Consider the following 72,089-nt stretch of genomic DNA (forward strand, 5'->3'; position numbering starts at 1 on the left):
ACTTCCATTTGTTGGTCCTATGGTAGTTCTCTCTGCAGCTTTTCAAAATATCCGGATTTATGCCCCAATACATCGGAACGGTTCATTGGTATTCATATTATCAAAATACGAAATGCAAGTTTGTTTGGCTTTTGGTTTTTTGGTGCACAATTTAAACTGATTGATGGCATTTGACTTTGAGTTTGTTTCATAGCAACTCAGCTGCATATACTTGTTTCAACAAACTGTTACATTCTTACTTTTTCAGGGCTCTGTGCTTTGTCAGAACTTGCCGGCTTGTCAATTATCTAAAATGCAGGGTTGTCAGTTTTCTAACATGTACAGTCCCCCTACACATTCTTAACACGTCCTGCCATCCACTCTTCCCCCCAACACTCTCTCTTGCGATTGACACTCTCACAGTCCCTCCCCATTGTCTCTTCCCCACCTCTTCACTCTTTCTCCTAATTCTCTCTGTCTCACGCTCCTTCGCTCGCCCCCTCGCGCTCTCCATCTAATCCTCTCTTTCTCTCACGTTATCCCGCCCCTTACTCCATCCCATCTTCTCTCTGTCTGCATTCTCTCTCCCAAAATGTCTCTGTCCTGTCGCCTTTTCTCTGTCGTCCCTATCTCTTTCCTCTCTCTCTCTCTCTCACCTCTCGCTTTCACCCGCTCTGCCTCCCCATCCCAGTCTCTCTCCCCAGCACTCTGTCTCCCCAACTCTCTCCACCCCCACTCACAGTCTCCCCCACGGTCTGTCTCCTTCCACTGTCTCTCCCTCACTTTGTCCCTTCCCGTTCTTTTTCCCGCGCTCTCCCCTGCACTGCCTCATGCCCCACTGTTTTCTCTCTCTCACCGCTTCTCCTCTCTTCCCCACCTCACACACAACACCCTCTCCCCTTTCTCCCTGTCTCTGTCTCTCTCCTCCTCTCTCTCCACCCTCTTTCTCTCTCTGGCTCTCCTCCTCTTTCTCTGCCTTTCTCCTCTCTCCGCGCTTCTCTCTCGCCCCCACTCTCGGTCTCCCCTCTCTGTCCCCATTTTTTCTCATCCAGCCCACACTCTCTTCCCCACTCTCTGTCCTTTAATCCGTCACAATCTCACTCTCCCTCTGCACCTCTATCTCGCACTCCCTATGTCTCGCATTCTCCACTCTCCCTTCCTCTCTCTCTCTCTCTCTCTCTCGTAGCCTGCATCCCTCACTCTGCTTCGCAGACTTTTTCTCCATCCCTCTCCCACTCCCTCTCTACCCTATATCTATCCCCATTTCTCTCTCTCTTCCAACATCTCTCGCTACCCCACCCTCCTTCTCTCTACCCATTGTCGCACATCTTCCATCTCTCTCTCCTCACACTCCCACTGTCTACTTCCTTTCCTCACTCGCCCTCACTTCCCAAACTCTCTCTTTCCATTTCCCAAAAATATCTCCATGTCCTCAACTCTCTTTTTCCACCCCTCCCATTCTTTCCCCAATCCCACTGTATACCCCTGCTTCCACCTCTCACTCACTCTATCCCAGCACTGTCAGTCTGTCTCCTGAATCTCTCTCTCCTCTGCCTCTATCTCTTTCTCCATCCCCATATGACTCCCACTCTCTTGTCTCCATTCTTTTACTTCCTCCCCCTCTGACCATATCCCTTTCCTCCTTTCTCCCTCTCTTCCCTCCCTTTTCTCCCCTGCTCCCTCTCTTCCTCTTTGGCCCTCGGTCTCTCTCGTTCTCCCTCCCTCTCCCCTCAATCCTTTTCGCACATCTCCAACTCTCTCCGCCTCTCTGCCCCTCTCCACATCCCTCCCCTCTATCTACTTCTTTCTCCCTCTACTTACATCCCTCTCTCGCACCACATCTCTCTCCGCCTTTTCCACGTTCTCTCCCATCCCTTTCACTCTCTATCCCCTTCTCCTCTCTCAGCTCCCTCTTCCTCTCGCCCACATCCCTCTCGCTTTCTCCCCAAGTCTCTCTCTTACCTCCCTCTCTCTGCCGCCTCCAAGTCTCGATCTCTTGCCCAAATTTGTTTGTCTACGCCTCCCTCTGTCTCCCACCCTCTCCCTTTTCCGTCTCTCTTCCCCCTCTCTCATTCTGGTAAAAACAATGACTGCAGATGCTGGAAACCAGATTCTGGATCAGTGGTGCTGGAAGAGCACAGCAATTCAGGCAGCATCCGAGGACAGGCAAAATCGACGTTTTGGGCAAAAGCCCTTCATCAGGAATAAAGCTAACTTTATTCCTGATGAAGGGCTTTTGCCCGAAACGTCGATTTTGCCTGTCCTCGGATGCTGCCTGAATTGCTGTGCTCTTCCAGCACCACTGATCCCCTCTCTCATTCTGTCTGTCGCTACCACATCACACTCTCCATCTATCCACCCCCAATCTCTATCTCCCCATCTCTCTCATCCTCTATGCTCCCTCCGTCTCTCCCACTCCATGTCTGCCTTCGATCACTCTCCGCTCCCTTCTGTCCCTTTTCTCGCATCACTCTCTGTTTTCCTTCCATCCCCTCCCACTCTACTCTTTGTCACTGACGAGCCCTCTCCTCCCACCCTCTCTCTATCTCGCCCCTCTGACTCTGACTCATGCCAACTCCCATTCTTTCTCTGCCCAACTCTCTCCATCTCCCCTGACTCTCTCTCCCTGACTCACTCCCGCTTCTCTCCCTCTCCTTCGCTCTCCTGCTCTGCCCCCGTCTCTCATTTGCCCATTCACTCATTCTTTCCCTCCTCTCCCTCCCTCTCACCTACGACTACACTCTCACGCCATCAGTCGCTTCCTGGCTCCCTACTCGGACTCTCCCCAATGTCTCTTTCCTTCTCTCGCGACCTTTCCCACTTCCTCTCTCTATCACCCCTTTCTGCCACTCCCGCACGATTGTTTTCTCTATGTTCTCCCTCTCTATGTCTCACCCCCTCCAAGTGTCTCACTCCCTTCAACAATTTCTCTCATCCCCCTTCCTTTCCACCTTCTTACTTCTCCTCCACTCTCTTACCCTCCGTCGCTTCAGCTTACACTCTTGAACTCTTCCCAAAATTTCTCCCCGACGTTCTGTGTCTCTCCCTCCTCATCAAGCTAGCTCTGTCTTGCTCCTCACTCCTCTACCCCTACCATTCACTCTGACCTCTTCCCATCGCTATCTCATAGATTCTCACGCTCAGTCTTCCCCCTCCCTATCTCCCGCCCCAACGTCTTACCGTCTCTTGCCCAGCACCCCTCTGTCTATTTCCATTCCTCTTTCTTTTCCCCTCCCTTTCTCTCTCTACCCCTGCAGTGCCTACCAATCTACTTCAATTTCTCCCACGAACCCCTCTCTCTCCCCTTTCTCACTCCCCACGTAATGTCTCCCCCTCTCTGTCTCACTCCCACATTTTCTCACAGTTTCCTGTCTCTGCTTTTCCAGCCTCTCTCTCTCCCCCTCACTCCGCCTCTCTCTTCTCCTCCTTCTCCCCACTCTTTCCCCGTCGCTCTCCCCCTCTCTGTGCAACCTCCATTTCTATCGGCACCACTGTCCCTCTCTTCTATGTCCCTATCTCTCCATCGCCGTCACTCTCAGTACATCATTCCCTCACTCCCTGCGGCACTCGAGAACACACGGTCCATCCCTTCCTCTCTCTACCCCTCGCTCTCTCATTCCCTCCCTCTTTCTCTCACCACCCTCTCGCGGTCCTCCTCGCTCTCATTCCGCCCTCTCTCTCTTTCCTCCCACGCTAGGTCGCTCTGCTCCCCACACCATTATTTATCCCATTCACATTTTCTTTCCCCAATTTCCACTCTCTCATTCCTCCTTCCACACACTCTCACCTGCTTCCATTCTCTCTCTCACACACCCCTTCCTTTCTCTCCTCGTCCCTATCGCTCTCCTTCCCTGCCGTCCAATATCTCTATTTCCCACTTCCCCCCTCTCTCTTTCAACCTCTCACCGCCCTCTTGATCTACCCTTTCCACTCTCTCTCCTCGCCTCCCTCTCTTTTTGCCTTTCCATCTGTCTGACGCTCTCCCTCTCTCTCTCTACCCACCTCCCGACTCTGTGGCTCTGTCTCCGTCTTACTTTCTCCCTTCCTCCTCACCGTCTGTCTGACTCTCTCTCCCCTATCCTTCATCCCTTTCCCTCTGACTGATTTAGTCTCCCTTCCTCCCTCTTAATCTGACACACGGTCTCTCGCTCGTCCTTTCCTCCTCTTCTGACGCAGAGGATGGATGTCGTGGAGAGAATGGTGATGGAAGGGCTGGAGAAGGGATAGAGGATGTCGGGTTGGGCGGAGGAAAAAATGGCGTGTAGAAAGAAATGCAGCAGCGAGACCGATACAACAGGAGAGTTAGAGAAATGGTAAGGGATTGAGGGAATAGCGGACGGCGTGTTGAATAACGGAGTGTAAAAGAGAGCGAGAGACGTCGGAAGACAGAGTGAAAGCAAGAGGGGAGAGAAAGAAAGGGTGTGTAGAGAGAGTGAGAACTCTGAGGAGATTTGATGGCGAGAGGTAATGGGGAGATTGTTTAAGATAGGGTTGAGATGGGAAGGGGAGAGTGAGGGATCGAGATATAGAGAGAGATGGAAGCGGTCAACAGGACATGGGGGAACGGAGAAAGAGGAATTCTTCCACAGGCCAGGTTACAGTGAGGGACCCTGAGGTGAAACTAAGGGCAGTAACTTAAACCCAGTTCCTGAGGTCTGGGCTCAGTTTCCTCCCATTGCCTGTGTAACAGGAGGAGGGACTGAGTATGTCTCACTCCAGTTCAGTTTTCTCAACATAGATGCAAACAAAAATATTGTTCACTCTTCTGCTCGGCACATTTTAATGAATATTTTTATTGCTTACAAATTGAAGTGATCGATACATTCAATGGAATGTTTCCTTTGCTCACTGGCCTCTGAGTTGAGAGAAACATTGAAATGTGTACTTGTAACACAGCTTGACAGGTTGGACAAACCAGCACTACCCTCCGACTGCTACCACAGCGACAGGCGACTGCATTACTGAAACATTGAACTGAAATGAGTAAATCCAGGTCGGATTAATTCATGAGTGAATTTGATGGATGATTTTGTGTAAAAGGATATTCCCGCACAATTTTCAGCTGCTATCTGATTTTTGTCTGAAACGGCATAAATTGTGGTGCTTGTGTAGCAACTGAGGAGCTGCAGAATGAAGCCCATTTCCTGCACACAGAAATCTCGAAGCATATATCTAAAGGAGAAAGTGAGGACTGCAGATGAGGAGCAGGAGAACTAACCGTATCGCACGTATCTATACCCAAATTCATGCATCCGCCTCCATACAGAATACACAATTAACGTTACCACAAAAAGATGAGGTCACAAACAGTAAGATGATGGATTTTTGTTTTTGGCTTCATATTTCTGCATCTCACTGAGCATCCCCATGGTATGAGCCTGGAATCTCCTGCGGGCTCTGCTGGTCACTGAAATGTTTCCGACGGTTAAAACATTGGGCAATAGAATCAGGAGAAATCAGAGAGCTGGAGTTAGAATGTCCTGGCGGAACTTGGTTGTTACATCACAACACCAGGGGATGTTACCCAGGTAATATCGAGCTTTGAGGATACAATGCCAAAAATGCTATTTCAAAAGCTCCACGCAGTCACTGTTCCCAAAACCATAGCAGCAGTTTTCTCACCGCAAGATATATTTTTGAGCTTATTGGAACAAATGGCCAAAAATCTATCAAAGGTGAAAGTGAGGGCGAATTAGAAACAACAGCAGCCAGTGGCTGCACAAAGCTGGACAGCGTGGATAATACGCACGGGGATGAAGTAAAGGAAATAAAACTGTTCCCGATAAACAATGGGGACGTGTATCAATAATAACCAGTCGAGGATAATAACCAGTATATCCATCACTGCCATGCCCCATAGGTAAGGGCTGCCAATGTATAAACGAGGATGCGGATCTTCAATATGTTAACTGCGAGGAATGAATGCGAAACATTATCCAGCAACCTGGAGGAATTATAACGAGTTTGATTGAGGTGCCCGTGAAACTTTCAAGTATGTCACGGTATTATGAGATTGATTAAAATAATTCGAGATTTCATAAAATAACAAATGGGAAGATGTGAATTACTGACAAAAATGTATCATGAAACATAAGAACCCCTCCCTCCGCAAACACACCAAGACACATCCATAGAACAGATGGTTTCTAGAACATTCCCAGAGATTCGATCATTCGGGAGCAAACACGATTTCTAATACGGTTTGAAAACGTTGTTGTCCTGAACGATTCTCTCCCTGTTCCTTGAAGACAAACGGACGCTGGAGATTTCTGTCTTTTAGGTTAACTTGCGGTCGATCCTGTGTCGTGATGAAATGTAAACGAAGGGAAAACGTTAACAACCTGAGGGGACTTCGGAAAAATGTCTACTTCTCCCAAGAACTGGATGTCTTCCCTAGGGATCTTATCTTTTGTTCAGTTCATTGACATTCGGATGTTCACAAATAATGTCAGGGATAGAAGGTTCCACAAAATGTCAGTTATAGAATGTTCCAGTGAATATCAGTTATAGAATGTTCTTGGGAACGTCGATTGCAGAATTTTCCCGGGAATTTCGGGTGTATAATTTTTGGGGCAATGTTGGTTTCAGAATGATCCGGCCAATGTACAGCATAGAATGTTCTGGAGAATGTCAGTTACAGAATGTTCCAGAGAATGTCTGGTATGTATTTATGGGTATAGAATGTTCTGGAGATTGTCAGGTTTAGAATGTTGGGTATAGAATCTTCCAGGGATTGGATGTTGTAGAATATTGGGTACAGAATATTACTGGATTGTCACTTACAGAATGTTCCGGGGAATGATGAGTACAGAATGTGATATCCATTCGTTCATTGACATACTATCTGAGTACTTACGTGGGATGTGCTCATATAACTCGGCCAACGTGGTCTATCACAGATGCTGAAGGCAATGATATCCTGAGGCATGGTAAATTGGCGAGAACGAGAAAAGGCTTCTGAAATGGATGAATGGATCACCGCAAAAAATCGTACGGCAGGAGAAATTCCCAACCAGTCAGTGAGCATTGTAGCAGTAAGGCACATTGGGCCTCCAACATTCCGGGGGACCATTCTCCAAGACGGACTTTTGGATAAGCAAAAACACAGAGTGGTTGAGCGGAGTCTGATAGTCAAGTTCGGTCCCGAGGGGGATAGCCTCAACCGGGATCATGGGTTCATGTCACACTATAGATGACCCCACTGCAGTACACATACTCACACTCACACAGGACCTCTCTCATAAACACACACTCTCTCTCATATGCTCACACATGCACATCCTACAATCACACCATACACGCATCCTCTCACAGACATATACTCCATTATATACACAATGACACACACCCTCTCACAGACACTCACGTAACCACACGCGCACACTCATTCAGTCTCCCCTGCATGCACACACAAATAGGTTTGTGAGTTGAATTTGTATTTGTAGAATTATGCCTGATTTTACTGAAAAACGATATAAATGTATACAAGGTTTTGTAACTCCCACTTCAGAAATCGAAACAGTCTGAACTGAAATTGGAACAAAGACTTTCTTCAACTTCACAACTTCAACGCATTATTCTTAGCTGACATGATGCGTATTGTTAAAAGCTATTCTGAGAATACAACTTTAAAAACAAGTTCTGGGAGTCACAGAGATTTACAGCACGGTAACAGACTCTTCCGTGCAATTCTTCCATGCTGACCAGATATCTGAACGTAATCTAGTCGCATTTGCCAGCACCTGGCTCACATCCCTCCCTCCACTTTCTATTTATTTACCCATCCACATGCCGTTTAAATGTACCATCTCCAAGACTTCCTCTGGCAGCTTGTTACATACAGGCATCACACTCTGCGTGAAAACGTTGAATTTTAGGTCCACTTTAATATCTTTCCCCTCTCACCCTAAAACAATGCCCTCTAGTTCTGGACTGTGCAAACCCAGGGAAATGTTTTGATTGTTTATCCTATCCATGCACCACACAATTTTATTAAACTCGAAGGTTGCCCCTCAACGTTCAGCATTCCAGGGAACACAGCCGCAGACGATTCAACCTCTCCCTTTCCCTCAAATCCTCTAAATCTGGCAACAAATCGTAAATCTTTTCTGAACCCTTTCAAGTTTCACAACGCCCTTCTGATAGGAAGGAGAACACAATTGGAAATGCAGGGACTGATTCGGGATCGTGAACATGGCTTTGCGCGTGGGAAATCATGTATCACAAACTTGATTGAGTTTTTTGATGAAGCAACAAAGAAGATTGATGAGGGCAGAGCAGTAGATGTGATCTATATGAACTTGAGTGAGGCGTTCGACAAGGTTCCCCATGGGAGAATGATTAGCAAGCTTAGATATCATGGAATACAGGAAGAGCTAGCCATTTGGATACAGAACTGGCTCAAAGGTAGAAGACAGAGGGTCGTGGTGGAGAATTGTTTTTCAGACGGCAGACCTGTGACCAGTGGAGTGGCACAAGGATCGATGCAGGGCCTTTCGCTTTTTGTCATTTACATAAATGATTTGGATGCGAGCATAAGAGGTAGAGTTAGTAAGTTTGCAGATGACTCCAAAATTGGAGGTGTGGTGGACAGCGAAGAGGGTTACCTCAGATCTGGACCAGATGGGCCAATGGGCTGAGAAGTGGCAGATGGAGTTTAATTCAGATAAATGTGTGGTGCTGCATTTTGGGAAAGCAAATCTTAGGAGGACTTATACACTTAATGGTAAGGTCCTCGGGAGTGTTGCTGAAAAAAGAGACCTTGGAGTGCAGGTTCGTTGCTCCATGAAAGTGGACTCGCAGGTAGATGGGATAGTGAAAAAGGCGTTTGGTATGCTTTCCTTTATTGGTCAGTGTATTGAGTACAGGAGTTGCGAGGTCATGTTGCGGCTCTATGGGACATTGGTTAGGCCACTGTTCGAATATTGCGTGGAATTCTGGTCTCCTTCCTATCGGAAAGATGTTGTGAAACTTGAAAGGGTTCAGAAAAGATTTACAAGGTTGTTACCAGGGTTGGAGGATCTGAGCTACAGGGAGGGTCTGAATAGGCTGGGGCTGTTTTCCTTCAAGCGTCGGAGGCTGAGGGGTGACCTTATAGAGGTTTTCAAAATTATGAGGGACATAGATAGAATAAATAGACAAAGTCTTTTCCCTGGGGTCGTGGAGTCCAGAACTAGAGGGCATAGTTTTAAGGTGAGAGGGGAAAGATATTAAAGTGGACCTAAAGTTCAAAGTTTTCACGCAGAGTGTGGTGCCTGTAAGGAACAAGCAGCCAATGGATGCGGTGGAAGCTGAAAAATTGCAACATTTAAGAGGCATTTGTATGGGTATATGAATAGGAAGGGTTTGGAGGGATATGGGGCGGCTGCTTGCAGATGGGACTAGATTGGGTTGGGATATCTGGTCGGCATGGATGGGTTGGACAGAAGGGTCTGTTTCCATGCTGAACACCTCTCCGACTCTTTGACTCTAATTTGATTGAGTTTTTTGAAGAGTTGACAAAGAAGATTGATGAAGGCAGTGTGGCAGACATTTCAATATGGACTTCAGCAAGGAGTTCATAAGGTTCCGATGGGTAGGTAGAAGGGGAAGACGCATGGGATCCAAGGGAAGTTAGCCAATTTGATTCACATTTGACTTGAAGGGAGAGGGTTATTTCTCAGAATGGAGGTCTGCGACGAGTGGTGTGCAACAACAGTCAGTACTGACTTCACTGCATTTGATCATTTATATAAAGTATTTGGATATGAATATTGGAGGCATGTTTCGTAAGTTTTCTGATTTCATCAACATGGTAATGTAGTGGACAGTCAAGATGATAACCTGAGAGTAGGTAATGAAATGTGCCAACGGGACAAGGATAAATGTGATGTTCTGCATTTTGGAAAGTCAAATCAGGGCAGGGATCGTATTCTTAATGTTAAGATCCTGGCGAGTGTTGCTTAATAAAGATAATAGGGTTGAAGGCACATAGTTCCTTGTAAGAAGAGTCACAATTAGACAGGGCAGTGATGAAAGTGTTTGACACGCTTGCTCTATTGGATCAGAGCATTGAGTCTAGGAGTTGGGGGTGGCATGTTGCTTTTGTATAGGACGTTGGTGAGGCCACTTTAAGAATCCTTCAGGCAATTCGGTTGGCTTTATATGCTGTTATATGTGACAGGGTGTAGACAAGATTGACAAGGACGTTACAGGACTTGAGGTTTTGAGCCACAGTGACAGCGTAAATATGCAGAACTTTATCCCCCTGGATTATCGAGGACTTGGGAGGGGTGATATTATAATAGTTCATAAAATCATGAGAATAACGAGTTACCCAAGATAGTTGAGTTCAAGAACATATGGTATGAGTTAAAGGTGAGAAGGAAATGATTTAGAGGGTACATTAGGGACAACTGTTACATTCAGAATTGTGGATGTACGGAAGGTGCTGCCAGAGGAAGTGATGAAAGCAGACTCGACTACTCATATAAAAGATATCTGGATCGGAATATGAATAGGAGAATTGTTGGAGAAATTTTGGAAGATGGTGCATGGCCAAATTAGAATATCTGGTCGGCTTGAAGATTGTGGTGCAGGAAGATCACAGCAGATCAGGCAGAATTCGTGGAGTTAGATCACGTTTCGGGCCGAAGCCCTTCATCAGGAATGAGACTTGTGGGCCGGGCACAGAGAGATAAATGGGAGGGATGTGGAACTGGGTGTGTGGTGAGTGTAGTTGGGAGTAGGATATGTAAATGAAGGTGGGTTAGAGCAGATAGATGGGCCCCAGCTACATTCCACCGAGCCCATCACCCCTCCCATTTATTAGCTTAGATTCATTACAGTGTAGAAAATGATCCTTCAGCCCAAACCTACCCTCCGAAGATTAACCCACCAAGGCCCATTTCCCTCTGGCGAATGCACCTAGCACTATACGCAATTTCGCACGGCAAATTCACCTGAACTGCACATCTTTGGATTGTAGTAGGAAACCGGAGGACAGGGAGAATGCGAAAACTCCACGCAAACATTCACCCGAGGCTGGGATCGAATCCAGGTTCTTGGCGCTGTGAGACAGCAGTGCTCATGACTTAGCCACAGTGCCACCCTTACATCACGTAGCTTCCATCCTACAAGACTTCATTCCTGATGAAGGTCTTATGCACGACACGTTTCTGTTACTTGGTTGCTCCCGGGTCTGCTGTGCTTTTTCAGAACGGCACACTCCAATCTGATCTCCAGCATCTGCATTCCTTTCTTTATCCTATCTGTTCATCATTGATAGGTTCGCCGAAATTGTCTGTTTCAGTGCTGTATGAAATTCTGATTCCATAATTGGGATACAGATACATTCTACAAAGCCTTTCAAGGGGCAGTTCTCTTCCCCAGATGTTCGTCCTGCCTCGGTGCAAACATTGATGCAAAATTGCATTAGTTAAGTAATTAGCATGCAAAGTCATGGACAATAGGATACAGACAGGAAAGTGGGGCTGAACCCAGAACCTGATTTGCCGTGTTCCAAGCGTCTGATGGAGACGGTGCAAGGTGTATAATGAACCACTCCTGCTATCTTCCTCTGTTCCATTCTGCCCCTTACACTTGCAAGAAAGGAGCCGTTGGGGGGCAATTACTCCTATAGGCTGGGGCACAAAAAGAGATTAGACCATTTGGCCCTTCAACACTGTCACACATGATTTGGAGTTTTGTGGAGAAAGTAATTGGAAAACTCAGTTTATTGTGAAAGAGACCTTCCATTTCTCTTCACAAAGCCTACCCTCTCTGCAACTTTTGAGTCATTTGTTGGGCATGTTGTAGACCGAGTTGCACTGTGATGACATCCCTGATACCTCACTCAGAGCTGGCTCACAAAATCCTCTTTTCTCTGTGATTGCAACTTTCAACAGCAGAACTTCCAGGAAAACAACTCACCCTAACTTTCCGATAACAGAATATGAGAACATCAGAAACAGGAGCAGGTCGTTCGTTCCGCTGAGCCTGCCTTGCCCTTTAATAAACTCTTGGCTGATCTGCTCTCGTTCACAAGTCCTTTTTAAATGTCCAATTATTTCTTGCCGTCAACTCTCTGACAAGTCGACATCCGTCTACATCCTCTTTAAATATTTTCATTTACCTAGCTCCCTGAACACTGTGGAATAGAGAGTTTCTGACATTCACTAATCACTGTTGGAAAGAACACACTGGCTGCTACTATATCATGACCTACTTATATGGACAAACGTGAAGAACACCAGTGTTTGGCTAAGAGTGGTTGGCACTGATATTAAGGAGTGGTTGACTGAAGATGACCTCAAAGAGCGAAACAATATGGAACTGAATGGGAATAAGCTCCTCACTAGTTGGAGTCAATTGCGCCAACAATGAAGGTGTGTATGGCTCGTGGATGTCAATTCTCCCAGTTCCGTGTCATTCTGCAGGAGATCCTCAGAGTAGCATCCTCTGCAAAAACGTCTTCAGCCACTTTTTCAAATTCTTTACCCAACTAAAAGATCAGATGTGGGGCTGGTCAGTGAAGATCACACAATGTTCATATCATGATGTTACCGCTTTGCACTTGAAGCACGCTGTTCCACATGCACTCAAACCGAGGCAACATTCAAGCTTGTGCTCTTAAAGTGCATTTATCATTCTTGTAACAGTACTGCTAGACACCACACAATTTCACAGTTAAAAATGAAGAGTTTAATCAGCACATCACGCTCACTTCACTGGAATATGACGACACCAGTCAGCTCACTGAAATCTTTGGAAAAAAGAAGAATAGTCAATTAGATCATTCCCGCCTATTACACAGGAAGAGGATGGACCACAGCAGAGTAGCTCAGCGTTTTTTTTTTCTTATTTTAAAGTTAAATGTAAAGTTGATATTTGAGGTGCAATGTGACTGGTAAAACTACTCAGTGTTCATCAGAACAACATTTACTTTAAAAAAAAACTATCGCCAAAATGCAACCAAATAAAGAGGATTTTTAGTAACTTAACTCTATTGGAAAACTTTACAGAATAATGGATACAGTAATTATTATTAATTCCTTTTTCTAATAAATGAATCTCCAAAAAACACACCCCTTGACAAAAGGAAAATTCTGATACAGATTCTCATATACAATTCTCCAATCAAAGAGGCAAAAACAAAACATAAAGAGAAAATTCAGAGAGAATAGCAGACAGGAAACATACACTGACAATATGACTCAGTTGCCCGTGATACACAGGGAGGAATTTAACGTGTTTTGCTGGCAGTGAGGACGGGCGCAAAATGTTTTTTGTGAGGTTTCAAGGAGGCATCTTCCATCTCTGAGAAGATAGACTGTTTTTTTTCTATGTAGGTCAGAAGGTGTGGGAATGTTAACTGTTTCAGAAGGAATGTATTGTGGCTGGCGTCGGGTTTGTAAAAAGCATTATGTCCATTGCAGGATCACACACACCAAGTGCACATGAATGTGGGAAAAGTTCATTTGGAGCCTGCACGTCTCCCTCAATACGTATGGGGCTCACAGATCCACATAAACTATAAGGAAATACGAATTAGACTGATGCATTGACTCATTAACTTCAAATCACGTTGGTATTGTTCATATTGATCTTGTCTCGTGCACGTCCTGTGGCGTGTAATCTTTGTGCCTTACTCTGTTCAAGGTTTACTAACCCTGTGATCTGCATTTTCTTGTTTACTATGATCCGTCCATCCTGCTCACAAGCAATGTTTTCACTGCACTCAGGTTCACGTCACTATAAATCACATCAATCAGTCCTGAGCAAAACATGCATTTTTCAGCCTTTCAATTTTTCTTTGGGAAACAAGTGATCCCAGCCGCCTTTCAAGTTTCATCGTAATCATCTCTTCTTCTCTCACAGGTCCACTGAATAAACACGCACTTTCTTCACTCTCTCCGCATGGTACCAACGTCTGTGCCTGCGGCAAGGAGATCATTTCCTACAAACGAGATCACACCTGCTGAGTATTCGTAATCTGGAATTCATGGAAGCCTACAAACCGACAACCACGCTGAACCAACAATTCACCCGAGCAAAAGACACTATACCCAACACGTGCAAGACTAACTTAATTGAAATGATTCCATGCAAAAACTGCATGGAAGGAAATACTGGCCAAACAGGCAGACAAGTAGCAATCTATACGCACGAACACCAATGAGCAACGAAACTCCACGGCCAACTGTCCCCAGTAGCCATACATTCAGATGACAAAACCACAAATTCTACTGAATAGTGCAATGATCAGTGGGCAAGCTTGACAGAGGGCAGCCAAAGAATTTCTAGAGGCATGGCACTTATCCAAAGAGTACGTCAACAAACACACCGACCCGTACCCAATATATTGGCATCTAAAACTAACAACTGGAACTGGCAACCAGAAGCACCTGGGGCGTAAGGAAATAAGTTCCAGAAGACACGGTATAGCAGCGCTTCACGCAAGGCTCAAAACCACTGAAAATGTCACCCAAATAGGAAATGAAACGTTTGCAAATAAAGCACACAACCGTGGCCAGCAGCACACGAGTTACAAATCTTTACAGAAACCTTGAACATCAAATCTGTACGCAGTGCCCCAAATACACTCAAGGAAATACAAATGCATGAAGATCGCTTTACTTATGAAGTTCAATCATTGTGCAGTGAAGGATAGCATACTAAATATGGACTAATTATTTATACACGTGTATGTGCTGTTTTTGGTGACTCATGATGAAGGACATGCAGGTCTTTTTGAACAGCACTTCCGATCCTCGCACCTTTAATCAATAAAAAATGAGATCTATAATATTCGTTGCTAACATCTAAATCATTTAATTCCTGTGTAAGTTGCTGTGCCCCAAACACTGATTCATGTAATATCTCATGATTAACTTCCTTCTGTCCAGACGACGGTGCTGCTCTCTGTATTCTCTTCATTAAATAATGCTCAATCTATGTGCCCCACCCCACTCAAATACTGACTTTCTCTCACCGGTCAGCAACCATGTCGAACTATTCTGTAAATTGAATTGCACCACAACCACAACAAACTTATCAGGTTTCTAAAAGATGATTTCCCTTTCGTGAAGTTAAGCTGACTCATATCCCAACTCATACCTGATTCCCCATGTGTCTGTTTTTCATATTCCTTAGAAAAGATTCAAATACTTTACTGACAATTAACACTAAGTTGTCCAATATTTAGCTTTGTTCAGTTTTCCCTCCCTCGCCCGTTTTAAATACTTCAGAATACAATAGGTTCTTTCAGCATCAGGAAGCAGAATTTCCAGAATGTAAAGAATTGTGAAGGGTGTTCATCAATTCGTTCTTGTAGGTGCAATGTTTAAAATATATTTGGATAAGTACCTGAATAGGAAACTTTTGGTGGGACAAAGACCAAGCGCAAGCATATGGGACCAAGTAAGTTTGGGATGATGGTACTCACGGACTGATTAAAGGGACTGTTTTCGTGTTGCGTGACTCTATTATCCTTTAATTAGTTGTATTGCCACCTCCCTGTACAATCGGCAATGGGCCCATCTCATGCAGCAACTTACCCAACCTTCAATTCAATTAGATTTTGTATAATTTATCTTTATTAATTCTAACCTCCCTGTTTCTCATTTTCATCAATCACTTTGTCGGGTCAAATTTCTGGAATATTTTCGGTATCTCCGTTTGTGGACAGTAGACAGAACTACTCCGTTCCCCTCAGCGAGCGGCAGGTAGTGCCGAAGTTACCTTGTGTATACATCAGCGCACTACACCTGGAAGTATTTCTACATGGCACCCACTCCTGATCAGAAAGTTCACAATTACAATAGTTCATGTAACTGTCACTTCGTGTTCGCTGACAGCATCGTCCTCTCCCTAGTGGCAGTTAACAGGTTATGTTGAAAGAGGTGACACAAAGCTTTGGCCACCTCATTTTACAATCAAACTGGCTTCATAGTTTCCAACTGGCAGAAGTCCACGGATGGAGTGAAATACTTTTATGATCAAAATATTTGAAACTCGGAGAGTGACCGGAAGAAAACTGCAACCGGAAAGTTTAAGGTGATGGTGGATTTACAAACTGCACTGAGGCAGAAGTGAAGATTGGCAATATTATGTAGGTAGTAGTGGGCGCGTTCAGCGATGGAAAGAATATGAAGATATTAATCAACACAAGCCAAAATTGACGACCGAGGTTATGAACACATCTGGTATTGGACCTCAAGAAAGAGAGTTTGTGCAGTGCCTCCGACATGGATTCTTAGAACAGCTGGCGCTGGAGCCTACTAGGGAGAAGGCAATTCTGGATCTGGTATTGTGCAACGAACCAGAATCGATCAGGGATCTCGAAGTGAAGGAGCCATTGGGAAGTAGTGACCATAATACAATAAGCTTCAATCTGCAATTTGGGAGGGAGAAGGTACAATCGGAAGTGACAATATTTCAGTTGAATAAAGGGAATTATGGAGCTATGAGTGAGGAGCTACCCAAAGTTCAATGGTGCAATAGCTTAGCAGGGATGATTGGAGGAACAATGGCAGATATTTCTGTGTATAATGCAGAAGATGCAGGATCAGTTCATCCCAAAAAAGAAGAAAGATCCTAGGAGGAGGCATGGATGGCCGTGGCTGACGAGGGAGTTAAGAAACATATAAAGTTAAAAGAGAAAAAGTACAGCATAGCAAAGATGAATGGGAAAACGGAGGAGTAGGAAGCTTACAAAGAACAACAGAGGATTGCTAAGAAGGATATACGCAGAGACAAAATGAGGTACGAAGATAAACTGGCCAAAAATATAAAGGAGGATAATAAAAGCTGTTATAGGTATGTGTAAGGCAAAAAACTGGTTCAGACTAAAATTGGGCCCTTGAAGACAGAAACAGGGAAATATATTACGGGGAACAAAGAAATGACAGAAGAATTGAATTGGTACTTCATATCTGTGTTCACTGGGGAAGACACAAGCAATCTCTCTGAGGTAACAGTGGCTGAAGGACCTGGACTTAAGGAAAATTATATTTGCCATGAATTGGTGTTGGAGAGACTGTTAGGTCTGAAGAGGCAAAAACAATGACCGAAGATGGTCTGAAGGTTGATAAGTCCCCGTGGCCTGATGGGCTACATCCCAGGGTATTGAAAGAGGTGGCTCGAGAGATCATGGATGCGTTGGTAATTATTTTCCAGAGTTCGATAGATTCGGGATCAGTTCCTGCGGATTGGAGGGAGGCTAATGTTGTACTACCTGTTTTAAGAAAGGTGGGTGAGAGAAAGCAGGAAATTATACACCAGTTAGTCTGACCTCAGTGGTGGGAAAGATGCTGGAGTTTATTATAAAGAATGAAATTACGACACATCTGGATACTAGTAACAGGATAGGTCAGAGTCAGCATGGATTTATGAAGGGGAAATCATAAATTGACTAATCTTCTGGAATGTTTTGAAGCTGTAACTCGGAAGGTGGGCGAGGGAGATCCAGAAGATGTAGTGTACCTGGACGTTCAGAAAGCTTTTGATAAAGTCCCATATAGGAGGTGAGTGAGCAAAATTAGGGCACATGGTATTGGGAGCAAAGTACTAACTTGAATTGAAAATTGGTTGGCTGACAACAAACAAAGAGTAGTGATAAATCGCTCCATTTCGGAATGGCAGGCAGTGACCAGTGGGGTAGCACAGCATTTGGTGCTCGGACCGCAGCTTTTTACAATATATATTATTGATGTAGAAGATGGTATTACTGATAAAATTAGCAAATCTGCTGGTGATACTAAGCTGGGTGGGAGGGTGAAATGTGAGGGGAATATTTCGAGATTACAGGGTGACCTGGACAGGTTAGATGAATGGTCAGATGCATGGCAGATGCAGTTTAAATGTGGATAAATGTATGGTTATCCACTTCGGTGGCTAGAACAGGAAGGCAGATTACTACCTAAATGGAATCAATTTAGTTAAAGGGGTAGTACAAAGAGATCTGGGTGTTCTTGTACACCAGTCAATGAAGGTAAGCATGTAGGTACAGCAGGTTGAAGAAGGCTAATAGCATGCTGGCCTTCATAACAAGAGGGATTGAGTATAGAAGTAAAGAGGTTCTTCTGCAGCTGTACAGGGCCCTGGTGAGACCACACCTGGAGTATTGTGTGCAGTTCTGGTCTCCAAGTTTGAGGAAAGACATTCTGGCTATTGAGGGAGTGCAGCGATTGTTCACGAGGTAAATTCCTGGAATGGCGGGACTACCTTACGCAGAAAGACTGGAGTGACTGGGCTTGTATACCCTTGAATTTAGAAGACTGAGAGGGGATCTAATTGAAACATATAGGATTATTCAATGATTTGACACTCTGGAGGCAGGAAACATGTTTCCGCTGATGGGTGAGTGCCGAACCAAAGGACACAGCTTAAAAATACGGGGTAGACCATTTAGGAAAGAGATGAGGAGAAACTTTTTCACGCAGAGAGTTGTGGGTGTGTGGAATGTTCTGCCCCAGAGGTCAGTGGATGCCCAGTCTCTGGATTCATTTAAGAAAGAGTTGGATAGAGCTCTCAAGGATCGTGGAGTCAAGGGTTATGGAGTTAAGTCGGGAACAGGAAACTGATTAAGGATGATCAGCTAATATCGCATTGAATGGTGATGAATGCTCGAAGGGCAGAATGGCCGACTCCTGCACCCATTGTCTATTGTCTATCGTCTATTTGTTCCACTTCAGGTGTGTGTATGTTAAGGGCATAACTTCCATGAAATTGGAATGGACTTTGTGGTTGAAAACAAATCCAATAGCTTACATGTTTTACAAATATAGAGAATAGATAAAGCGATGGCGTTCAGAATAGTCGACAGAATTAATAAATGGACAGGGATAGACTTAGCAGGAACACCACCAAAACAGAGAAAGCGACCGTTTACTGCTTGAATAATAACAGTTCATATTCTCGCCGGACTTTTAACCATAACCAATACTTGGAAACACAGTGCGGTGCTATTTGTCATATCGCCCATTTCCAATCACTCCAGCAATGTTAGAGATAAAGGAGAAAGGTGATAATTTCTCTTCACTGGCTCGATTACTATGCTGTGTTATCCACATGCAATTCTCCATGTACTTGCGTTACTAAGAGACAATCGAGGGGCTGTTACGACATAGACATTTCCTCAGTATTACAGCAGCTGTCAGTTTTAAAACTGTGTCTGGACAAAACTGCCCTGAAGACACACAGAAAGTCTGTATTTCTGATGAACTTCCCTTTAATTGCTTTAATAAGGAAACATTATCTCTTTAACAAAACGCACTTCAATAATTTGTTTCTAAAGCTGTAAACATCTGCTTGTACGTTTTTATGTTCTTTTTCAGATTTTCTGGCCTTATCCCAAAAATAAATGTTACATTTACAATTACAGTGTTCATTGCGAGTGAAGAGTCAGAGACAGAATGTGCGTGGCATTGTTTAAGGAACAGAAAAGAATAGCAGACAGTGGCTGTGGAGGGAAGTAATACCTCCCAGTCATCAATATCGTTTTGAAAGACAAAAAAAAGTAAAATGCAGGGAGAGAGCAGAATACACTTGCAACAACGAATAGCCAGGGGAAGTGGAGGAAACAGGATAATTCGAAATGGGATGCAAAAAAAAATGATTTAATACACTCTGTTGAATCAGTGTTTTTGCAGGTAGATAATGTTTTGCATATGTGCACAAGGTCTTCAGAATGAACAACGGAGACACATTTAAGAAAACATGATGAATGTGATGTAGAAGATATATAAAACATTAAAACATTATTTGATCCTGAGTTGAGGTCTTACATTCCCGTTTCTTGGGATTCCGTGCTCTTGACCTACTCCTTATCAAGATGTGTGTTATAAATTCCTGCTCCTGGCATCCCAAACTATTTCAGTTAATTCAATATGTACCTGGAAATAAATATATTTTCCTTCTGGGTTCTTTCAACAATGGCTGTCTGTTATATAATTTGGGATAAAAGTAGCTGCTTCAGACACAGAATTTGATCATATTACTCTGTTGCATACCAACTGTACAAAGGATCACAGTACATGGAACTTGCCAAAAGAAATAAGGAAGTTCATCGACTGCTGTTAGTAATCTTTGTTTATTATTATTTTATGAGTTTATCGCCTCATCTACATTCTCTATCTCTTTCTCTCTTTGGACATAAATAATAAATCCTTCAATCGTTCCCTGTATCCCACCTCTTAAAGCTCCCTCTCTCAGTTTATATCTATTGCTAACTCTTACATGAGAAGTGGTTATAATTGAGCAATTTAACAGCAAAGACAAGAGGGAATATCTGGCCAGAGTGCACTGGAAGGGGAAACCGAGCCGAGAAGACATTGAAGCTGAAATGACAGAAGTTTCTGGGGATAATTTGTAGGCACTGCTTCAATTCAAGCAATGAAGAAGAGATATCCTCGGGGAGGACAATAAAACATTGAGTGATAAGGGAAGTCAGAGACAGCAATTAACCAAACGCGCAAAACATACAATGTGGTGAAGATTATTGGCAATCCCGACGATGAGGAAAACGAAATACCAGCAGAAGATAATGATTAAAATCAAAAGGGAGAAGATGAAATTGGAAGTTCAGCTTGTTAATTATATAGCAGAGATTTGAAAAAGGATTTTAGATAGATAATAGAGAAGAGAGGGAATCAAAAGGAAACATACGGCTGGAAAAGGGCCTCGAGTACTTGTGGGAAACAATTAAATAGCAGAGGAGTTGAATACATACTTTTTATCACTCTTCATGGTGGAAGACGTTAGCAGCCAGACCGAACTTCGAGAGAGTCAGGTGACGGAGGTGACGACAGTATCGATCACTCAGGAGAAGGTGCTGAGGAAACTGAAAGATTTCAAGGTTGATAACTCAACCAGATCAGACAGACTGCACCCTCGAGTTCAAATGGTAGCTCACGAGATTGTGGAGGTATTGCTGGTCATCATTCTGCAATCAAAGGAGTCAGGGAGTGTCCTAGAGGATTGGAAAATATAAGCGACCCCCCGACCCAGTTTAAGGAGGAGGGATGCAGAATACAAGACGTTGTAGGTGACCAGGAAGCGTGAAACGGTTGTTAAGAAGTAATAACGCCAGATATTTGATTCATTTCTCATTTTTTCGCAAACACAACAAAGACCTTCTAGGTAAAGCATCATTTATTTGTACTCTTTCAATCCAGTCTCCTACTATTGCTGCTCACAATGTACTCCCTTTTCCATTGACGACATCAAATAGAGACTGGGTTGAGGAGCATTTCCACTACGGTTGGAGGAATAATCCTGGCCTTCTTACTGCATCCCATTTCAATAACCTGCCTTGCTGTCATGCTGACATTTTAGGCCTGGGCTGCGGCAATGGTCCAGTGGAGCTCAACCCAAGCTCGACTAACACCTCATTTTTCACATTGATACAATAAGGAATATAGGAGTTAATATTCAATTCCATAACTTCACAGCATGACCAAATTATATCAGTTCTTCACTATTCACATATCCTCCCTACTGACCTTCTGATGATCTTATGTTATTTGTATCTTTTTATCTTACACTCAGTAGTGTCCATTGACATTTCCTCCAGAACCCATTTATTCATTCACAACTTAATTTGCACACAATTCATGTCTGTTCCTCTTCCACCACAAATAAAACACTCATTGTCCTTTGTATTAGACTGCAACACCCTTTGTTTTCCACCATACCTCCTCCACCTCTGTAATAGTATCAAAACGCCAATTTTCAAATCAAGTTGATCTATGTTTCAGCGGTGAGTGCCAGGGACAGAAAACTGATGACAAGCCGTTAAAGCTACCGCATTTCACAGCTTACATTCCAAGCTAATATGTGGAACTAACATTGGACAGAGAGTGCGAAACGATCGCAAAACTAACAGATGAGGTGGAAGTTCGAAGTCTTGCCACATCCAATCATCAATCGTGATGGACAATTAAGCAATTCTCTGGAGGAGTGGGCTGCCTACCCTCATCCTAAATAATGGAGTAGCCCGGCACATACGTGTAAAAGACAAGAATGTAGTAACTGCACCATCCTGCGTGAGACGTGTTGAGTGGATGATCCACCTCACCCTTGTCATGATATTCACAGAATTCCAGATACGAATCTACAACCGATTCAATTCACTGCACGAGACATGAAGGAACAGCTGAACAAAGTAGATACGATAAATGCAATAGGTCCTGACACGATTCCTGCAATAAGTCTGAAGACTTGTGCTGCATAACAATTCGTGTCAATGAGGGAGTTGTTTCATTCCAGCTCCAAATCTGACATCTACCTGTTAATGTGGAAAATGGCTCGGCTCTGTCCAGTCCCCTAAAAGGAAAATATTACAATAAACTAATTACCATACCCTCAGTCCCATTACGACAGTCAAATTGGTCGGAGATCTTTTTGACAAGAGCTGTCAACCAGCACAGAAATAAGCTGCTCAGTTTGGTTTTCGACAAGTCTCGATGTGGAGAAGGTGCTGCTGTGGAAATGCGACTGGATTACTAACCTAGACCAGTGTAATGCTCTGGCAGCAGGTGGAAGTCAAAGACGATTAAATATCGAACGCAAAAATCTTGTGTCAGTAATGTTGACTGCGAAACCATTATCGATTGTGAACACCAATTTTCTTCAGCAACACAGGAAGCAAAACTCGAGTGTTTTCCTCGTCTGACCTAACTGTGACTAAAGAAAGACAGACACAAACGTGATAAAATCATCAATGTTCTCTGAAACGACGAAGCCAGACTATCAATTGAAAAAAAAAATGCTACAAGGCCTTCAGGGTTAAAACCAGACAGAACACCCGTCACAAGCCTCAGTATCACAAAACTGAATGGGAAGCATTGCCCAGTCACCACTGTAGAGACCTCCTCACTAACAGCTGAGAGCTTGACAACATGTACAGAGCTTTTCCACAGACCACGCAGCGACATCAGAAACCATTAGGCCATTCAACACATCGAGCCCACTCCATTCCAGTTCACGGCCAAACATCTCCAGAATGCAATTTTCCCACACAATGTACATATCTCTTAATGTGATTGACCATCGGAAATTATGAAATAGAAACTGCAGTAGTTTATTTGGTGCATCAAATATGCTCCCCAATTTATTAACACAATGGCTGATCCTCTGTCTCTTCACCATACTCCTGATCTCTCCCCATCCCTTAAGTGGTTAGAAAGCCGTATTTATGTTCAGTGCCTTATCTTCCAAAGCCTTCACGTTGCAGAGAATTCTTTAGGTTCACCAGTCTATGAGTGCAGACATTAATTCTCATCTTAATTCTTAGTGGCCTGCGTGTACCTAATACTGTGGCACTTGCTTTAACATCCCAGCCAGGGCAATTATCATTCCTGTCCAAATCTGTCAGGCTCTGTCAGAGTTTTATGCATTTCACTGAGATCTGCTCTCATTTTGCTAAACCCCATGGAATTTAGGCCTCGTCGACACAAACATGAAGCCTGTCATCCCAGAGATCAGTCTGGTCATCCTTCACTGCACTCCCTCTAATTCAGTTTTGTTTTCCCCCTTATTGGGTACGGAGACTAAAACAGCACACAGTGCTGCACAATGTTTGAGATGAGGTCTCAGCAAGATCCGATATAGTCGCAGTAATGGATTATCACGACTCTACTCAAACCCACTTGCAATGACGATTAACACAGCGGTTATATCCTTGGTTGCTTTCTGGTCCGGAAACATTGCTTTTACTGGTATTCAGGCATATCCAGATCCTTTCCAATGTTGCATCTCCTCACTCGGTGTGTCTATGTGTGCCAATACCCTTCCCAGTATTGGGTTCTGGCTTCCGAACTCGCTACCCTTCATGGAATTCAGAGGTCTGTGCAGAAGGAAACAAAAAGAATTCGGGAATGTCGGTCCATTTATCGATCAAAATTTCCCAACCAACTCCTTTTCAAATAGTAGGTTGCCATTCTATTTTCACCACCAAAATTCATAAAGTCACATCTATCCACACTGTTCTTCATCTGCCTTCTAATTGTCCATTCACTCCCCTTGTCTCAATCAACTTGGAGCGAATTACATCCACCTCACTCACGCACAATCCCAGCTTACCAGAATCCTTGTAAACATTGCATTTGATTTTGTCAATCAAATGTTTGATTGGTATTGTGAGCAGCTGAAACCCAACCACCCATCCTTGTGATACACCATTAGCTGTCCACTCCAAAACACCCATTTTACACAAATTGTTGTTTCCTGTTAGCTCTTCCTTTATAACACAATGTCCACATGTTTTCTCCAATCCCATGTGATTTTACTTCACACACTATGCTTGGGGCTCTATCAAAAACCTTTCCGAAAATCCAAATACATTGAACCGAATGTTGTTCCATAATCTATCTACAAGTTGATTTCTCAAGTATGATACCCCTTTCTACGCCCGTTAATTTCAGTCTCAATAATTTCTCCAGATACGTGCATTTATTAATTTCATTCTATTTCATTTTTTCAGCAGACTTCGTCTTTCTGCTATTGCTGGCTTGTCTTTCTTTAAAATGTCTTTTGTCTCTCTGAAGACAAAATTTAGGTAATTGCTTCATAGTTCTACCATTTCCATGTTCTCCATTCTCTGGTTTCACACTGTGAGGAAGTAGCACTTGGTTTCCTACCCTACCCACTGACAAACATTTAGAAGCTCGTACAGTTAGCTCTAATCACCTTTGTTCATGTACTGTCCACAAACAAATAAGTCCTGTCTTAATCTACTCAGTGATTCACACTCGACAGCCATACATCACACGTGCGTAGAACCTGTCGAACAGAAATGCAGCACGGTCTACATTAGTCCCACTTTCCAACATTAGGCCGTTAGCTGTGAAAGATATGACACTGCAAGCGCTCGTCCAAATAATTTTAACAGCTGTGAGGTTACACATGAAAGCAGCCCCCAACAGTCACAACCCCCAACATTCTCTGGCGTGAAACTATCCTCCAGTCATCACTAAACCTCAAACCTTTACTTCAAAAGTGTACTCTCTTGTTCGTAATCCTTTGTCTAAAAGGAACAGCTGATCTCCGTTTACACTGTCCATGACCCTCACAATCTTACACCTATATTATTTACACGCTCGAAGTTCTCTGCTTCAAGTGAAAAGACCTAAGATTATCAAGAATCTCTTCATAGCTGATAGCCTTCATAGTCCATAGGAGAACTCTCTTCGGATACAGTTGGACCACGATGACATCCATGCTCTATTCACCCTTTCCAGACAATCCAACACATTTAAATGCATTGTTTTAATAGAATACTCTCTTCCATATTTGCAGAAGAGCAAACCAGCCAAGTTTCATTAGATTAAGTCAACGTAGTCGAATTGGCCAATGAATGTGCCTTTCATCCAATCGTGTCTACATGAGCATTTCGACACTATTCCCCCTTTCAAGCACTTGAAAGTGATGACGTTTCAAGTGCTAACCCGTGTACCATTTCTTTTCGAAGCTGAAAGATCACATACTATGCATTGAACTGTGAGTTGCTGTGCAGTTTCACAAATACCATCAACACGTCTCCTGCACTTCCTTATATCGACAATTCTGGACCATCCCTGGAGAAACCTCAAAATGCCAACAGCTCCATTCCCCGTCTGCAGTTTGGGCAATACAATCACAACGGTGTATTTTGCCTCCCAGTTCACAATCAGAAGTTGAAACTTGAGGACCCATTGCATAAAGTAATGCAGTGCTGATCTGAGCAATGGAACAGCTTTTGCAGGCCTGTGAGGAGCAGTGGAATAGTCCATATTCAGGAATTTAACGCAACCCGGGATGAATATGACACAGTCGTCACGGACTTCATAAGCAAGAGTGTACTGGAAAGATTGTGAAATACGTGAAACCGTACATTCCCTAACGGGAGACCACGTATGAATCGAGAAATACATTGCTTCTGAAGATAAGTTGTGCGGGGTTCAATTAGTAGAACCAGAGCTGTACAAGAAATCCAGAGAAAACCTCAGTAAAGCCATAACGGACGTCAAGAGACAATACTGGACTTATGTAAGAGACCTAAACTCACCACATAGACGCCCGCCTTCTGTACATGGCCGACTTGACAACACAGCCTATAGAGTGATGCAGGAAAGAATAATGTATAAAACATCACACTGTCTGATCCGTGAATGCATTTGATCATCCGGTCGATCAGATCTTCAGCGAAATGGTGCCACTACGTTTAGAGTTTCAGATACATCTCTTCCCTCTGTGACCACTGCAGATGCCAATTTGGCCTTCATTACAGTGAGCCAAGGAAATCCAGTCTGATGGACTCACTGGTCATATGCAGACCAGCTAACGTTGGTATTCGATGACGTCTTTAAGTTCTCCTTGCTTCAGTCTGAATTCCCCACTAAGTTTAAGAAGGCCACTATCATCCTGACAAATTAGAAATCACAAACAATCTGCTGCAATATCTACCACCCTGTGACTCTGTGATGAAAACATTTCACCTTCCATGAAAGAACTGCATTGAGGTATCGGAAAATGAGTTAACTGTGGTGAAATTCATCTATGTTTTTGTACATAACTCTGAGCGGATTGAAGTTAGTTATTCAGAATGAGTACTGTGGTTAAAGTGGGAAGGGGATGGTTGAGAGGACGACTCTGAAAAAGGATCACTACCCAAGAAATGTCCCCCCAAAGGTACCTGTCTGTGTGGAAGGCGGACATTCTCCCCGTGTCTGCTTGGTTTTTTCTCTCATTTCCTCCCACAGTCCAAAAATGTGCAGATTAGGTGAATTAGGTGTTCGGTGAAGGGTTAAAAGTACGGGAATGGGTCTGTCTGGGTTGCTCTTCGGAGGTCGGTGTGGACTAGTTGCCCCGAAGGGCCTGTTTCCGCACTGTAAGTAATATAATCTTTATGGGTAGTGGCAACAAATGATGATCAAGTCCACAGATGTGAAAGCCTCTGTTAAGTTATTCAGTTCCTTTCTGTCGTTCTCTTTCCCTTTTGCTTTGATCCTTTCTTTTCTCTTATTTGGTCTCGGTTAAATCAGGCAGCCCAGACCCTAAATATGCAATAGGTTTCGGTCCGTGTACAGTGAAATTAGCAGAGTAAGTTAGCGAGATCGACCACCAGGTTCAAAACACACAAAGATTTATTCACAAAAGTAGACAATGAAACACAAATGATTGAACAATAAAACAAATCCCGATAGAACTCAGCCTATCCAAGCTCGACATAATTAGGCTGTTCTAAATACACACAACAGTCACAATAAACAATCCTCTTAGAAACCAAAATAAATGAATGGAAAAGATGCTTCCAGGTTGAAATCAGTAGGGCAGAAAAGAGAGAGGCTTTTTCCACAGAGCTCACTGTTGAACTCCAAACTAGTTCTGGACTAAACTAACCGGCTCAGGTAGAGTGCTGACAACTTCCCTTTCATTTTACAGGTCACTACTCAAACATACCCATTTTGGCCTGAAGTCTCATCTGTTTACATGTAAACAAAAAGGCCTCTCAATACCCTATAATCTCTACACAAAACCAGACTACTCGGCTATTACACCACTGCGTAAACGAAGGTCATGTTATTCATGAGAAAAAAGATGAGCCTTTAAAAAAAGGAAACCAGCTTTGAAAAACCTCTCCCTTCAAAACAAAATGAATCATCAAGATGAAAAGGTGGCTTCAGTTTGAAAACCTTTCAAAGACCCGGTTAGTAATCCAAACACATATATACACTACATTAACTGTAAATATACAAACATATATAACCACATGAAATTTCATCTACACCCACCACCAACAGCCCTGGCATCACCTTCGAGTCTCGATAATGTATCGGCAATCACGTTTTCGCGAGCTGTCATACGCACAATTATCAAACTGAATCTCTGCAACAGCAACCTCCATCTAAACAGACTGGAATTGATGTCCTTGTATTTTTTCCACAAATATCAAAGGGTTATGATCAGTGTATACGATTGTCTCAGATACATTGCTGTTAATGTAAACAGTGAAATGTCGCAATGCCAACACCAAGGTTAAAGTATCTTCCTCCAATGTTGAATATTGATGGAAGTTCAACTTCCTTGAAAAATACTCAAGGGGTCTTTCTGTTCACTCGTCATTCTACAGTCAGGAGCACAGCACTAACACCCACATCACTGGCATCGATCACCACCTTGAAAGGCTTCATGTAATCCGGTGTGGCTAGTTTTGGGACAATGGTTAACACAGTTTTTAAGGCCGTAAAATGTCTTTTGACAGTCCACTGTCCACTGAAAATTGTAGCTTTTTTTAAACAATTTAGTGAGTGCAGCAATCACACTACGAACCTCTGGCACAAGCATTCAGTAACATCTACTCAGTCCCAAGAACTGTTAGTACTGCTTTGTTTTGGTCGACTCTGTGGGAAATTCCTCCAAGAGCCCCAAATCTGTTATGGACCGGGCCAGACCATTCAAAGCAAAATGTTAAGCAAGCTGCCCCGAATCCAAACTGATTCGGCAAGTGTACAGTGCTAATTACCCGGAATAGATTAGCGAAGCTAACTAACAGCTTAAGAACGGAAACATATGTATTCACAAAATTACACAATAAAACACAAAGAACAGAATAAAGAACTCATACATAACTCAGTCTAGGAGAACTAGAATTAATAATGCGTTTCCGAATGCACCCAGCATTCCCAATAAGCAAACCCCCTTAGAAAATGTAAATGAATGGATCAGTACCTGATAGGTTGAATTTTGAATGGCAGAAAAGTGAGAGAGGTTGCTTACACGTAGCTCACTGTTAAACTCACAATTAATTCTAGAGTGAATTAAATGGTTCACGCAGAGAGGTGACCAGATTAGAGTGGTGCTGGTAAAGCACATCGCATTTCGGGAAGGAGCCCTTCATCAGCCCTTCATTCCTGAAGAAGGGGTCCTGTGCAAATCGTCGATTTTCCTGCTTCCTCGGATGCTGTCTGACCTGCTGTGCTCTTTCACTGCCACCCTAACCTTGACTCTAGTCTTCAGCACCTGTAGTCCTTACTTTCGCCTGGAGAGCTGACCACTCCCCTTTCATTATACAGGTCACTTCGAAACATGACTGTTTTGACCTTAATTCTCATCTGTTTACATATAAACAAAAATACTTCTCAATACCCTTTAATATTTGCAGCAAACCAAATTAATTGGCACTGAAAGCTGTTCTTAAACCTCCGGAAAAAAAACAATGACACAATATCCTTGAGAAATGGAACAGATTTTCGCGAAAAAAGCATTTTGCGGGTTGTTTGGCTGCACCCACACCGCAGCAAGAAGGTAGCGGTGGGCACGGCTTCTCTTGGATTTTGGTACCTTTGGTAGCAGCAGCCGGCTTGTTCTTCTGTCGTTTGCGGCAGATGGTGGCGCCAGCAAAGCAATATCTGCAGTCGCAGCTGGACATGAGGGCTTGCGTGGCAGGGGAGTGAATCGCACCTGGTTGTGGTGCGAGTGTAGGTTCAGTGGCGTCAGCGAAGTATTCAGAGCGGCGAAGGGATGGCACCTGCTGTGGGGTAACTCATATGATTTTAGTTCTCGTGCACGTCGCAACGAAGTTTTGCATGTTATCCTTTGAGACAAGTTACTGATATGGACTATATCAGAATGAGTTGTATTTGGAGATTTTTACATTTTTACTTTTCTATTTTATTACCATAGAATATAATTTTGAAATATTTGTTTCTTTACTTCTGTTACGTTTCGCGTTTCCTAACAATTTGATCTTAAATGACTGTAATGAGTCACCTCTATAGTTAAGGTGGTGCTGTATTGTGATGACTACAATATTATCACTGGACACATTTGAATATGTGAGACGCTAAAGTTTAATCAATTCAGTTCTGTAACATTTGAACTTGCAGCTTGTTTCAAGAAAACACACCATTGTAAAATAGCGTACATGACTTTTCGATTTACAAACACGGAATGTCGCATTTTTCTGCTTGTATCATAATGGCAAAGATATTGGGGATCCACTGGATTCCAAAGACTCTGTGACTTGTCAGGAAAATGTATGTTTGGTACCTTGAATGTTCATGTGACACGACATTTTAAATCTGGTTTCCGACCAAAGACGATGTTGAATTTGTTGAGTTCCTCTAACAGTTTCTGTTTATAAATAAATACAAATGATATAGCCTAGATTGCCTCTCTCTGTCCTTCTTTTTTCCAGCTATAATATTCATCATCAGTGTAACTTGCAATATGTTGAACGTCTCTGAGAATCTCTTGTTTTCTTTATGCACAATTATCAGAACACTACAGACTAAAAAACATTGCACACCTCTCGGTTCTGCAGCACCTGTTGAAAAACTGACATGTCAATCCTCAAACAATATGGATTGTTCCGTCAATCATTGGATTATCCGTAGGAGATCTCGAGATCCCGAGAGAAATATTACATCAAAGATGTGTTTCCAACAGTGATCAGATCTTTTGTTTACTGCGATTAAAAAAGCACCGTCTCCAAGTAATTGATCTCGCGCCCTCTATCTCTCCCAACACATTCCCTGGAGTTCTACAAAGGGGTGTACCCTAAACCCCCTCCCATAGACAATCTCTCCAATATTGTCCTGTACAAGGCAAATGTGGAACCTCTCAATAAGGTACAGTAAAATGTATTGTATGTGGCTCTGTGCGTATGTGTCTGTGTGTGCGTATGTGTGCTATTTGGAGACTTACCTCATAAAGGCAGAAACAGCAGCTGTCATGTTGTTTGTGTCCACTACGGCTGTCCCGGAGCGGGGGGCGCGGGTTGGACTGGGATGCGCAGGAGGGATGCAGAGACGGACGGGGTTCTGAGGTCGGGCATGGTGATGGACGGGGTTGGGGCGGGGGGCGTGGGAGGGGGCGGTGATGGGCGGTGGCCGCGTGAGCGTCAATGCACAGGGTTGGCGGCGGGTGGCGGACGGTGATGGATGGGGTTCGGAGTGGGGGACATGAGGATGGTGATGGACGGGGTTGGGGCAGAGGCGGGAGGGGTAGCCGTGATGGACAGGGTTGGAGGCGGGAGGGGCGGTGATGGACATGTTTGGGGAGGGAGTTGGGAGGGGCGTGTGATGGGTGGGGTTGGGGCTGGGGCAGGCGGTGATGGACAGGATTCAGGATGAGGACGCGAGGGAGCCGGTGATGGATGGGGATGAGGTGGGGGCAGTGTTGGACGGGGTTGGGGGTGGAGCGCGGTGTTGGGGCGGGCGCTCGCACGCTGTGTACTGCTGAACAGGGAGCAGACTTTTCGAACTCATTACCCCAGATGGAAAGCATTTAATCGATTAACCGAATAATAGATTCTCCGAACGAAATAGTGCCCGCCAATAATCGAGATTCTCCTGTATATATTTTCAGGCTATGCAAAGTTCAGTTAATTTATGGATAATTTACAAATTGGTGAAAGGATCCAGTGGGATAAAGATCATTTGCAGATATTGGCGGGTAAATGCCACACGAAGAGTAATCCAAGTTACAGTGAGGTGCTTTTTTTATTGCAAACGAAACATTAGGTAAAAGTTTACAATTAATAGAGGAACACCGAAAAGTATTGCTATAAGGAGGGATCTTCGAGTTCAACTCAATAATTCCCTGAAAATGTCCACGGTGGTAACGCAGGTGTACGGCTTGCTTGATTTTATTGTTTGGGGACATTAATATAGGAGCCAGGTTTGCCACGTTGAAGCATAATAAGAATTATTTCGGTCACACATAGAACATTTTGTTCAATGCTGGCCGCTACATTTCTGGAAAGATGTGAGTGCTTTGGAGTGGGTGCAAAAGAGACTTATCAGGTTGCTTATTGGATTGGCGATTGGGGCATTTTCGAGAGTCTAGAAAAATTCGGGCATTTCCACTGAAGCGGCGGAGGCTCAGGCAAGATTTCTTAGAAGTCCATAACATTATGGGATGTTTAGCTGGGTTTGACCGCCTGACTCTCTTTCCCAGAATTGAAATATCTAGTACTGGGGACAACCAATTGAAGTGAGCGCAAAATTTCAAACGAGATGTAACGGACGTTTTTAAAAGGTTGACACGAATGCGCTGCCAGAAGTAATGATGCAGGAAGACACTGTTGTGGCATCTAAGGGACTTAAGGATAAGCAAATCACTATGCAAGGGATCCAGGGATACGCAGCACGGTCAAGCAATAGGGATTAGTTTAATTTGGCGTCAGATTCAGAAAATTATCGTGGGCTGAAAGTCCTCTGCTTTCTGTATAGTTCTATGTTCCATATGGGGTAAAGATGGGGGTTTTGTCAGCTGAGGAAAACAAGAAGGAGAGAAAATTGTGGTATGATAATACCCTGGAAGGTAAGATTGCATAAAATCCCAAAATGTTCTGCAAGAATATGAATCGAACAGAATGATGAGGGAAATATTAAAGCCTATGTGGGGCCAAGGGCGATTCTGCATGAGAAACTCAAAAATATTGGCTGACTAAGAAATCAGTGCTTCACACATGTCTTCCCTCGAGACGAAAATGTCTACAAAGTTTGGCAAAGTGCCTGTGAAGCTTTTGAGCAGATTCATATTAGAAAGAAGGAGAGTTAGACATTATTGATTGTAAATTGAACAAATACCCAGGTCTACGTGAGTTTTATCCCAGGCTATTGCGGGAGATAACGAGGAAACTACTGGAGTTCTGACAAAAGTTTGAATCCATGTCCGACAACAGAGAAGGTTCCAGAGTTCTGGAGGACAGACAGTCATTTTCCAATTTGCTAGAAAGATGGTGGACGTAAACCAGGGAACTACAGGCTAGCGAATCGAACATGAGGGATTCTGATTCTACTGGAGAAAATAGTAAAGGATAAAATTAAATTCCGATCAAAATCAGAGCATCATCAAATGTGTACAGTGCAGCAGCAGGCCATTCAGCCTATCGAGTCCCACTGAAGCTCTGAAACCTTGTCAACATGTATACAAATCCCAACCTAACCATGTGAACCTGCATTTCCCGTGCCTAATCAACCTATCCTACACAATTTAGCATGTCTAATCCACCTAAACTGCTCATATTTGGATTTAGAGGGATACTTTTCATCAGTGATATTCAGAATGGATATGAAAGACGGAGATCATACCCAACAAATCTAGAAGAATTTTTGAAGGAGATGACCACGAGTTCTGATGACGTTGATATGAATTTCAGGAAGGTCAGTCATAAGGAAAAAGAAGGTAAAAGCTAATGATGTCAGAGAAAGTTTTGAATATGGATACAAAATTGGCTTCGAAGAAAGAGTCTGATGGAAGCTGCCTGGAGATGTTGTGAGGTGATCTACTGTTAAGGTCAATCTGGGCCTTTGACGTTGTATTCAAAACATAATTTAAAGGAGAATGCGGGAAAGAAGATAAGTATGCTTTTTTTGGGTGATCAACATTACGGGCGGCACAGTGGCTAGCACTGCAGCCTCGCAGAGCTCAGAGACACGGTTTCAATTCCCACCTCTGTGGCGTTTGCACATTGGCGACCCTCTGTGTGGCGTTTGCACATTGTCTGCGTGGGTTTCCTCCGGGTGCTCCGGTTTCCTCCCACAATTCAAAAATGTGCAGGTTAGGTGAATTGGCCATGCTAATTTGCCCGAAGTGTGAGGTGAAGGGGTAAAGGTAGGAGAATGGGTTTGGTTGGGTTACGCTTCGGCGGTTTGGTGTTGACTTGTTGGGCTGAATGGCCTGTTTCCACACTGTAAGTAATCTAATCTAAAAAGAAAAATTGGCTGGGTGAGTTGAAAGTGACGAGAGGGGTGTTAGGCTATATGAAGATATAAATGGATTGGTCTGACGTACAAGCAGCAAATGAAATTTGTCACTGATACATCTGAGATGACATAATTTGGAAGAAGGAATTGGAAGGGGAGCAGTGTGGATTGCCTCCAACGAAAGAAAAGGCCATTTGGCCCCACGAGTCATCAGAGAAATGCAGAAGGTAATCCACGCTGAACCATTCATCCCACCAAGCCCTATCGCTTTCAGTCCGCATTTAACATAGCTAATCGACATAAATACACGTCTTTTGACAATATAGAGTAATTTATCATCGCCAATTCACTTCATGTCTAAACATTTGGACGTTAAGAGGAAACCATATCACCCAGCCGAAACCATGCAAATACAAGAAGGGAGTGCATACTGCAGGCAAACTGTCACCTATGGCTGTAATTAAATTCACGCTCCTCGTTATTGTGTGGCAGCCATAGTATTTACTGCGCTTCCTTGAATTACAAGATATTAAGAATCTTCAATGAATAGGACAATGTTGGTGTACTTATGCACATGTCCCTGAAGCTGGCAGTAAAGGTGAAAAATAATTAGCAAGGAATATTGAACACTTCAGTTTATTGGACGAAACTGAGTATTGTAGATGATGGAGATGAGAGTCAAGATTAGAGTGATGCTGGAAAAACCAGCAGGTCAGGCAGCATGCGAGGAGGAGGAAAATCAACTTTTTGGGAAGGGCCTTTTGCCCGAAACGTCGATTTTCCTGTTCCTCGAATGCTGCCTCACTTGCTGTGCGTTTCAAGTCCTACTCTGATCTTGATGCTTCTCCTTATTGGTCGTGGCATAGACTGTAAGAACAGGGAGGTCATTTTGGAACTCTGCATGTCATTGAATTACTGTGTGAAGTTCTCGTCTCGAAAATTATTGGGAAGAATGTGGTTGCAGCAACTGGATGGATGAGAGGTTCACTGAGATATTGTCAGGAATGGAGTATTGCAAACACGAAGAGAGATTACATAATCTCAGGGAATTTTGGGAATTGAAGGTTGAGTAGAGACCGTATAGTGGTGTACACACTGTTGAGAGAAATGCACAGTGTGAGCAGGAAACAATATTCCGAATAAATGAATGCTCAATATCAAGCGAGCTTAATTTCAGGGGACTTGAGGCAAAAAAGAACGTTTGCCCTCGGATCGTAGTCTGAAATGTCGTGCCAGAAATGGTATTTGAGGCGATAATATTTGAGCATTGCAAAATAATAGACTTGGATGCGCACGTAAAGTGTCCTAACATCATTTATTTTTAGAAATGACATCGGTAAAGACAATGTTGCATTTTTCTAACTACACATTGGATGCAGGAAAGTGCCTCGTTTGCACAGTATACATCCATTATTCTGATGCAAAAACTTTCTCATGTGGATTCAGTGATGATAATGTCATTGAATGCCAATGGATGATTTTCTTTCATTGGACATGACCATTACCTGACATACATGTTGCACAAATCGTAATTCCCACTTTCCAGCTCGAATCTTCATGTTGCCCAAATGGGAAATATCATTGATTAAGCTGTTGAAGATTTTTAGGCAAATGATACTACTCTGATGAACTACTGTGGAGATGTTCTGCAAGCATTCAAATTGATATCAAACCCCGAACTTATTTTTGCCAGTTTTTGTCAGAACTAGCAGAAAGACTTAAGTATAAGTGTCTTTGATTCCAGTTTTTCTCGAGTTTCTTAATGTAATAAATGCCGCAAAAAGTCAAATATGGAATTAATGTGGATGGGTGTCATGCTGGTGTCATCTTTGGAAGTATTCTACATTCTCAAGCTTGGAATGATATTAGTGAATGAAGAGTCAGAAACGAAGACTAGTTGCCAATGAGGGAGTTGTTGCTGAGCAAGTGCTCATTGATTGCTTTGTTGATGACATCTTTACTCAGACTATTCATAACCAAGATATGAGTGATGTGGTGTTGGATTTGTCATTCTTCAGGATATGCCTGGACCATGTTCCTCATTGTCGGGTTGATGCCAGCATTGTAGCTAAAATTAAAAAAAAAACAACAATCGTGCTGCTGGTTTTATATCATAAGTATTTATTATTCTGACCTGAAATTTTGTCATGTCTGACAGCTTTACCAATTTCACGTGCATTCAACAATTTCTTGATATTACCTTGAGTGAATTGAAGTGTATGCAAATTGTTATCCTGTGATTTAACTGCCGAGAACATTGTCCATAAAGAATAATTATTGTAAGTGTTACCTCAGGATTTCTGTTGACGTCCCTTTTGTAAGCCTCTCTAACTTTTATCAATAGCATCAGACGTTTATAATGTTGCAATATCATTCATGCTGTTTTTATTTCCTGAGATGGAAATTGTTTAATCCAGTTTCTCTTCTGAAACTGATTACTTATTCTGAGCACTTCAGTAAGCTTTTTTGAACCACCCTCATCACAGTTAGTGTTCAGTCAGTGTTGTTGGCCGGATAAGAAAAGGTGTGACTATTGTTTCTTCCGAGTGGATGAAGAAACCAGATAGACGTTTACAAAAATCCAAATCATCTCATGGCCACCAATGGAGCAGCTTTTGTCTCGAGGCTGCACTCACTGTTCTCTTCCTCATTGTTCTGTTACAATTTAGTGCGAACAATTATTCATTAATATAGGAGAAGCCCGCATTTGTTTTCATATAGATTTTGGCCAAACCATACTTACACAGTCGCATCAGTTAATAAAATCCTCACCAAATACCAAATTACCAAAAGGATACGTTTGCATATCTTCAATAATTCAGTCATTCCTATCTCTCAATTAATTTAATAACTACAGTAAAAGGGAATTTCAATATATTCATAAAATTCGTTCTGAATTTAGTTTGTGTTACTGCATAAATGCCAGTGTTCGTACAACAACTCAGAAGCTGAAGCATCAATCCCATCTCAAGCACGAACGCCTGCAATGATATGGCATGATACCCCAAGCAAAACATGCGATACCAAATTGAATACAACATTAACGTTGACCATAAGGTTATGAAATTAGCTGAGACAACGAAGAGTAAAATTATGGATTTTCTACGACTCTCCATCTCTGGATCTTTGCCACTACGAGAAGCGTGAAGTCTCCTACGAGCTCTGCTTGTCAATAAAATATTTCTCACAGTTATTATATTGAACAACAGAATCAAGATGAAAGGGAAACATGGTGTTAGAATATGATGTAGAAACTCAATTGCCACCCAGAACATAGATTCTAAAACATTTCCTCTTATGTAACAGAACCAGGGTAAGTTGACCTGGAAATATTTACCTGATAACATGAAATACCAAAAAATGTTCTTCATGCAGCTTAAAGCTGTTACAGTTCCCACAACCATCGTAGCTGTTCTTTCCGTGCAGTATTTACTTTTCAGCTTCGGGCAGCAAATGGCAACAAGTCGATCAAAGGTGAAAGTGACGGTGTACCATACGGAACAGTCAGTGATTGCATAAAGTAGGACAGCATGGATATTACACACAGGGATATAAATCAAGAAATGAAAATCTTCTCGGTAAACAATTGGAATGTGTCTGAGTATGAGATCGAAGATAATAACCAGTAAGTCCGCAATTGCCATAGACACCAGGTAGAGCGTGACACATTTGGATAGATCACACTTCCCGCGGGACAGAATCACAATTGTCACTGCGTTCACTGTGAGACAGAGTACAAGGACATGCATGAAAGTTATCTCGGAATCTGGGGGAAAAAACTTCAAGAGTAAATAACAAAGAACACCACCGTTCCGCATCAGGTCCTTCAGCCTTCCAAACCTACACTGCCATATTTTGCCCTTTCATTCTAAAATTGCTTCGCTTTGAGGACCCATAACTCTCTTTTCCCTTTCCATTCATATCTTCGTCCGTATGCTTTTTGAGTGCTGCGATTATGTCTGCTTCAAACACTTCGTCTAGCAACATTTTCTCAGCAGTCATCACTCTGTGTGTGAAAGTATTGCCTCCTGCATCGCGTCTGAACTTCCCATCTTGCATCTTAAAACTGCGTAATTCACCCTCCACACAGGGAAAATGCCTCATATTTTCCACTCTACCAATGCCATTCACAAATCTAAGAACTTCTATGCTGCGCCACTCAATCTGCTGCATTCCAGTGAAATCAAATCCAGTCGAGCCAATCTTCCTTAATGACTGAAAGTGCCCCATACCCGGCAACATCCTCGTTATTAAATTCTACACACTCTTCAAAGCATCCTCGGCATGTGCCAGAACTTTACACAATAGATTAGGTATGTCAAAACATAGATAAAATAACCTTTGCCTTTACTGAGTGCCATAGACAATTGGGTGTGGTAGGAGTGAAGTATATGCATAATGTGAAGAGTGTGAGAAACTGATGTAATTGCATGTATTTTTCAACGGATATATGGTGCATGCACAGAGGAGAATTAGCAAAAGTGGATGGTTCAACTTCGAGCAGAGCAGATTAAGAAGATAGTTAATTTAGTTTGATTAAGGGTTTCATGAAAACAAAGCTGTTTCAATCGATGCGGTGTCATTAACCATGTGACAGCTCTGCAACACAATTGATAAAAGACGACGGACTGGCTGTACGAATCTCTATTTTAACAACCAAGTGATATACAATGGAATGCGTACTTACGTTATGAGGAAAGATTGTCTTAATAAAGGTTTTCAGATACTGCAGGGACAAATTCCAATCTTGGAAGAGTCAGTAATTAGATAAGAAAATAGAGTTGATGAAGAAACAGCATAATAACAGGAATTCGGATGATCTAGACTGGGAAATAGACCCGAAAATGTCTACACAGGTTTGCAGAAATGAATTGGATTTTTATTTGTTATTCACGCCAAGACGACAACTCACCATGTACATGCTGAAACGTAGGAAGGGAGAGGTTGTTTGCTCTGGACTATCTGGTTGTGTGCTTAATTGAAAATGGAAGTCTCTGGGTATTTTAGATAACAAAAATCTGTGTTTCTAAGGCCTTCGCAACATTTGTAGAATAACAAATACGATTTGTATGTGACGATTCGAATCACATCTGGAATGCAGTGCTTTCAGCTTGTCTTGATATAAAATAAAAGCTAAGGTCTAGGTTATTTGAATGGCATGTTTTGAAAGGGGCTAGTTTCCTCCATGATTTGGGTTTACCTAAAATCCACCATTTCAAAGAGGACTCTTAATTGGCATTGTTCATAATCGAATACTTGTCAATCTATCCAGAATGTAACCAGCCACATTACATTATTGCGGTTTCAAGATCTCTGTCGGCAATTCTGGTATCATTAGGTTAAAGAAATATGAAAAAGTGGAACGCCACTTCTATAACACTTGCTCCAGAAAACACTACAAGTTGCAGGGCACAAGAAAGCTTCATCAGACTCGACGTTACGGATAATGTTTTCTTTTGACGTTGAGATTAGTTCCTGCAACCACTATCTGTTAACATGGCGGTTTGTTTGAGTCACGATGAAGAGCCGACACTGCTGGGAGAACTAAAGGATATCCCATGCAGTTTCTCCATGCTTTCAAAATCCCCAGGATTAAGTGGCGTAGGCAACGTGAGAAAGACTTGCACGATGTGATGTTTTTAAAATGAGCCCCAGGCGATTATTTTTGTATAAGGGAACATGCAGGTAGTGCTGCAAGGGAATGGAACGTGCTGCTTTAAGTTTAACAAACAATTAGATTAGATTAGATTAGATTACATTACAGTGTAGAAACAGTAATGGGGCCCAACAAGTCCACACCGACCCGAAACCCACCCATACCCCTACATTTACCCCTTACCTAACACTACGGGCAATTTAGCATGGCCAATTCACCTGACCCTGCACATCTTTTGGACTGTGGGAGGAAACCGGAGCACCCGGAGGAAACCCACGCAGACACGGGGAGAACGTGCAAACTCCACACAGTCAGTCGCCTGAGGCGGGAATTGAACCCGGGTCTCAGGCGCTGTGAGGCAGCAGTGCTAACCACTGTGCCACCGTGCCGCCCACAATGGTAGGCAAATTTTAGATATGGAAAGAAAGCCAAAGAACAAATAAAATTTACAACCCAGGTACAGGCCTTTTGGCCAACCAAGCCTGAGCCGTTTTCAAATTTACTATCTAAACCTGTACCCTAAGTACTAAGCATCTGTATCCCTTTGCTCCCCACCTACTCATGCATCTGTCCAGATGGATCTAAAATGAATCTACAGTGCCTGCCTCTACCAGCTCTGCTGGCAATGCGTTCCACATGACCACGACCCTCTTTGTGAAGTACTTGCCGCTTGTATTCCCCCTTAAACGTTCCACCTCTGACCTTGAAACTGTGATCTCTCGTTACTGAATTCTTCATCCTGGGAAAAAGCTTGTCCCTATTCACATGTCGATATCCTTCATGACTTTTTAAACCTCAATCAGGTACCCCTCAATCTCCAATTTTTCTAATGAAAACAAACCTAACCTACTCAACATCTCGTCATAGCTAGAACATTCCGTACCAGGCAACATCTTCGTCAACATTCTCTGCGCTCTCTCAAAAGCGTCCACGCCCTTTGGGAATGTGGCGACCAGAACTGTGCACAGTAGTCTGAATGCGGCCGAACCAATGACTTGTACAAGTTTAACATGATTTGCCAGCTATTGAACGCAATACTCCATCCAGTGAAGGGAAGCATACCATATGCTTTCTTGACCGCTCTATTTACCTGTGCTGCAACCTACAGGTAGAACGGACCTGCACCCTCACATCTCTCTGCCCATCAGCATTTCCCAAGGCTCTTCCATTCATTGTATAATTCGCTCTCGAATTAGTTTTACCTGAATGTATCACCTCACATTTTTATGCATTGAAATCCATCTGCCACTTTTCCGCCCAACTCTCCAGTCTATCCATATCCTCCTGTATTCATTGACAGTCCCTGATACTTTCTGCTACTCCAGAAAACATTTCTGACATCTACAAACTTGCTGATGAGACCAATGGTGCACTCTTCCAGATCATTTACGTACATCACAAGCAACAATGGCTCCAACACTGACCCCTGTGGAACACCACTGGTCACCTTTCTCCATTTCGAGAAACACCCTTCAACTGCTACTCTCTGTCTCCTGTTGCTCAACCTGTACTTTATCCGCCGAGGTAGAACACCCTGCACACCATGTGACTTCACTTTCTCCATTATTCTACCATTGGGAACCTTATCCAACGCCTTATTAAAGTTCATGTATATGACATCAACAGTCCTTCCTTCATCTATCAACTTGGTCACTTCCGCAAAGAACTCTATTAACTTAGTAAGGCACGTTCTCCCCCGCACAAAAACATGTTGCCGATCACTGATAAGCAAAATCTTTTCTAAATATATGTACATTCTGTCCCGCAGTACCCTCTTCGGAAACTGTCACACCACCGAAGTCAGGCTCATTGGTCTGTAGTTTCCCGGAATATCCCTACTGTCCCTCTTATACATTGGGGCAAAATGAGCAACCCCCAGTCATATTGCACTTCTCCTGTGATTAAGGATGCTACAAAGATATCTGTCAGTGACCCAGCTATTTTCTCTCTCACCTCCCTCAGCAACCTGGCATAGATCCCATCCGGTCCTTGGGATTTGTGCACCTTAGTAACCTCTATCCTACCCAACACATCTTCCGTACTTGGATTATCGTGATCCAGAGTAATCAAACATCTTTCTCTAATCTCAAGATTCATCATGTTCCTCTCCTCAGTGAACTTCAGTGCAAAGTAATCAATCAGAATCTCACCCATTCTCTCAGTTTCGACACACAACCTTCCTTCATTATCCTTGAGTGGACCAATCTTTTCTCTTTTTACCCGCTTGCTTCTTATGTAAGAATGAAATGTTTTGGGATTCTCCTTAATATTGCTCGCTAAAAATACTCGTTTTAACCCGCTTTATTCCTCCTTTAAGACTTGTCCTACTCTTCCGATATTCCTCGAAGGCCAATTCTGCTCTTTACTGCCGAGATCTTATGTACGTTTCCCTTTTCCTCTTGGCTGATCGTACAATTTCTCCAATTATTCACGGGTCACGAATCTTGCTCTTCCAATACTTTGCCTTCAACGGACCTTGACTCTCCTCCACTATCTTTAACCTATATTTGGAAGCTTCCCACATATCAAATGTGGACTTCCCTTCAAATAGCTGTGACCAATCCACATTTTTGAGCTCCTGCCTAATATTAATATAATTGCCCATGCCCCAGTTTAGTACTATTCCCTTAGCTACACTCTCTTCTTTATTAACGAGTATTTAAAAACTTAAAGAATTGTTGTCACTTTTCCAAAAGAAATCCCGCACCGCAACTTCTACAACCTGTTCTGGCTTGTTCCCCAGTACTACGTCCAATGTGGACGCTTCCCTCGTCGGACCATTGACATACTGCTCTAGAAAACTCTCCTGGGCGCATCTTACAAATTCTAACCCACCTAGTCCTCTGACTCTAAGTGTATCCCAGTCAATGTTGGGAAAATTTAAATCTCCCATGGAGAATGAGTTTGTTTGTTGTGACTATTATGCACTTATATTTAAGGCATTAATGGGTAAACACAACCCTGGACTGGCAAATGAAACACTCTGGTTAGGGGAAGATTGATTTTGCACCATTGCTTCTGCATGAACTGTTCCAAATCCGAAATATTGGAGCTTCTCGTTGAAGCATTCCTGATAACTTTACAACATTTTCAGCCGTGCTTAGAGGATCCAAGACTCAAGACAAATTAAAGCTAACATGACTGTGATGATTTTGCCTCATAGAGAATTGACGATCACAAAATACAGAAGAGCAATACTTCAAAACATTGTTTTGAATGATAATTGAAATTACAGTGTCCCGCATTTTATGACCACCCATAGAGACATTTGCTTCCCATTTTCTTCAAGAAGATAATTTACATTAGAATGGTACACATTTGTCCTCACACAACTTCGTCGATATAGATTGGTGTGCGAATTGTTAGAATAGAAGCAAAGTGGTGGAATGAGGGGGAAATGTATTAATAATACTGAACTACCCTTGGGTCCTTTTAATCTAGGATTCTCATCCAATTAGAAGTGTTACAGGTATGCCACTTCATTTTACAGCTTCTTCCGAAATGAGCAGCACTTTTTGTAAATTCAACAGTATTAGCAAATAAACAGACAACAAAAGTCTAACTTCATTGAAAATGTATGGGAATGGAAACATTGAATGGGTGAGGCCATATCTGGGTTTGCACAAAATAATGAAAGCAGAAAATAGTTTTTTGGCCCAATGAGAACCTTATGAAGGTGCGTTTGTACAGGATATCAGTTGAACAGAATTGGAGTGAAATGGTACGAGCAGTCGGAATTTGGAAGATGTTTTCTATTTTCCCAATATGTATTTATTGTAAACGAGTCCTTCTGAGAATTGTGGAGTTTAAACTTCAGAAAGGCAAACGTGGTCTCACAGTTTGACTCTGTTCGCACAAAGAAGCATTAATTCAGGTGGTGAGATGGTGCACCTAGTGTCTGAATCAAGAAATATTCTAAAGGTGGAAGACAGCTGAAAATGTGTTGCTAGAAAAGCGCAGCAGGTCAGGCAGCATCCAGGGAACAGGAGAATCGACGTTTCGGGCATAGGCTCTTCTTCAGGAATGGGCTGAAGAAGGGCTTATGCCCGAAACGTCGATTCTCCTGTTCCCTGGATGCTGCCGGACCTGCTGCGCTTTTCCAGCAACACATTTTCAGCTCTGATCTCCAGCATCTGCAGACCTCACTTTCTCCTTAAAGGTGGAAGATAGTCTTGTTCAAATTCAGCAATCACCCAGAGAGGCGGAACGGAGCTTCTGTTCAATGTTGAAGAGAATGATTTTGTCTTACCAGCACTGGAGTAAGAAGATCAACAAAGGGGAATTTTGAGGGTTAAAAATATATGACTTGAATGCTGGCACTTACTAACAATACTACCAGACGCAAATAAAAAGAAGATCGTTAGATAATGAGAGCACGAATACAACTAGCAGTGAATTCTAAAATTTCAACTGTAAAAGGAATCTCTTTGGGAGCACCAATCGTATCTATAGTGCTGCACTGAAATCCAAGAATAATAATCCAGATAAGTTCGTTTGATGTATACATATATAAAAAAGACCAATTATCATTACTTACGAGGAACACCAACAATTGCAAGCATAGGATAGTAGAAGTATTGAACAATATAAAGTATATATTGGATCCGCCAAGCTACTGACATCCGATTGTAAAATAAAGAAAGAAAGTAAACAGTCCAGGATAAATCTCTCTTAATTGGGGTTGCATTCCAATTTTTTGATCCAAGATTCTCAGCACTTGATGGAAACTTCCACGCTAGTATTCGCAGAGCCTCGTGCATTGTTGTACCATACCAATCTGTTATTGTCATATTCTGATCCATTTGTTGTTAAATTTCAATGGCGGGTTTTGGATTCAAGAGGATTTGCAGAAGATGTCGATGTCTTGACTCAAAGCTCCTGTTCTGTCGGTCTCAGTCTGTGTCTGTATCCACTTATCTCTGTTGGTGTCCAAGATCTTGGTCCCTCTCATACTGTTGGAAAAAAATATGGCAAGGACACACTTATGTAGGTAAAAATCACGCAATCCCCGCTCAATTGATAGAAATACAATCCATGGGGACAGACATTAATTAGTCACTGAACAAATAGTGATGTTATTCTGCTCAATGCAGTGCTGTCGGAAAGGGATTCATGGGAGGAGCCAATGATTCAACTTGAAGGGATGAACTTGAATGTTTAAATCTACCATGTATGTGAGATGATGTTATATACCAAAGAATTATTGGAGCTATTAAACCAAATGTAGTATTCGCATAAATTGATGCAGTGCCTTGAAGTTACGTATATGGAGTCACAAAAGTGATGTGGCAAAGTGTATTTCGAAGGATTAATTACAGCAGCTGAAATCAACTGAATAAAAAGACTGGAAATTAATTTGAGATTCACGAAGAAATGAAAACATTAGCTGTGCTCAAAATACTGATGATTTCTGCAGGTTTGTGAGCCTGGGGATGAATGTGGAAATCGCGAAGGGTTAAGTGCTGGGGACAGGGATTGAGACAGGAAGTTTTATGGGGTTTGTGTGATCACGATAAGATGGAAGAATCGAAGCTGAAAACAAGTATATCGTTCGTCGTTAAAATTTTAGGTGAGCAAAAACACAAATTCTAAAATTAGTTTGGACATTTGAGACGTTAACCAGTAAGGCAAACGAGAAGTTTTTGCAACAACTCAGGAAATTTTAATATATTATAACACTATTGAGGCAGCGACCTGACAGGTGTACCACAGCTGTTGCTTTCTGGTTCAGCTTAGGACGCAGGCATAAACTAAGTTGGTTCGTCTCCATTTCCAAAGACTCGAGGATATTCCACTGCAGTTTGCAAGCAGCGTAACTTCAAACTGTCAGATAGGTATCTTAGTCAGTGAAAGCAGTTCTTTATTAATTCGTTCGAAGCCACAAACTTACAGCCTGGTGAACTGATGCATTACATGATGCATTATCTTGACTACGTGAGATTTATTCCTAGTTTTGCTACATACGCATCTTCAATCTATATTTGTGTCGAAAGTGGAGACATACGCTGATAGAACCTGTATATTGACGTTCTTGAGATTGTGTCTCAGTCCTCAGTCAATTGGCAATGCTGCATTGAATCATTTACTCATTTTTGACCATTTTCTTCTGCTGGGCTGAATGCTTTGAACAGTTCGTTCGCCTGTATGCCTCAAATGCTAAACAAAGGCAGGACATAATGATCCGTATAAATTGTATTAAGGTCCAATACAGTAAATAACGACATATATAAAAACTTTATTTGCAAGTTGCCTCGTCTATACATATTTTATTTAGTCAATTGTTTTTTATTTCATATACATTTACAAGTCCCAGCTGCTATTACATTTTCTTCATAAGGGCTACCAAAATGGGAGTAAACCATCTGTGTCTTATTCAACCTTGAAAATGTAGAAGGTGAACTGAACTCTCCCCACATAACAAATGTATCGTTAAACAGAGGGTTCTCTTCTAAGCCTGCTTGAAATCCCATGGCCTATTCCTTTTTCAAAGGAAGTGGTGTCACATATTGCTAGAGTTCGAAGATTTCCCACCAACAACTATATCGCTTAACACAAAATTTTCTTCTCAGCTTGCTTGAAGTTCATGGTAAATTCCTTTCTTCAAAGAAATGGAGTCACGTATTTTTCAAAGTTTACTGGCCACTATGAGTAATACTATGACATCATCTTAATCAGTTTATAAGAACTGATGACGTAATGGTAACTGAATCAAATTGATGCAAGAATGTTAGCTTCCGGAGTACAGAAAAGTTGTAAAATACCACTGCTAATAAGAAAAAAATGGAACTCTGTGATGTTGGGCAATTTTATATGGAGGAATGTGGAGTCCAAGACAGGCGAGAGATTTATGTATGGTTGAATTGGGTCATATACTTTTAAAGAGGTTTGATTTTAGTCATATGATGTCATGGCTAATTTGATACAGAATACAGTGCAATGTATTCATGAGTGTGGCCATTTTCTGGTGCCATCTTAAAACGCAAACAAAACGTTTTGACGTGCGATATAAAGCCAGATGAATAAAAATAAAATTGTTCAACTTTACTGTCCACTTCTTGAAGTTCTCTGCTATGAGCCATGATCCTGGTGGAGAGATAGCAGTCCCTTCACCGTACCACTGCAGCTAGGATGGAAATTGCCACAGTTCGAATCCGTCCTGCCCCACCAACGCCCTCGCTGGTATGAGACCTCGCTGGACTCGCCATTGCCACCGTTGCCCTGGGTAGTGTGCAGGCCAAAATTCGAGTCTGCTACTGCCTGAGTCCGGAATAGAGTGCGAAAAGTATGCCACATGTGAGAAGGTTCACGAAAGGCTGTGGCAACTAGAAAAGATTGTAAAAACCACGAAGCGTTTCAAGACTCGAGTTCGGGAGTGCTGTATCTATCAGAGATGACTGTGTGGCTGGAAAAATTATCGCGGTTGACTGGGGCTCCAATCATATGGACGGTTCAAATCACGGAGATATTTCTAACTGTGTGTGAACTATTTAACATCAAGGTTTTTATGTAAACAATGCAATACTGTCACCTTTGATACATGGCATGAATTGTATCATGGACTGCTGAGATAAGGCTTGAAGTTATCATATGCAAGAGCGGACGGAGGTGCATTAAAAACTTTAGTCGAGATGTTAAAACAAACTAAATGGGTTCTGAATTGAAGACGCTGGGTGGCAATATGAGGTCTGCAAGCTAAGACATGAGTCGCAGCTCTTCACAGGATAAATCATGAACATGTGTTTGGGAATTGGCTGGATAACACTGAAATAGTTGCAGAAAAAGCGACGAAGTCTGTAATCAAATGTCAAGGAAAGAAACCTGTGCCACTCTTGAATGCAGACAAATGCCTTGTACATATCCCATTTTTTCCCTTTGAGCACGTGGTCCTAGAAATTTGGAAATGGTTCCCTCAGATCTCAACGGCTGATTCCAGTATTGTGAGCTGTTTTGATTCAACCACAGGATGACATCCGGCAGTCCCCATCTTGGCAGCTTTGACCCTGTTGGGTGGCCCTCTTTGGAAGCCTTCTTCAGTGACGACGAACAGTTATTATAATCTCGGATAGTCCCATCTTGTATTGACTGTCTCAGCCTGACGTGACGGTTTCCCACAGCCAGGGTTTCCAGCCCAGCATTGTCGTATCATTCTGGCATGGGGGAAAGGGCGCATTGCAGTCTCTGGAAATCAGATTCGAAGACTGTGGCGATGGAGTAGCACAGCCAGTCAGACAGCATCCACGGAGCAGGACAATCGACGTGTTGGGCACAAGCCCTTGATGAGGAATTAGGGGCTAGAAAAGAAGACCTGAGAGATAACTGGGAGGGGGTGGGACTAAGGTGAAGGTAGTTGAAAATGCAATAGGTAAATGAGGTTGGGGTGAAGGTGATAGCTCAGAGAGCAGGGGGGAGCGGATGGGGAGGACGAAGGTGGACAAGTCGGACAAGTGAAGAGGGCGAAGCCGCGTTGGAAAGTTGGATTTGGAGTTAATTGGGGGAGGGGAACTAAGGAAACTTGCGAAATCCACACTGATCCTGTTTGGTTGGATTGACCCAGGCGGTAGATATTCAGAAATTCATAAGGTTCAAGGTGAGGAGCAGAGGAGTCCCAACTTTGTTGATGTTGGAGGGGTGAGCTTCAAGGGCGGAGATGCGAAAGTTGGATGTCATACGTAGGAGACCATCATCGATCACTTGCGACAGGAAATTGTGGTCTTTGAAGAAGGAGGCCGTGGTGTGTTCTGTCGTGGAATTGGTCATCCTGGAAGGAGGTGCGGCGGAGGCAGATGAATTGGAAATAAGGATGTCGTTAATGGAAATGGAGAGGTCCAGGAAAGGGAGGGAAAGTCCGAGATGGTCAGTAGCAATTGAGGTCGAGGTGGAATGTGTTTATGATGTTGATGAAGTGTTTAAACTTCTCGTGGGATAGAATCAAGAATGCAGCGGAGGTAACAGCGGGGGGATGGGCGGGGATGGTATCGGTGTTGCTGCAGAAGATAGACTGTTCCACATATCCAACGAAAGGGCAGGCAGAGCTGGGGACTACGCGTGTGTCCATGGCTAAGCTGGGGGAAAGGCAATTATGATGCGGTTAGGCAAGATTTAGGAAGCATAGAATGGGGAAGTAAACTGCAGGGGATGGGCACATTAGAAATGTCGAGCTTATTCAAGGAAAAGCTCCTGTGTGTCCGAGATAAGTATGTACCTCTCAGGCAGGGAGGAAGCTGGAGAGCGCGGGAGACCTGGTTTCCGAAGGAAGTGGAATCTCTGTTCAAGAGGAAGAAGAAGGCTTATGCTAGCATGAGATATGAAGGCTCAGTTATGGTGCTTGAGGGTTACCAGATAGCCAGGAAAGACATATAGTGAGAGCTCAGAAGAGCCAGGAGGAAACATGAGAATTTGTTGGCCGATAGATTCAGCGGAAACCCTAAGGCTTTCTATCGGTATTTAAGGAATTAAAGATAGACGAGAGTAAGATTAGGGCCAATCAAGGATAGTAGTTGGAAGTTGTGTGTGGAGTCAGAGGAGATTGGAGAAGACCTAAATGAATATTTTTCGACAGTATTCACCCGAGAAAATGACAATGTTGTCGAGGAGAATACTGAGATATAGGCTACTAGACTAGGTGGGATTGCGGTTCACAAGGAATAGGTATTAGAAATCCTGCAGAGTGTGAAAATAGATAAATCTCCTGGGCCGGATGTGATTTATCCTAGTATCCTCTGGGAAGCCAGGGAGGAGATTGCTGAGCCTTTGGCATTGATCTTTAAATCGTTACTCTCTACAGGAATAGTGCCAAAAGACCGGAGGATATCAAATGTGGTTCCTCTGTTCAAGAAGTAGAGAAGAGACAACCCTGATAATTATAGACCAGTAAGCCTTACTTCAGTTGTAGGTAAGGTGTTGGAAAAGGTTATAAGAGATAGGATTTATAATCATGTAGGAAAGTATAATTTGATTAGGGATAGTCAACACGGTTTTGTGAAGGGCACGTATTACCTCACAAACTCTATTGAGTTCTTTGAGAAGGTGACCAAACAGGTAGATGAGTGTAAACCGGTTGATGTGGTGTATATGGATTTCAGCAAGGCGTTCGATAAGGTTCCCCACAGTAAGCAATTGTACAAAATGCAGAGGAATGGGATTGTGGGAGATATAACGGTTTGGATCAGTAATTGGCTTGCTGCAAGAAGACAGAGGGTGGTGGTTGATGGGAACTGTTCATCCTGGAGACCAGTTAGTTATGGTGTACCGCAACGGTCGGTGTTGGGTCCAATGTTGTTCGTCATTTTTATAAATGCCTTGGATGAGGGCGTAGAAGGGTGGGTTAGTAAATATGCAGAAGACGCTAATGTTGGCGGAGTTGTGAATAGTGTCGATGGTTACAGAGATACATAGATAAGCTGTAAAGCAGGGGCTGAGAGGTGGCAAATGGAGTTTAATGCGGACAAGTGTGAGGTGATTCACTTTTGTCGGAGTAACCGGAATGCAAAGTACTGGGAGAATGGTAAGATTCTTGGTAGTGTCGATGAGCAGAGAGATCTTGGTGTCCATGTACACAGATTCTTGAAAGTTGCCACGCAGGTTGACAGGGTTGTTAAGAAAGCAGACAGTGTTTCAGCTTTTTTTTTAATAAAGGGATCGAATTCTGGAACCATGAGGTCATGCTACAGCTGTACAAAACTCTGGTGCGGCCGCACTTGGAGTATTGTGTACAGTTCTGGTCACCGTATTAAAAGAAGGATGCGGAAGCTTTGGAAAGGGCACAGAGGAGATCGACTAGGATGTTGCCCCGTATGGAGGGGTGGTCTTACCAGGAAAGGCTGAGGGACTTGAGGCTGTTTTCGTTGGAGAGAAGAGGTGACTTAATAATGACACATAAGATAATCAGGGGTCAGATCGGGTGGACAGGGAGAACCTTTTTCCAGATATGGTGATGGCGATCATGAGGGGGGCATAATGTTTTTTTGAGGGATGATATATATGGGACAGATGTCAGAGGTAGTTTCTTTACTCAGAGAGTAGTAAGGGTATGGAATCCTTTGCCTGCAACGGTAATAGATTCACCAATGAAAAGTGCATTTAAGTCGTCAATGGACAAACATATGGACGTACATGATATAGTATAGGTTAGATGGGCTTCTGATTGGTAAGACTGGTCGGCGCTACATCGAGGACCGAAGGGCCTGTACTGCGCTGCAGTGTTCTATGTTCTATTGTGGTTGATGACCAGTTCTGCCAAGCAAATGGAAGCGTACTGGTGGGGACGACTGGAGAGGAAGAGATAGAAGTCTTGGAAGCCTTCGTCGGGAAGGACAGATGTGTATAGAGACACGATGTCCTTGGTGATGATGACTTGTTGGAAACCGGCGAAATGAATGTCAAGGAGGGCGTTGGGGTGTCTCGACTATAGGTGAGGAGATCCTGGACCGTGTGGATAGGAAATTATCAAGGTATGTGGAGATGATTTCAGTGGGCCAGGATCATTCTGAGACAATCGGTCGACAAGGGCAGGGAAGTTTGTTAATTTTGAGGAGGCAGTGGGTAGGAGTTCCCATTGGCTGATGAGGTGTGTTTATGCTCTGATAGTTTGGTGATGGGATGGGACGCCATGGTCAATGAGCCAAGGGAAGAGATGCCTGTGAGTTGACACCTGGCTTCAGCAGTGCACATTTCGTTGCGCCAAACTACCATTGCAAACCCCACTCCCCCCCTCCCCCCCACTCAATCCTTTGCCTGCTGGTTTGACTGCGAGTTTGAGTTTCGAGCGGAGCATGTGGCTGAGCTTTGCAAGGGTACAGATTGGATTGTGTGAGGGGTGTCGACAGATGAGGTGGTCGATTTCCCGTCGTCCGTTGGAAATATAGAGAGTAAGGACTGGTAACAGGCCAGCACAAGTTTCCAAGTGGTTGGGGCGTGTTGGAGGCGAGAGAAGGGATCCTCGGAGGGTGGACCAGAGTCCTGTTGGAATAAAAAAGACCGGAAGCAAAGGCATCATATGTATTAAATGCCATGGCAAGTGTTGAATTCATTTATCCGTGTCCATAAGGTTTGAAGGTGAGACATTTGCTGAGGAGTCAATCGATGGTAAAAACACAGCAGGGCTCATCTAGGAATTGCTGTAAAGCTGGAGCTGGGGGACGCGGTTGAGACTTTAACTGGAGTTGGTGCGGAAGTGAGATCCAGGTGATTTCACCTACATAATTGACGCTCACCCCAGCGTCGGGGGTCGAATGTGGTTACTGTAGGATCCGCGGTGGCAGAAGAGGCGTAACACAGGATATTGGCAAAGTTTTCGGTGTTTTGGCGTGAGTAATATCATTAGGGGCAGTCATGGCGGCGCCTGTAAGCACATTCACACATTCTCCAATGCACACTCACGCAGACCTTTATACACTCTCTCTCTCTCTCTCTCTCTCTCACACACACACACACACACACACACCACATGCAGGCACACGCACACACCCTCTCACAGGGATATACTCCATTACACCCACAGACACACTTTGCTAAGCTTTTACAGATGAAAACACACACTTTGTTGTGCACTCACTCACACACCCACATGCACTCTCTCTCTCGCTAACACACAGATACAGGTCAAAATCCATGGGGTGAGTTTGTATTTGCAGAATTAAATTTGTAGACACATTCTATTTTGCTTTAAAAAAAGGACAATCTGCAGAAAGTCAATGCAGATGTAAATACATGTCATATGTTGTAAATTACAAGTTGTAAATAGAATCAGTCTGATTCAAGATTGGGATACAGACTCTGACCTCACAACTATCATACAGTGTCTGAGCTAAAACGTCACATTTTGTTACAAAACGTTAAGTTATCTCGAGAAGGTGACTTCAAAGATCTTTAGGATTCGCATATAAATCAACCAAAACCTACATTCGAAAAGATGAAAGACGCAACAATCCAGGTTTGTTCAATACATCCCTGTATAACGCTGCAATTTTTTGGTATAAATTCTTTATCTTATAATCATATACTGCGCAATCACCCATGAAGTAGCAACGCTCCGAAAGCTAATGCTTCCAAATACAACTGTTGGACTAGAACTTGGTGTTTTGTGATGTTTAACTTATTCAAGATTTGAAGTCACTGACAAGAGATGGTAAGGATGAAAGAATTTCCAGAAGGGTAGGTACAAATCAAAACAGGGAGCACTTCCGACAATTCATTTGCTTATCTCAGATTTAAAATCAGCAATTGATGCCTGGACGACAGTTGTGGGTGGCACGGTGGCACAGTAGTTTGCACTGCTGCTTCACAGTGCTGGAGACCAGGGTTCAATTCCTGCCTCAGGCGACTGTGGAGTTTGCACGCTCTCCTCGTGTCTGCGTGGGTTTGCTCCGGTTTCCTCCCACAGTCCAAAGATATGCAGTTCAGGTGAATTGGCCATGCTAAATTGTCTGTAGTGTTAGGTAAGGGGTAAATGTATGGGTCGGTTGCGCTTCGGCGGGTCGGTGTGGACTTGTTGGGCCGAAGGGCCTGTTTCCACACTGTAAGTAATCTAATCTAGGTAATCTAACCTCTCCATAGTTTTCGTTTCAAATTGTTTCATAACATCTCTCCTGAACGGACTGAACATCATTTTCACACCCAATGGCATCTGTTTACTTTTATCACCCGCTTTTATCTTGTTAATATTTTGTCGGGCTTCACTCAGATTATTTTTTTAACTTTGGAAATTCTAGTGAAAACAGGTCTCATTATAAGCGATAGAGAAATGCCTAAGCCGGTCTGCCTAATCCGTGGGAGAGAAAACAGTGTTAATATTTCTCGATCAGCGACCCTTTTTCTTAAGTAATACACCTGATCTCTCCTTATACATTCAAACTTTATGAAACCGGAGCAGATGACGGAACTCTGAGATCAGAAAGTACTGCACTAGCAGTGAAGTTGGGAGTTTCTGTCAGTGGATAATTGCACTTAGAATGCTGCTCAGTGATTTTCTATCACTGTTCCGGTGTCTGGATGAGGCTGACCAGTCAGTGAGTTGGAGACATTTCTGTTCAAATGCGAAAACGAGAGAGCATAGTAGCAGCAGATTAAAACAGATTCAATTGTCATAATGCCATATCAGAATCGCAAATAGAACGAATGATTGCGTCGGACATCTTTTTCACATGTATTGTTCGGTGAGAGGTGACTTATACCTACAGGCAGCCAAAAGCTCCTTGATTGAAAATCTGAGCTGTTACATTCACAGAGACGTTGCCTTATCGCATGTGGAAGATCTTTAGGGAGATCGAGTTTGCAGCTCAGCTTTGTTGCCGTTTGTTGTCAAATTTCTGCCATGAACAAATCAATTCTAAGAACAAGATTAATCTCAACTCTGAAGGAGCATTTCTGCCCATACATCATAACGAACTAACAAAAGCAGGATCTGGAATCTTAAAGAAACAACGCTGTTCACTCAAACCCCATGACCACCAACCTGAGATCATATTTTATTTTACTCGATGTTGCATCGAGACAGTTTATTCCAAGTGTCAAAAATACCTCAGAACTGTCATTCTTTGCGCTAGTGTGGGGTCTGCCTTGTTTAAACAAGAACATTTCACTCACTGATTGAAATTTAAACCTTCCCACACATTGAACGTGTTCATTCTCCCAAGGCCGTTATTTATTCCCCTTCCACAATTGCACAGGATCTGGAGTCACATGAAGGACCAAGTGAGAAGAACATACTGACTTTTCTGATAGAAATGCAGTCAGTGAACAAGATAGACTTCCAAAAATGGAGACGTCCTTAACCTCACTGTTATTATCACTATCCATCCTGACCCATGACTGTGCATGATTTTACACAAATGTTTGAGATGGTTTGGCCCTTCTTCTGTTGATTTAAATGGTGTTTACAAATTTAACACAAATCTTCAATAAATGTTAATAGTGATGAATTAATAATGATGTATAATCATTATAAAAGCAGGTCAGATTCAGTTGAAATCGCCTGGATGCGGCTATGTATTTTTCAACTTGTAGTTACTGCTCATTGGGTTTGGTACACGGCAAGGAATTCACATTTTGAAAAGCTCAAGGTAGCTGCTCGCTGCCTGACATAATACATGGTAGTTTTAAAGAGTTAGTTCATGTGTTGTTACACATCCAGCTCAGCCATTATGTATTGCATATTCCTATTTGTCGTTTAACTGAAAAATCTGTTAGACAATTTCAGGGAGCAGTGAAGAAACAGTTGCTTTACTTTATAGAGGCACATATATGTCAGGCAAGGTGAGGACAGCTTATTGCCTCATTTCGAAAGAGTAATAGTGATCAGATGTGTTTTTTCAACAATTGATATTTAGTCAGATGGTCACTATGAAGCCACCAGGAGAAGGTAAGGCTTGTAGATGCTGGAGCTCAGAGTCGAGAGTGCAGTCCTGCGAAAGCACAGCAGATCAGATAGGATTCGACGAGCAGGAGAATTGATCTTTCGCGCATAAACCCTTGAGCAGTTTCAGACTTTTCGTTACAATGTTAGGGAACATCAGTTAGCCTTCGGATGAACGCTTGGTGGTACTGGCCGCATTCTATTTATGTGTAAGGTTTCCTTGGGTTGGTGAAGTCATTTTCTGCGCAGAAGTCTTTCTGTTCTTTAACTCAGGGGGTGGGAGATGGGCGTCAAACTCGATGTGTTTATTGATAGAGTTCCTTTTGGAATGTCATGCTTTGAGGAATTCTCGTGCAGTTTCTGTTTGGCTTATCCTTCGGTGGATGTTTGTCCCCGGCAAAATGGTGCCATTCCTCATCTGTATGTAAAGATGTCAGTAAACGTAGGTCATGCCTTTTATGTGGATAGTTGATAGTCATGTATCCTGGTGGCTAATTTGCTGCCTGCTTGTCCAAAGTAGAGTTTGTGTTGTATGTGTAGGTTCTTTGAAGTTCGTTAGTTGCTAATTAGTGTCTTTGTGATTCTGTGAGATGTGAGTTGAAAAATGTGATGGTGGAAAAACATAAGCCCTGTGGATTCTTCTGCTCCTCGGATGCTGCCTGGCCTGCTGTGTTTTTCCAGCATCACATTTTTCAACTTTGGTCTCCAGTCTCTGCAGATCTCACTTTCCCCCAACCTGATTTTGTGAGATACCATGATACCCAAGCATTCTGAGTAGTCTGGCACTCCTTTCGGAGATTTATCCTTACATGCAGATGAGGAAGGAGACCATTTCGACTGGGACAACTCATGCATCCTACGACAAGCCAAAAAGGCACGGACGAGAATTCCTCGAAGCATGGCATACAAACAGGAACTCTATCAACAAACACATTGACTTGGATCCCATTTATCATACAAAAATAACGGGAAATGGCATCACCACAGGAAAGGAAATCACCACAGAAAATGAAGTCAACAACTCAAGGAAACCTAAACAGGTAAATAGAATTTGGGCCATCTCATCAGTGCTTCTTCTGAAGGCTCAGTGATGATGTTTCCTCGTACGCTGACGAAAAGTCTGAAAATGAACCTGCCCACTCAGTGAGCAAACCTACATCGAAAACAGAATATATTTCCCAGATTGCCGAATGAAATCCAATCAAAAGAGGGTGGATTGTACAACAACGTACACTATCCAAAAATCGTAAAAGTTATGCCAAATTGATGATGCTATTCAAGATAACTGCAATAATCTCCACACGCACCCCCTGGCAAAATACGAAAAACCAAGCACAAGGTTCTTACAGTAGAGACAGAAATGGCAGAGAGATTCACAATGGAACACCTTCTCTGATGTACCGGTTTATTTGATAGCAGCCTCAAAACTGACTGACAGGTTCCCCTCAATAGCTAGCCTGCTAAAACCCAACCCAAACCAATCCTAACCAGAAACATGCTGAATTTGGAGACCGGTCCACTCGCTTTTATAGCACATGGGCTTGATTTGAACTTCAAAACATCTTCACGTAGGTTAAGGCAGACATGCCTGAACCTACATTTTTTCTCAAAACAGTTGGAAAAAGCCAAGGAGCTGCAGCATTAGAAGACTGCGCAGAATTAATGCCATATATCATAAAGAGAGGCAGAACTGCAAGCTCTGCCCAGACTGCTGCTAAACATGATCCAACCCCTCAAAATATTAGAAGAATGCAGCCCAGACCCTAAATACTTTACATGATTTAAGCAGGTGTAAATTCGATCTTCCAGGAGTGATGCAACTCCCCCAACAAGTCAGTTTTATACTAAGCCCAATTTACTTATCCACGATCATGAAACCCAATTAAGAACAACATAATTATTTGAAAATCCAACACACACGAAATCACAACTTGTCAAAAAGCTGTTGCAAATCCTTGCAACATTCCCACTTAATACACCTCAATAAGGTAACCCTTCATTCTCATTTGGTTCCAGGAATAAAGTGATATCATGGTGAAGACTCCCTCTAACTCAGGCCTACTAATCATGGCAGTATCCTTGTAAATGTTTATCACACTCTTTCCGGTTGAACAGTTGTATTTCTTAAAACAGGGTAACCAATTCAGAACACAATACTGCAATTTCGGCCTCACCAATGACATATGCAGTTGTAACATAACTTCCAAACTCCTATATTCACTGCCTTCAAGTTAAAGACCAGAATGGTAAACAGCTTCTTCACTACCTTAGCTACCTTTGACGCCATTTTCAAAGAACTATGCACCTGTACTCCTCGGTCCGTCTGATCCCAAAAACTCTGTAAGAATTGACAATTCCCTCCATAAGTCTCACATTGGTTTGATTCTCCAATATGTAAAACGTCACACTTACTTGTAGTTTTGAATTGCATTCACTAATCATCAGCCCACTTCTCCACCTGATCAAGTGTCGGGAAGCATGGTCCGTAAAATACACAGCACGTCAGGGTGCATCCAAGGAGCAGGAGAGTTGATGTTTTAGATATAAGCCCTGGATTTGCCGTCGAAACATCGAATCTCTTGCTCCTCGGATGTTGCTTGAATGTTGTGCTTTCTTCAACCCCACGCTTTTTAACGCTGACACGCCTGCATTTTCACTTCTAGCTTCTGCATCTGATCAAGAAACCTCTGATTTTTTGATAAGCCTCCTCGATACCAATGATGCCTCCTAATTTTGAATTATTTGCAAATATACTTAGCATTCCTTATACATTCTCACCCAGATCACTTCTTTAAATAACAAAAGGCAAAGTTCCCAGCACTGACAACTGTGGCAAACGAGTGACAGGACTTCAGCCCATGAAACAACTGCAACCAAAACCCTCTGATTCCTACCATCTAGCCAATTTTGAATCCGATTAGTTAGCTCTCCCTGGATCCCATGAGACCTAACCTGCATGACTATCTGCCATTTGGGACCTTGTTGGAGGTCTGAGTACAGTCCTGCTCGCGAAATCCCAACACCCTAACTCCACCTATACTCCTTGTTACTTCTCTGAAAAGGAATCTCTAGTACATCTGTTAGACATGAATTCCCGCGCATAAATCCACAATCAAACCAATTAAAATGATGCTTCATCCCGGCCCTCAATACTTCCTCCAACAATATGCCTACCCCTGATGTAAGACTCACTAGACTATAGTTGCTTTGTTTGTATTTGCTACATTGATTAAACATTGAAATAGCATGAGAAAACCTCCAGACGTCCAGAACTTTACCAGTCGCTAAAGACGAAGCAGAAATGTCTGCAACGGTCTCTGCAGTCTTTCGCTAGTCTCCCACATCTTCTGAGAATGGACTTGATCAGGTGAAGGGGATTTAACCAGCTCAATAAGCTGTAAGTTTGCAGACATCTCTTTCGTAGTAAGCTGTCCAAAATAGCACCATTCTTTCCCTTGTTCCTGAGCGTAGACGATTCTCTCCTGAGTAAACAACGATGAGAAATACTCGTTTAGAATCTCGGCAATCTCCTGCGGCTCCACGCATAGACGGCGATGATGACATTTAAATAAACCTAATCTCTCCCTTTTCACCTTTTCCACTTAATAAAGCAAAGGAAACTCGTGGAACTTTCTGAAACCTTATCTAATACATCCATTACACTTAAACGAATTTCAGCCATTTGTTGTCAGAAGCTGAAGGCAAATTATTGCATCCACTAAATGTCCGAACATGCAGAGCAGAGGGCTGGGGTTCGGGGGTTGTGGGGGTGGGCAGATGGTGGTGCCTATAATTGTGAACACTTCCTTAACGGTCACTGAGTTTCCTTATGAGCAGAACAGTCTCTTGAGTGAGAGGCTTAAAATTATCAAGAAAGCAAATTCGGTACACAGGAAGACCCTGTTCGTATTTGTGGAGGGATCACAGTTGGGTAGAAAGATTAACGTTTAAAGGTAGATATGCGAAGAGAACAGTAGTTTAAGTATTCTTTTCACTCAGAGGGTAGTGGGAGGGCGGAACACACAGTGTAAGTATAATCATTGTCACATTGAGAAGGAGTTAGATATGTTTTGGTTGTCAGTCAGAGCGATGGCTCTTAAACAAGAAAATGGCATGAGGATATTCAAAGAAAGAACAAAAAGCAAATAAAATTACAGCGTAGTTCCAGGTTTTTCGGCCCGAGAAGCTGCGGCGATCAAGATCCTCTGCCTGAACCTGCCGTCTATTTTAGAAACATCCATCTCCTTCTGCTCCCTCTCCATTCAAGCAACTGTCTTGATACATCTTATTTGACGTTATCCTGCCCGTCTCTACCACCTCCCCCGGCAAGGCATTCCTGGCGTTCACCAGCCTCTGCGTAAAGAACTTTCGAAACTTATCTCCCTTAAACTTTTACACTCTCTCTTTGAACTCGTGAGCCCGAGCATGTGAGTCCCAAACTCTGGGAAATCGCTTCATTCTTTCTTAAATGTTCGTGATTTTGTTGACATCAATCTGGAACCCTCTCAGCCTCTGTCTAATGAAAGCAATCCTTATCTCCTCAACGTATCTTCATAGCTCGGACCCTCCATACCAGGCAAGAACCTGGTGAAACTTTTCTGCACCCTCTCCTAAGTGTCCACCTCATTGTCACATAGAATTGTATGCAGTAACTCTCTCTTGTCCTGACAAATGACATTATCTCCATAACCCCTTGCAGCCACTACAGTGTTCATTATATGTCCAATATTCGCCAGCAGCGAAAATTCCACCCTCGAGTCCCTACAATTTGTCACGTTGTGAACCTACTACAAAACGTGATTGGTTGCGTAAGTTTTTCTATTTCACGCTCCCCTTGGTGAAACAACCTTCTGCACCGACACAGGTCACTATCTCTGTAATCTCCGCATCCTAAATCCCTCCCTATCTGTGAAAACATGTCCAGTCCACCCGATCTCTGTAATCACCACCAGATGTCAAAACTGTCCATGTATCTCTCTCCTTCGTTGGACCCTTCAAATCTATAAATCTCTCAAACCTCTGCCAATTACTACAACTCCATCTACGCAAAATACTTCAAATGAAATCACGTCCTATACTCTCAAGCCTTCTGTTAATCTCCTATAGAATTAATGCAATTTTATTTTGTTTTCTGCAAGCTCTGGATCTCATACTCCCCAAACTAAACTGTCTTTTGCACAGTTTAACGTCTTCCATAAACTCGATCCAACTGTATTTCTCTTGCCTTCTCCCACAGCAGGAAGGAGTTTTCCAGAAGCTTAGGTTTTTAATATGTTCTAAATGTAGGGATATTTGCAGAAACTGGACTGTTTACAGAGGGAGGATGCGTTAAAGAACAAGAGCGATGTCACAGAGACTGGTAATTGTCGACAGGGAGAAGATAATCTGCTTGTTTCCTGTCTGGCTGTCGATTTAAAGAAATATACGCTTTTCAGCTGAAAATGCATAGGCCTATTATCGAGTCTACGACATGTCTGTTCTGATTGAGGGAATTAGGATTGTCCTGAATAGGTTGGGAAAGTCTGTGAATTTCATAATCGGATTTGGGAGCTCAATTTTATAATGGATGCGAGTATCTGTAAATAACTAATATCCTGGGTCTTGTTCAGTTTAGAATGTATTTACCTATTTTGTGTTTGTGTCTCAATGTGAGTGTGAAATGAAACTGTTAGGTCAGAAATGACACCCACAGACATAAATGCAAAGTATGAATTCTTGACGAGGGGCAAAGTCAACACTGCCGCTAATTAGAATCAGTTCTCACTTCTTGAAATGTTAGAATTGAGTAGTATTTGTGACAGAACGGACTTCATTTCTAGTGCTGGGAATTGTATCTGCATCACTGACCATGATCTGTGATGTAGGGCAGTTCAGTTCACCTGTCACAGCGCGACTTCCATCTATCGGCTTTTTGTGTCTGATAAAAGTCACATATCTACCTGGTGAAGATTGAAAAATGATGGTCAGAACACACTGGGCGAGGATTTGATCCCAGCTTCGTCTACCGGCAGGGGACATTGTGTCAGCCACTTCAATGACGTGAATCTCCTTCACAATTACACTCCCTAACATTTTAACTTTAATATTTCACACCACAACGCCTGGGAACACCTTCCCAGTATGGCACAGACAATGATTTGAATCTTATTATAGTTTGGTAAAGTTGCATTTTCGTCGGGTTTCATGGATAGAATATCCCTGCAAAACTAAATTAATTTATTAAAGATACCAACCCAAGTCTGTCTCATAATCTACCTTCCGTGGCCCTAAGTTCCTCCTTTAATCTGACAGTCACCAGATTGTTTTTCATTCAAATCCGTCTCTAAAAACTGTCCACTGCCTGGATTTAGCAGAATAGGCTGGCCTCCCTGTCGCAGCGGCTATCTTTAAGATGTCATTATACTGTTGTCTTCTCCATCCAAAACTGCCCTGGACATGGCAAAGGGGATAGAACTAGAGCCACACTTTGTGCACAAGCCCCTGAGGTTCTGCTGGATGGCCTGGTTCAGGAGAAGGACATTATCTTACTACAGGAATGGCAAGGGAGGCGATGACAACAGACGCTGCCAGCTTCGTCCGAGGTTGACCTAAGTGTCAGTGAGGTGCCAGCCTTCTGGATAAATGCCCTGCAGTGTGGACGGTGGTCAGTGACCTTCTCCACTGCAACAGATTAAGTGCCACCATCGACAATTTGCGAACTCGCATTCATTCTATTTCTATTACTGCAGCCACCTCCCACAAAGACTCATATGCTCCCATTCCCACTGCATGCAGCACCTTCTCTCGTTATGTCTCTAACCTATTCGCTGTCCCTGCCCCTAACTCTGCCTGATGCCTGTGCTCGGAGAAAGTGAGGACTGCAGATGCTGGTGATCAGAGTCGAAAACTGTGGTGCCAAAAAAAGCACAGCCGGTCAGTCAGCTTCCGAGGAGCAGGAGAGTTGACATTTCAAGGATAGGTTCATCATGAGGAATGTGGTGGAAGTCCAAGCGGTAGAAAGCAAAATGGAAGGGAGATGGGGCTCGGGTGAAGATAGCTGGAAAGGAAAAATTTGTTGGATGTGGGGATCATGGTGATAGGTTGGAAAGGAGTTCAACAGATGTGGGAATGAACATGGATAGGTTGGACAGTTCAAGAGGGTGATGCTAATTTGGACGTTTTGATCCGGGATTGAAAGTTGGGGAAATTCGGTTCCCTGCTTACTCATTTATGTCTCACTTAGCCCTTAAACATTGCCATTTATCTTCTCCTCTATCAGCGCTCTCCAGGCACTTTCACATTCTGGAACAGAAAAATAAACACGCTCCTTATATCTGCGGGAATCTTTCCCCCTTTTACTTGTGGCTACTTGTAGTTTGATATATGTACCCTCATTAAAAGGGTAAATGTTTATCAGGGAGCTCCATAACCATTGATGTCCAATTTAAAGCAAACGAAGTTTGTCCAATTTATTCTCAGGGCTTACATTCTGCAAACCAGACAACATCCTTGTAAACGTTTTTCAAGCTTTTTCCAAGATCTCGGAGATTGTTTTACTGATCTGGTAACCAGTCCTGTCCTCAATATTCCAAATGTGGCCGAAATAAAGTTCTATGCAGCTGCAACACGGCATGCCAATTTTTACACTTTGTGTTCTAATGGGTGTACAAAATTATGCGATAGGCCTTCTTAACCACATGATCCACCTGTATTGCCTATTTCAAGGAACTGTGGATCTGCACGCCGAGCGACATTGTCTTCTTCCATTTACTGCATACCTCTCTCCTGCAGCTGACCTTTTAAATGCGTTATCTCGGATTTGCTCAGATTATCTGTCATCTGTCTTTTATCCACCCAGGTGGGCGGCACGGTGGCACAGTGGTTAGCACTGCTGCCTCACAGCGCCAGAGACCCGGGTTCAATTCCCGCCTCAGGCGACTGACTGTGTGGAGTTTGCACGTTCTCCCCGTGTCTGCGTGGGTTTCCTCCGGGTGCTCCGGTTTCCTCCCACAGTCCAAAGATGTGCAGGGTCAGGTGAATTGGCCATACTAAATTGCCCATAGTGTTAGGTAAGGGATAAATGTAGGGGCATGGGTGGGTTTCGCTTCGGCGGGTCGGTGTGGACTTGTTGGGCCGAAGGGCCTGTTTCCACACTGTAATCTAATCTAATCTAATCTAAATCTAATCTAGTCTCCAGCCGACCTATATCCTGCTGCATTCTTTGGCAATCATCTTTATGATCCGCAGCACACCGAAACTATTCACAGATATCCAGTCACAAACTCCTCTTCAAAACGCCTCTCTCTACTTTGATCAAACAGTTCTTTTTTCCATCTGACTGACTCAATTCTGATCCCATTTGTCACCACCTTTTGTATGCGCCTGCCAAAAGGAACCACATCCAGGGCCTTGCTAAGTCCTTACCACCAACATCCAGCCCCATGGCCTCATCAATCACCTTAGTCTCTTTCTAAAAACATTAAATCAAGTTTGTAAAACACGACTTTGGCAAACACAAAGCCATGGTTCTTTGCGCTAACATGTCCACATGTTTTGCAAAGTGTGAGTCAGTCCTATCGCAAAGACTCTCGTACCACCCACGTAAGGCTCAGGACTGAAATTTCTTGGGTTAACACTGTTGCCCTTCTTCAACAAACAAGCAACATTAGCTGTGCTCCAGTTCTCTGGAACATCTCCTGCGACTTAAGAGACAGCAAAGTGTTTGCACAGGGCCCCAGCAATTTACACCCGCTTTTCCGTCAGTATTCTGGGATTTAACCATCATATCCCAGAGACGTGTCTACCTTAATGATTTTCAAATCATCTCGCACATTCTATTTTTTTTAACATCGAAATGTTCTGGAATATCAACATGTCCTTCTCTTGACTCAGTACCAAAGCATCCTTCGCCTTTGTGACTATCAATGCAAAGTGTTCCTTAAGGACTTAACCCACTTCCTCCAGCTCGACGCATTAATTCCATCCTCTGTCATTCAATGGACCTACTCTTTCCCTGATTACCCTATTAAAACTGATAAACCGGTTTGAGATTTTCCTTAATTCTGTTTGCTGAAGTCATTGTATTGTGCCTTTTAGCTCTCCGAACTACTTGTTTACATTTTTCCAGTTTTTGTTTTAAGATTTTTTGCGGCCTCCTACCTACTGTCTTCATTTTCCAAACTCTTAGATGTGCTTGCTTGTTCTTTTTGACTGAGCTCACAATTTTTCTGGTCATCATATGTTCCCAAATTTGCCATTCTTACCAAACTGTCTCGAATGCTCGATTTCATATTCCTAAAAGCAACAACATCGAGAAGTGTCTGAAGGGCTTCTCAGATAATTCTCCCAGATTCTCCAAGTAGTAGACTCATCTCGCTTCAGAGCATTTAAATGGTCATTGCAAAAATCCTATGGATGAAAACAGAATAGTGTAGGATAGATATTTTTCCGATTGAATCCACTGGTCGGTGCAACATTGCGGGCTGATGAGCCCGTACTAAGCTCTAGTATTCTATGTCCTGTGCTGTATTCATCACTATAGCCCACATGGGGAGGACCCTTTAACCTTCAAATAAAAACAAATATACACACCTTTTACGTCTACATGTGGTTTCTATTGTTTGCTTCTTATGTTCCTTATTAAGCTTATTTTTGTTCTCAGTGTTGGAAAGAAATCTGCTGAAGATTACTTGTTGTTTCTTGCCAGCATCATCTCAATCTCACAGTTTGCTTTCCTATTTCATTTTTGATTTCACCGCTCCACATTCCACACACCCCTCAGCTTTCTGTTTCATTGAGCACCCACTGCCTGATGTAAGCTTTGCTGTTTTTTCTCTGTGTATTACTAGACTTTCAGTGAGCTCTGCGTTTGGCAGCCAGACTATTTTTCCTTTGTCAGAACACATGTTATTGGAGCCACTTTAATTTCCTCTCAGAATGCCTGCCACTGCACTGATTCTGATTTATCTGTTCGTCTTATTTCCGGTTCACTTGAACGAAATCACATTTCGGCTTAATAAAATTAGACAGAACCATACAAAGACTCCAACTCTTAGTCCAGCTTTGTCCTTCACCATACTTACATTTGAATCAAATTAATTAGATCACTATTCCCTTAATATTGTATTTTACCTTCAAGATGGCAGTGCTCATAAGCGTGGAAGGTACTGCATTAGGTGTGTTATGAGACTCACACATTCTGCTGAGTGAAGGTGTTGGAGGGAAGGCATGATTGTGGATGCGGACCATTCATGTGGGCTGCTTCGCCTTCAATTGTTCAAACTGTTTCAGTACTGCTGGAGCTGAATTCATTCAGACAGGTGGAGATTATACCACCATATTCCTGACTTCAATTGCGGAGGTACCGGAGGCTTTGGAAAGACAAGCGAAATGTTACGAGCTGCAGGATTCATATCTTCTGATCTGATGTTCTATTCATAACAGTTGCATAGTCTTGGATAAACATGAGAATGTTCATATCATTGGATTCAGCAATGGTAATGGATGTTGAATGGCGAATATGAGCTGGTTTATGATGTTCATTTCCAGATATTGGTGTGCACAAATGTTACTTGTCACATGGCAGCCTAAGCCTGACTGCTGTCGAAGTCTTGCTGCTGCTTGGCTGATTTTGTGATCTGAGGAGTTGAGAATTATAAACTCATGACCAAACATCACTTCATCTGAGCGAATGAAGGAGCGACCTTGCAGATAGCTGGTTTTGCAAAGTACCAGACGCCTTTGTTTTTCCAGATGGTGGTGGGTTTAGAAGGTGTTGGTGCAATGAAGCTTATAGATGGTGTACACGACTACCACTGAGCATCAGTGGTGGAGGGAATGGACGTTCGTGAAAGTCATAGTAATTAAATATGCTGGTATTGTCCTGGGTTATTATTGGAATGTAATCCATCACAGGCACTGGGGAGTCAGCAGTTGAGTTATTCGTTGCCGAAGTCCTGGTTCTTGAAGTTTAGATTAGAGTGGTGCTAGAAAAGCACAGCAGGTCAGGCAGCATCCGAGGAGCAGGAAAATTCACGTTTCGGGCAAAAGCCCTTCATCAGGATTCCTGATGAAGGGCTTTTGCCCGAAACGTGGATTTTCCTGCTCCTGGGATGCTGCCTGACTTGTTGTGCTTTTCCAGCGCCACTCTTATCTAAACTCTGGCTTCCGGCATCTGCTCTTCTCTCTTGTACCTCCTGGTCTTGAAGACAATATTATGTTTATGGTGATGCCATGGCAATTTCTGACCATGGTAGCACCCAGGATGCTGATTGACACCATGTTCAGATATGAGTGATGGCAATGTCATTGAAAATCAAAGCATAATGAGTTGATTCTTTATTGTCTTGTTTGTGTAATACTTTTCGTGGCTTGAACGTTACTTCTTTGTTTTTGAGACAAAACCTGGATATTTCCAAGACATGTTTCATTTAACATGTATTGTTCCATGAACGGGATAATCGGTGAACATTCCCAGGTCTGACCTGATGACGGATACGGGGTCATTGCAGCAGTTGAAAATTGTTGAGCCGAGGACACTCTCTGTCCTGCGGAAGGGCTGCAGAACTTATCTGCCTTGATGCTTAGAGTAATTAGTCTCACTGCCCCTTTGGAATTTCGCTGTTTTTAACGAAGCTTACAATGGGGTCAGGAGCTGAGTGAGCTTGATGGGACACTAACTGAACATCAGTGACCAGGTTATTGCTGATCGATCACTTTGTTGCTAACATCTTCCTTCACATTTAAATGGTACACCATCCACCGATGGGTCAATGACTCGCTGCAATGCAAGTGCCCTGTTTTTTGTCTAAAGGACATATTAGGGCAATTAATCACATTGTTGGTAATTGTCAGTGCTGTTGCTGGAATGGAACGGCTTGGCGAGGACGTGACAATCTCAGGACTGAAATCACAGTTTCCAGTGTTTCCAGCTATTTCTTAACGCAGTGTGGCATGAAGCAAATTGACTGAAGATTGGACTGTGAGAAGTTGGGGCCCATTCAAAGAGACTGAAATGGATCATCTGCTCAACCCTTCTGGCTGAAGATTGTTGCAAATACAGAATTTCTTTTCCTAATGTGCTGCTGTCCCCCATAATTGCAGATTTCCTTTTTTTGGAGAGCCACCTCGTCCTCAATTTATTTTTCATTGTATCCTATAATTTACAAATAAATGTGGCAGACATAGATCTGAACCTTTGATGGTGGGATCACGGAGCTTTGTCCATCAATTGCTGCCTACAGTATTCAGCATGGAAGACATTCTGTTTGGTAGGTGAAGACAACAGCTTCCACAGGTTGTCCCTTCATGTCTAGGTCTGCCTGGTGCTGCTACGCACATGTCCTTCAGCTCATTGAACAAGGGCGAATCCCTGGATTGATGCTACCGATGGAGTAGTAGGTACGTCGGGTCATGTGATTGCAGTCTGAATGAGTTGTACAGACTATGGTTCTGTTGCTGCCCATGGCCCACTGCCCCTAATGGACACTTCGTCGAATGTTGCACGATATGTTTGAAGTCTGTTCCATTCAGCACACAGGTTGGTACATAAAATGTTGGGAAGGGTCTAACAAATGTAAAGATGGCCGATACTCCCACAAGGACTGTGAATTGCACATTCTTACCGATACATTAAATGGAGAAGTGTATTTGCAGCAGCCAGATTGATTACGATGAGCTCAATTATATGCTTCCATTTACTGATTTCCTCATAACCTGTCAGAGAGCAGCCGAGCAGCCACAGGATCAAGCATCAATGCTGGGTACTATATTGACTGTTCTCAAGGATCTGCCCCCCTCTGCCTGGTTGTGTCTTGTCAGTCGGACAGAACTTACCAGGGAGGATGTTGATGCTATTTGATACATAGCCCTGCTCACCGAATCCTGTTTTACTGTTACTGTCTGCATTTTGCTTGATTAGTGTCTGTGAAATATATGGCAGTTTACTTTTGAATACTGTTCAATGAAGAGTTAATATCACTTTATTTCTTAAAAATTATAAGACAAACCAAACAACATTATCCTTCAGTTAAAAATTATTGAAATGAACATTAATTAAACTAACAGAGTACAAAGGGAAACATTGCACAATTCAGTGACTGTAGTAAACAGCTGGTTCATGTTCAGGTCAGTGAACGCACCATCTTGTAGTCAACAAAACTGTTGAAAATGACTTTGTAAAATGGTTGAATTGAGACACGGTGCTCCTTGGCCTCACCACTGTCTCTCAAACACTGGCCATCTCCAAAATCTACCCGGAGAGCTTCCGAACGAGAACTGGACTGTTATTCACGTATTTGTCACAACAGAAAAGTTGTAGAATACCTGAACATCAAAGATATGTGTGGGGTGGACTCGCCAAAGGACTAGCATATGGCTGCAATGTTGGTCTAAATGCAGTACAAAATTTGTAAAATCTCATCTGACAGCAAACATGTCCTGCAAGTTTATCTCTTCTGGTATGCCACTTGAACTTTAATTCTGCACATTGAACCCGATCCTGAATGAATGTGTTATGAATGTGACGGATATCTGCAGCATTTGGTAATTACGTTGTCTCCTTCATAAAACATATCTAGTGTATGTCAGTTTCACAACATCAGAATTGAAGCAGAATTGTGGAACCGTATTGTTGTCAGCATGGTCCTAACCCAAACTCGTTGTGTGTGACTGAGCTGGAAATGTCTGAGCAGTATTATTTGTAGAATTGTTCTGATCATTAACAGCAAAGTCTCTTTACACAAGATCCTTAATTTTGAAATGTTCGGTTTACGTTTATGACTCAATATGATGAAAACAGTGCACAAATGAGAGTAAGGGGTTTTGAAATGAGTCAAGTTACCACACCCAAGAACTAATTAGTGTAAAGTGTTCTCTGTATTGAAAAATAAATCTGCTGAAGGTTGCTTTTTGTTCCTTGCAATCATCATTTAACTCATCCTATTTGTTTTCTCATTTCTTCTTGGATTTCACCCCTCCACATTTCTCACACCGCTCAACTTTCTGTTGCATTGAGTTCCCACTGTCTGATATAAGCTTTTCTGTTCTCGCTCTGTGTTTATGGACATCCGGGGAGCTCTGGGTTCAGCCGCACGATAATTTTTACTTTGTGAGAACAGATTTTCTGGGAACAAATTTAATCCCTTCTCAGAATGCCTGCCACTGCTCTTATTCTGATTGATCTTCTCGTTCTTGTTTCCTTTTCCCTTAAATGAAATCTCATTTCAGCTTGATGAAATTAGGCAGGTCCATACTAAGACTCAATTTCTTGTTCTACATTTGTCCCTTACAATCTTTAAGTTCGAATCAAATTAAATTGATTAATATTCCCTAAATACTGTCCTTTACCTTCCAGATGGCAATGGTAATGAGCGTGGAACGTACTGCCTAAGGAATGCCATGGCATTCACACCTGTTGCTGAGTGACGGTAGTGGAGGGAGGGAGTGATTGTGGATAGGTATCATTCAAGTCGGCTGCATCGTCATTTATCGTTCAAATTGTTTGAGTACTGTTGAAGCTGAACTCATTCAGACAAGTGGAGATTATTCCACCATATTCCTGACTTGATCCTCGGAGATAATGTGCAGAGTTTAGCACGACAGGACAAAAGTTACCAGATGCAGGATTCATATCTTCTGATCTGATGCTCTTCCTATCGCAGTTGTTTCATCTTGGATAAACCTGCGTGTGCTGGTGTCAATGGACTCAAAAGTGGCAAAATCTTTGGATAGTGAATGGCGAAGATGAGATGTTTTATGGTAGTCATTGTCTAATATTTGAGTGGCACAAATTTTACTTGTCACTTGTTAGCCCAGGCCTGACTGTTGTCCAAGTCTTGCTGCATTTGACTGATTTTGTGATCTGAGGAATTGAAAAACATAAACTCATGAGAAAACGTATGTTTATCTGAATGACTGAAGGAACGAGCTTGCAGATAGCTATTTTTGCAAAGTGCCTGCTGCCTTTTTCTCCAGGATGGCAGTGGGTTTACAAGGTGCTGGTGCAGTGAATATTGTAGATAGTGTGCACTGCTACCACAGAGGGAATTTATGTTCGTGAACGTAAGAGCAATTAAATCTGCTGCTTATGTCCTGGGTTATTCCTGGGTTGCAATCTATCAAAGGCTTTGGAGAGTCAGCAGCTGAACGACTCACTGCCGAACTCCTGGCTACTGATCAACTCTTGAAGACAGTGTCATTTATATGGCGATGCCAGGGCAATTTCTGATCATGATTGGACACCTGATACTGATTAATACTACGTTCACACATCAGTGATGGTAATGTTTTTGAAAATCAAAGATGAAGGATTTGATTCTTTATTGTATTATTTATTTAAAGCTTTTTGTGGCTTGAGAATTACTCGATATTTGTCAGAAAACAACCTGGATATTTCCCAAGTCTTATTGCATTGAATACAGCCTATTTCAGGAATGTCATAATCAGTGAACATTTCCAAGTCTAACTTTAAGATGGAGAGATGGTCATAGCTGAAGATGTTTGAGCCTGAGACATTCTCTTTCCTGCGAAGGAGCTGCAGAATTCTTCTGGGGTCCGACATACCCACATTGAAAACAATCAGTTTTGTGTCTGATGAGTATTCCAATCCGGAGAGTACTTCCCCTGGATTCTGATGAACTACAATTTAACTGAGCCTCCTAAAATTTTACTCAGGCACCATTTAACCACTGTTACATGGTGCCTTGATGTTCAGAGTTATTAGTCTCATTGCCACTTTGGAATTTACCTATTTTGAACTTAGATTACAATGGTGTCAGGATTTGAGTGAGCTTGGTGGGACACTAACTGAACGTCAATGAATAGTTATTGCTGATCGATCACATGATTATTTCCAGCTTCCTTCACATTTACACTGATGTCTCAGTAACTGGCTGCAATGCAAGTGCCGTGTTTTTTTTTCTGTACAGGAAATACTGAGGCAAGTTATCACATGTTTGGTACATGTCGGTGTTCTTGCTGGATTGGAACAGCGTGATTGGAAATATGGCGAGCTCTTGAATTGAATCACTGTTTCCGGTGTTTCGAGACATTTCTTATGGTGTGTGGAGTGAATCAATGTGACTGGAAATTGGGGTTTGTGATTCTGGGGCCCATGGAAGAAGTCTGAAATGGATCATCTGCTCAGCGCTTCTGGCTGAAGATTATTATAAATGCAGCGTCTTTACTTTTTCGCTGGTGTGCTGCACTCCCCCAAAACTGCGGATTTCGCTTTTGGAGAGCAGCCACCAAATCCAATGTTCTCTTTCATTGTATCCCATCTTTTATTACTAACTATGGCATGACTGCAGAGATCGATCTGAACGATTGATGGTGGGATCACTGAGAGCTGTCCATGACTTGTTGCTTCTGTTGTTTAGCATGCAAGTTGTCCTGTTTTGCAGTTGAAGACAACAGCTTATCCAGGTTGGCCCCTCATCTCTGGGTCGGTGCTGCTACCGAGATGTCGTTTTGCACTTTTCATTCAACGATGGTGGATCCCTGGCTTGATGGTTTCTGGTCGGCCATGAGGTTGCAGTCTAAATGAGTTGTACAGAGTAAGATTCTGCTACTGCCGATGGCCCACTGCACCTCATGTACGCCTCGTCGTTAATTGGTCGATCTGTTTGACGTTTGTCCCATTCAGAACGCAGGTTGCTCATTCACAAGTTGGGAGGGTCTAACAAATGTGCAGATGGCAAATCCTCCCCACAAAGTCCGTCCCGTGGCCATTCCTACGGATTTTTTAAATTGAGTGGTGTAGTTGCAGTAGGTAGAATGATGATGATGAGCCTAATTATATAATTCCCTTTTACTGATTTCCTCATAACCTGCAGCCTAGTAGCCACAGGATCCAGCTTCACTGCTGAGTCCTATATAGACGATATATGAAGAAGCTGACCGTCTCTGCCTGGCTTTGCTTTGTCAGTGGGACAGAACCCACCAGAGAGGATGATGATTTTGCCTGGGACAGAGCCCTTTTTAACAGAATGCTGTTTTACGGACACTGTCTGACTTTTGCTTGATTAGTCTGTGGGAATTATATAGCACGTCACTTTTAACGTATTGTTACAAATTTAAAGTCAAATAAACAGCATTAATTTTCAGTTAAAATCATTGAAGTGAACACTCATTAAATTCCAGAGTACAACGTAAAATATTGCACAATACAGTGACAATTGAAAACATCTTATTCATGTTCAGGTCAGTGAATGCACCATCTTACAGTCAGCAAAGCTGTTGAAAATGATTTTTGAAAAATGCTTGAAATCAGATACGGTGCTCCTCGGTCTCACCACTACCAGCAAAACCCTGGCAATCTCCAAAATCTGCCCGTCGTGCTTCCGAACTGGAACTGGACAGTTATTCACAACAGATCAGTTGGAGACATACCTGAACAACAGGGCTATTTTTGGCGCAGACTGGCTAATGGATTAGCATAGAGTTGGTGAAA

General features: G+C 42.8%; 1 pseudogene; it reads right to left on the reverse strand.

Moving 5' to 3' along the window:
- Positions 1-36,481: 36,481 nt before the first annotated feature.
- Positions 36,482-46,514, reverse strand: LOC148134912 (putative G protein-coupled receptor 139; annotated as a pseudogene).
- Positions 46,515-72,089: the final 25,575 nt, after the last annotated feature.

Source organism: Chiloscyllium plagiosum, unplaced genomic scaffold, assembly GCF_037043375.1.
Source record: "Chiloscyllium plagiosum isolate Xiang-an unplaced genomic scaffold, Cpla_swu_hap1 HiC_scaffold_52, whole genome shotgun sequence".
Lineage (NCBI taxonomy): Eukaryota > Metazoa > Chordata > Chondrichthyes > Orectolobiformes > Hemiscylliidae > Chiloscyllium > Chiloscyllium plagiosum.